A 72,089-nucleotide genomic window follows, 5' to 3' on the forward strand; every position below is an offset into this window, starting at 1 on the left:
CAGATAGTAAATATTTCAAGTTTTGTGGGACATATGATCTCCGTCGAAACTACTCATTTCTGCCATTTTAGTGAAAGAGTAAGCACGAAGACTTCACGATGAGTGTGGCAGTTTTGCAATAACACTTTGTTTTTTAAAAAGCAAGCGTCCAGATTTGGCCCATGGGTCATCATTTGCCAATCTCTGGTATATAGTAAAAATAATGATATAATTCTGGATGGTTTCCTGACAACATTAGGCCAATAGAAGACAATGACATAAAAAAGACTTTGATGGGCTGACATAATGAGGAACTTGATGAGAAATTAAGCCCTTGTTTATTTATTAAACCAACATTTATTGAACAACGGTTAGTGGCAGGTTTTGCTATTACCTAGGTAAAAAGACTTGCAGGACATGGGCTTTGCCTTCTGAGGAACAAACATGGTTTGCATGATGACTGCTTGTTATACTTCAATAACGCTATAATGGTGAAGAAAGTTTTTAAAGACCCAATTAGACTGATCAAAGGATTGGAAAGGTTTCTTTATAAAGATACACTTAAATCATTAGAACTCACAATCTGGAAAGAATAACTAAAAGGTTATGTGTCTGAATTTAATAGAAATAACTTCATAGATGCTAATAGGTTTCATGTGGTTATTTATATGGTAAAGATAGCTTGGGGAGTCACTTTTATTGAATGTTTTTTGTGCATGCTACTTTAACAAAAGACGACAATATAGCAGGAAAAGAAATAAAAATTCCAAAAAAGATTAGTAGAGCTGATACTCAGCATTTCACATTTTCTTTATGTATTATCATTCAGATTTTTTCTATACATATATATTTTTGTACTGTTACCATAGCTGAGATGTGATATTTTTTCACTTAAATTGTGGTATATATTTTCATGTCATCAGTCATAATCCCATTCCATTTTGATGTTCTCTTCTGATGCCTTTGACTTTTCACTCTGCAGTATATATTACCATTTGATGTCTTCCTAATATACTTTCTGTTTAGCAGAATTTTCTCTCCTGAGCTCCAGATACTTCCCTCACCTATCTATTGCATGTTCCCTTGACTAGTCTACAGATAATCAACATATGTCCTGGAAATAAATTGTCATTAGCCCTGCTCAAAGCTATTATACTTCCTTGACTCATCATTTTTTTAAATGGTGTTATAAACCAAACTCTGAAGGCCAGATTCTGAGAGTTAATTAAGATTTCTTCTCCTTCTCCTCCGAGTCCCTAAATGATTATACATTAAATCCTGTCACTTTCACCTCCTTGGAACCAACCTCTTAGTCTATCCCATAATTTTGCTCATTGTGATTGTTGCCAACAACTCCTCCCTGTCTTCAGTCCATCTTCCTCCTTGCTGCAGAACTGGTCATTCTAAATATACATCTGATTCTATTCCTGGTTAAAATCCCTCAGTGACTCTCAATAATAATCCAGACTCTTTTAAACACAAGTAATAGAAATCTCACTTAAGCCGGCTTACAATAAATGAGACTTCTCTTGTTTACCAATTTAGAAGGGTACAATGGGCTGACAAGCTCCCTGGCTCAAATGATGTTATTAGGTGTCTTTTCTCTGTTTCTCTGTTTTTGTATCTCTGTCACTGCTCTCTTTTTTCTCAACCTAGCTCTCTCTTTCTCTCCCACCTCCCTTTCTCCAAATCTATTAAAGAGTAATTAAAAAGTTAGATATGTGTCTAAGAACAAAAGTGCATCCAAGAAAGAAAAAGAAATAGATAACGGAAGGAAAAGAAGCCAAGTGGTATAAACATTGCTTGAGCTAAGCTCGAGGATTTGTCTGGACTGACCAAAATCCCATTTGAGATTCAGGCATATTATTAGACACTCAAATGATTTTTATTATTTTGAGTTATAATTTATATTAATGCATATAATTTATTTCACTATTTGATTTATTCTAGTTCACTTTTGTTTCTGATTTTTTGTTGAGCAATTTAGCTAAATAATATGCACCACTACTTTCTCCAATCATATCTTATTAAGTAAAAATATTAATAACAAGATGTGAAAAGTGCTTTGGATATCTAAAATGTGTAGGCTGATACAAAAATTCAGAAATTTGAAAGTTGCATATGTACACATAGACACATACATACAGGAAACCTTTTATTATTTCATATATTTCAAAGTATGTATTGGTGTTCATTTCATAATTTCTAAGTTAATAGTCTTGAAACAGTATACTTTTAGGTGCTAATTATTATGGGAATCCAATACATCAATAGTAAGGAGGAAAATAACAGTTTTAAATTCAAAAGTATAGTTACAAAATGTTATTTGTTACCCATTTTTTTGTACCTAAGTTTTTTACTCACAGTGAGATCTGTAGACCTTTCATACTATATACTAATACATGTGACAATGGAAACCAATATAAGGAGGGCATTAGCTCTAGCCCTGGGGTGGTCCTCTGGGTAGGAACAAGGAGTATCAATTTACATATACAGAATGATGTATCAGGGCTTTTTAGTTGAAGTTTCTATCTGCCAGCTGATGAAGATGTTCAACTATGTGCAGATGCAAGGAAGAAGGGCCTACACAGCAGGTCTCTGAAGTGAATCTCCATCCTGATCGATCCACCAGACAAAGAAGGAATACTGCATTAGTAGATGGGATTTATTCATTCCCACAGTGATTTATGTATTTATAGTATTATGTGTAGAGGCTCAAAATCCCAACATTTGAATTCTCCCATTTAAAAGTGATATGAAAGCCCATACTGATATTCTAATTCCTTATATGTATGATAAAGTTATTATTTTTTACAAGGAAGGACATGATCTGTTATTTAAATTTTATTGTCTCTTTTTCAGGTGATTACTTTCCAATGTAATTCAGGCTGAATCATTAATAATAAGTATCTAATGCTACATAAAGACATAATACTACATTAAGTATTATGAGTATTCACCTTTTATTATTATGTTAGTATTTTATTATTTCTTAACTAATGATATTGGGATAAAGGCAAGGAAACATACATTTAATAGATTAGCCATCGTGTTTGTCTGATCATGTTAATTTTTTATTGTTATGTTAATCTGCATACATTACATCATTAGTTTTAGATGTAGTGTTCCATGATTCATTGTTTGTGCATAACACCCAGTGCTCCATGCAGAACGTGCCCTCCTCAATACCCATCACCAGGCTAACCCATCCTTCCACCCCCCTCCCCTCTAGAACCCTCAGTTTGTTTTTCAGAGTCCATCAACTCTCACAGTTCGTCTACCCCTCCGATTTCCCCCCGTTCATTCTTCCCCTCCTGCTATCTTCTTCTTCTTTTTATTTTCCTTAACATATATTGCATTATTTGTTTCAGAGGTACAGATCTGAGATTGAACAGTCTTGCACAATTCACAGTGCTTACCAGAGCACATACCCTCCCCAGTGTCTATCACACAGTCACCCCATCCCTCCCACCCCACCCCCCACTCCAGCAACCCTCAGTTTGTTTCCTGAGATTAAGAATTCCTCATATCAGTGAGGTCATATGATACATGTCTTTCTCTGTTTGACTTATTTCGCTCAGCATAATACCCTCCAGTTCCATCCACGTCATTGTAAATGGCAAGATCTCATTCCTTTTGATGGCTGCATAATATTCCATTGTATATATATATACCACATCTTCTTTATCCATTCATCTGTCGATGGACATCTTGGCTCTTTCCACAGTTTGGCTATTGTGGACATTGTTGCTATAAACATTGGCGTGCACGTACCCTTTCAGATCCCTACTTTTGTATCTTTGGGGTAAATACCCAGTAGTGCAGTTGCTGGGTCATAGGGTAGCTCTATTTTCAACTTTTTGAGGAACCTCCATACTGTTTTCCAGAGTGGCTGCACCAGCTTGCATTCCCACCAACAGTGTAGGAGGGTTCCCCTTTCTCCACATCCCCGCCAACATCTGTCATTTCCTGACTTGTTAATTTTAGCCATTCTGACTGGTATGAGGTGGTATCTCATTGAGGTTTTGATTTGGATTTCCCTGATGCCGAGCGATATTGAGCTCTTTTTCATGTGTCTGTTGGCCATTTGGATGTCTTCTTTGGAAAAATGTCTGTTCATGTCTTCTGTCCATTTCTTGATTGGATCATTTGTTCTTTGGGTGTTGAGTTTAAGAAGTTCTTTATAGATTTTGGATACTAGCCCTTTATCTGATATGTCATTTGCAAATATCTTCTGCCATTCTGTCGGTTGTCTTTTGGTTTTGTTGACTGTTTCCTTTGCTGTGCAAAAGCTTTTTATCTTGATGAAGTCCCAATAGTTCATTTTTGCCCTTGCTTCCCTTGCCTTTGGTGATGCTTCTAGGAAGAAGTTGCTGTGGCTGAGGTCAAAGAGGTTGCTGCCTGTGTTCTCCTCTAGGATTTTGATGGACTCCTGTCTCACATTTAGGTCTTTCAACCATTTTGAGTCTATTTTTGTGTGTGGTGTAAGGAAATGGTCCAGTTTCATTCTTCTGCATGTGGCTGTCCAATTTTCCCAACACCATTTGTTGAAGGGACTGTCTTTTTTTCACTGGACATTCTACTAACACCGAAGAAATACAAACAATTATAAGAACATATTATGAGCAACTATATGTCAGCAAATTAGATAATCTGGAAGAAATGGATGCATTCCTAGAGATGTATAAACTAACAAAATTGAACCAGGAAGAAATAGAAAACCTGAACAGACCCATAACCACTAAGGAAATTGAAGCAGTCATCAAAAATCTCCCAACAAACAAGAGCCCAGGGCCAGATGGCATCCCAGGGGAATTCTACCAAACATTCAAAGAAGAATAATACCTATATTTCTGAAACTGTTCCAAAAAATAGAAATGGAAGGAAAACTTCCAAACTCATTTTATGAGGCCAGCATTACCTTGATCCCAAAACCAGACAAAGACCCCATCAAAAAGGAGAATTACAGACCAATATCCCTGACGAACATGGATGCAAAAATTCTCACCAAAATACTAGCCAATAGGATCCAACAGTACATTAAAAGGACTATTCACCACGACCAAGTGGGATTTATCCCTGGGCTGCAAGGTTGGTTCAACATCCGCAAATCAATCAATGTGATACAATACATTAATAAAAGAAAGAATAAGAACCATATGATCCTCTCAATAGATGCAGAAAAAACATTGGACAAAGTACAGCATCCTTTCTTGATCAAAGCTTTTCAGAGTGTAGGGATAGAGGGTACATACCTCAATATCATAAAAGCCATCTATGAAAAACCCATAGTGAATATCATTTTCAATGGGGAAAAACTGAGAGCTTTCCCCCTAAGGTCAGGAACACGGCAGGGATGTCCACTATTACCACTGCTATTCAACATAGTACTGAAAGTCCTAGCCACAGCAATCAGACAACAAAAACAAATAAAAGGCATCTGAATCGGCAAAGAAGAAGTCAAACCCTCACTCTTTGCAGATGATATGATACTTTATGTGGAAAACCCAAAAGACTCCACCCCAGAACTGCTAGAACTCATACAGGAATTCAGTAAAGTGGCAGGGTATAAAATCAATGCACAGAAATCAGTTGTATTCATATACACCAACAACCAGACAGAAGAAAGAGAAATTAAGGAGTCATTCCCATTTACAATTGCACCCAAAACCATAAGATACCTAGGAATAAATTTAACTAAAGAGGCAAAGCATCTGCACTCAGAAAACTATAAAATACTCATGAAAGAAATTGAGGAAGACACAAAGAAATGGAAAAACGTTCCATGCTCATGGATTAGAAGAACAAATATTGTGAAGATGTCAATGCTACCTAGAGCAATCTACACATTTAATACAATCCCTATCAAAACACCATCCACTTTTTTCAAAGAAATGGAACAAATAATCCTAAGATTTGTATGGGACCAGAAAAGACCCCAAATAGCCAGAGGAATGTTGAAAAAGAGAAAGAAAGCCGGCAACATCACAATTCCGGACTTCCAGCTCTATTACAAAGCTGTCATCATCAAGACAGTATGGTACTGGCACAAAAACAGACACATAGATCAATGGAAGAGAATAGAGAGCCCAGAAATGTACCCTCAACTCTATGGTCAACTAAATAGCCACTTTTTAAAGAAGACAGGTACATGAAAAGATGCTCAACATCATTAATCATTAGGGATATGCAAATCAAAACCATAATGAGATATCCCCTCACAGGTGTTAGAATGGCTATTATAAAAAAGACAAGGTGTTGGCGAGGATGTAGAGAAATGGGAATTCTTGTGCACTGTTGGTGGGAATGTAAATTGGTACAACCACTATGGAAAACAGTACGGACGTTCCTCAAAAAAATTAAACATAGAACTACCACAGGATCCAGCAATTCCACATACGGGTATTTATCTGAAGAAGATAAAAACACTAACTCAAAAAGATGTATGCTCCCCCATATTCATCGCAGCATTAATCACAATAGCCAAGACATGGAAGCAACCTAAGTGTCCCTCAATGGATGAATATATAAAGAAATTGATTTATATATATATATATATATATATATATACACATATATATGTGCATATATAAATTTTGCATATATACACATATATATGTATACATATACATATATAATAAATAATTTTTCAGCCATAGAAGAATGAAACCTTGCCATTTGTGAAAACATGAATGTATCTTGAGAGCATTATGCTGAGTGAAATAAGTCAGACAGAAAGACATACACCAAATAATCTCTCTTATACATGAAATCTTTTTTTTTTAAGATTTTATTTATTTACTTGAGATAGAGAAAGAGAGATAGGGAGAGAGTATGACCAGTGGGGAGGGGCAGAGGGAGAGGGAGAAGCAGACTCCCTACTTAGCGCAGAGCCCAACAGGGGGCTAGATCCTAGGACCTTGAGATCATGACCTGAGCCGAAGGCAGACACTTAACTGACTGAGCCATCCATGCACCCCTCTTATATGTGAAATCTTTAAAACAAAACAAAATATCTCGTAGGTATATAGAACAGATTGGTGTTACAAGAGGGGTGGGGGGATGGGAGAAATGGATGAATTATTTTTTATTAAGTCTAAATAAATTGAATAAAAATTTAAAGAAGAGATGTGGTAAGCTAATTCCACAATTGTTCTAATTCCCATGTTATATTTGTCTTATGTTATAAATTGTTAGGTATTCATTGGTCCCCATTTTCATGATCAACTAAGTAGTCAAAATATCAGAATAAAACCTATTATTTTATAAGGGGTTTTAACTATCAACTTGAGAAAGACTTGTGTTGAACATGAATAATTGTATATTCTTTGAATGCACTTAAAGTTGATTTGAGATCTTCTATAATGTTTAGCAAAAGGGCAATTGCTAAGCCTTGCTATTTGAAAAACACTGAAAAAAAACCCAAACACACAGTTTTTGCTAATTGACAGATGGCTCACAGTCATAGGTTCCTTTTCGTAAAACTTTATTTTCTTATCACTTCATTTGGGGTGAGGCAATCATGTTAAATAGTGAACCTTTCTTTTTCCAGACCTAATGGTTTTAGAGGTTTATGAACGATGTCACATTAACTCCTGTGAAAAAATGCAACACATTAAGGCGAACACTCCCACTGATGAAGTGAATACACTTATCCCTGTCTCTCAGCTCCTAACTCGTTCCTGTCAGCATTTATGTTTCCAGAACTAAGTATCCACTGTCCTCATGCATTCTTTCTCTGCCCTGGTCCCTCCCTTCTCTAAGAATCTTAGAGCTGTTTTTGCCTCTCTGTAATAACTGTGTCCTGTGGTTCTATATTCTCTTTAAAATATAACTTGCCTTATATTTAACTCAATAAATACATATTGAGTAGTTATGTATGAAGTAAAGATATTCAAGGATGACTTAGATGCAGCTCCTACCCAGTAAGAGTTTTTGTTAAGAAAGAGAAAATTTGTTAACAGATATACTAGAAGCATTAGTACGATGACAGGGATTTATTTTTTTATTATTTTTTTAAAGATTTTATTTATTTGAGAGAGAGAGAGAGTGAGAGAGAGAATGAGCAGGGTGGAGGGGCAGAGGCAGAGGGAGAAGCAGACTCCCTGCTGAGCAGGGAGCCCGATGTGGGGCTCTATCCTAGGACCCTGGGCTCACGGCTCATGACCTGAGCCAAAGGCAGACACTCAAAGGACTGAGCCACCCAGGAGCCCGATAACAGGGATTTAAAGAAAATATTAAAATTTGGCCAGATTGTTTCTGGCTAGCTATGGTTTGATCAATTTTTTTCAAGCGTGCAAGGCTAGAAATAGATTTCATACATAGATTTTAACAATGGAAGGCAATTTAATTGCCTTCCCGAAGAACCTGGACTGTAATATTTTTAATGTTGAATACTGTGAAAGTGGGAGAATGTTTTGGTGGTAAACTAGGCTTTCACATTAGCCCTTTAATTTATCCTAGTAGGCAACAGGCAAGCATTTATACATATGAAGCCAGCCATGGTCAAATGGAAATGTTTCATGTCCATGATAAATAAATTTATGGAACACTTACTATAGGCCAGACACTGGTCTTAATTCACTCATGTAGTCCTTACAATAATGCTTTGGAGACTATTACAACATACACGTTATAGATGAAGAAATAGTGAAGAAACGGACACAAAAAAGTAAAGTGAGTCATCTAGCTAGGAATCATCACCCAAGGTAGTTTACGTCCAAAGTTCATATTCTCAGTCTCTACCTGTAAGTCTCCTCTGGGTAGGAATGCTATATGCATATCCACTTCAAGGAGCAACGTTCAGGCTTGGAACTCTCAGATGTGTGTTACTAGGTGGAAAGTATGACTGTAGGCTTGAGAGGAGCAAATGGCTAGGTAATCATAGGCTGTTCCCGAGACTTTGTATGAATCATACCATTTATTTTGGATGCTTCAGGAAATGAATGTAAGCTATCCTCTGTGAAATGCCTAATTCACTACTTTGCCTGAGGACTCTTGCCTGGTGTTCGGTCTCTGCCCCATGGGTAGGAAGTACCAAGAATTGCATTTATAAACTTAGATCTTATAAAGAGCACATGTATTTAATTGGCTTCTTTCAGTATGTACATATGGGGAGCCTCACATTGATAGATAAGCACATACCACGATGGCGGAGACATGGTTTGCAAAATAGTCACGTTGAAAGTTTGTTCTGCCTCTTACCATCACCTAACCATCAGAAATACCTGGCGTGATAACAGTATCACAGCAGCTGTGCTATTTTCAAGTGTTTTGATTCCTACACAACCTCCCACGATTACTCCCTTTTTAGATTTGCTGTTTTTATCCGTTTGTACAAATGAGTTATTACTTGAACATGAAATAGAGCAGGAGAAAATATGAAAGAAATATGCTACAGTGGACATATTTTCAGGCACAGTGGTCATGGAGGCAACTGACTTGCCAACTACGCACAGTTTATACACTATTAAAAAGTGATTCTGTTACCAGGAAGCCAGAGTTGAGACAGTCCAGATTGGTCTGTGACAGTCTCCTGCTGTTTTTTTTCTTTTTTGACAGGACTGAACTGTGAGTCAACAAAATGTTTTTCTGTATCATGCAGCTTGACAGTATTAATTGAATGCTTTCCCTCAGAATTTGAATCATGGACAAAGAAGCCCAAATTTTCTGTTTCCAAAGGTTAATGATCAGTCAGTGGTTTTCTTTTAAGGTATGGTTGTTCTGTATAAAAAGGATCTTAATAAAATACATTGTCACACAGTTTAATGCTCAGTTTGCTGGGTGAGAAGGAAAACGGATCCATTGTAGGGTGAATATAGTGTCGTGATAACTGAGGTCAAATTTGCTTCCTCAAGAATCTGCTTTGAATTTTGGTTATTCAGCTGTGTTTACTAATAAACTGTGCAAGCATATAAACAAGCGGTCCTAGAGACACAATGGCTAGACTTTCTGTTTCCAAAATATTGGCCCAAATTGCAAAGTCCATTCTCAGAAAATACATTTCCTTTGGAAGCAAAGGATTGCTAAAGCAGAAGAGATGGAGTTATTCTAAATTTGTGATATTTTTGATGGCATATTACAAACATTTAAGGTATATCCTAGGTATTACTAACAGAATAAAAATGGAATGAGTCAAATACAAATACATACATTTAACTGCTAATGAAAACTTACAAAAAATAAAGGAGTAAAGATACTGAGATAATACAATTTTCATGTTTTTAAGACGGGGTATGCTAAGTAACAATGACCAAATGGCTCTCCCATTGCAGCTAGTTCCTGAGTTGCTAACCTTCACACCCACATTTTCCAGATAGTTTCTAAGATGCTTTTTTTTTTTTTTAATCAGTCATACCATATCCATCAGATTAAATACTTGATTTTTATCTGGTATTCTAGATCTGGTAAAAGAAAAATCCTGAGATTTAACATACCATAAGCAGCTCGAGTCAGTGACTTAGCTATTAACATTTTATAAGTTAAAAATACGATACATTTTCCCCAATAAGTAGTGGTTTTAAAAACAAATTTACCTTTAGTTTGCTACTCAAGACAACATCCTTTTTTTCCTTAACTTGGCTAAAACATCTTAGAGCTCAAAGGAATTTATATTTCAGTCCCTGACTCAATTTTCAATGAAAGAACATTTTAAAGAGCTACTAAAATTCCTCATTTTGTAAATGAGGGAAAGAAAAGCTGAGTTTGAAAGATTAAGACTGACTACATTTATGGGAACTAGAATGGATTTTTCAGAAACATTCAGAAAAATGCCGTTTTTAAAGGAATTTTTTCCTAGCTTTATAACATGGATCACTGGTTCATGCTCAGTATTCTCTAAAATTTCATGGATTCTGGGTTTTGATCCAAGCATAAGTATTTTGGGGGGTTAAATTTTGGCCGAACCTCTGGAGAAGATTCTTGAATCTCTCCTCTGTATCTCCTTGCAGCTGAGGTAAACAATGTTCAGCCTTATGACAGAGCCTCACCGGAAATACCTGCATCTGTTTGCCTCTCTGAGGCCCGCTCTAGCTCCAGAACAGTGAAGAGCTCTGGATTTCACATCCTCAGGGTCAACCCTTAACCAGTGGAAGATTTGGTGGGTGACAGTTGGTGGATGACAATTTGGTGGCAAGCTCCACACAGTTTCTCAGAAGGGAGCCAACAGAATGGAGCATGATTTGCCACAGCAGAAACCCTCTTATTAGTATATCCTTTCCTGGCTTTTCTTTCTTTCCTGTCTCATCTTACCCCTTCCCCACTCATGCATTTCCTAAGATCACCTCCCAAATAGACTATATGCACATGAGTCCTTGTCTCATTGTCGGCTTTAGGGAACACAAACTGAAACAGATTGACTTCCAATTTCTGTGAAGAGATACTTAAACATTTTCTAATATCAATAACCAAAGATTCAGTAGAGAGAGAAGAAAGAAAAAGAGAGAAAGAGGAAAAAAAAGGAGGGAAAGAACTTGGTCAAGTCTCTTACCATTAGCCACAACCTAGGTGACTGTTGCCAAAAATATGAAGATGACCTCTCCAATAGAACATGCCAAACCAGTTATGTCCTTTGTGCCTAGCATCATTTTTTTTTTAAAGTGAATAATTTGTTCTAATTTTGTTTTTTAAAAGACCACAACTTATTATTATTATTTTTTAAGATTTTATGTATTTATTTCACGGGGAGGGAGAGAGAGGAATCACAAGTAGGCAGAGCGGCAGGCGGAGGGAGAGGGAGAAGCAGACTCCCCACTGAGCAGGGAGCCTGATGTAGGGCTTGATCCCAGGACTCTGGGATCATGACCCGAGCCCAAGGCAGACGCTTAATCGACTGAGCCACCCAGGCGCCCTAAAAGATCACAACTTTAGATGAATTATTTGCTTTCTGATTCTTTTTTTTTTTTCCCTATAGAGCACTTCTCATTTACTTTAAAATATGAACAAAGTAAGCCTATCATATTAGAGTTGGTAAGAAACTAAATGAAATGGTGTTATATCTACATGTCTTTAAGAAATACTAGCACCAGGGGCGCCTGGGTGGCTCATCCGGTTAAGCGGCTGCCTTCGCCTCAGGTCATGATCCCAGGGTCCTGGGATCGAGCCCCGCATCAGGCTCCCTGCTCAGCAGAGAGCCTGCTTCTCCCTTTCCCTCTGCCTGCCGCTCTGCCCACTTGTGCTATCTCCCTGTCAAATAAATAAATTAAAAAAAAAAAAAAAACTTTAAGAAATACTAGCACCAGAAAAATTAGAAAATTCTCAAATTTTGGAGTTTATATTAGTTTTTTTCTTCTTTTTGTAGTGAAAATATATTAATATAATATATAGGGAATTTTTTCCCCCTCAGTTAAAATCCTGGGGAGACTTACCAGTGAAAAAAACAAAAAATCTTAAATTAGATTTTTTTTTTTAAAGATTTTATTTATTTATTTGACACAGAGAAGAGACAGCTAGAGAGGGAACACAAGCAGGGGGAGTGGGAGAGGGAGAAGCAGGCTCCCCACTGAGCAGGAAGCCCGATGCGGGGCTTGATCCCAGGACCCTGGGATCATGACCTGAGCCGAAGGCAGATGGTTTATGACTGAGCCACCCAGGTGCCCCTGAAATTAGATTTTTGAGATGAATAAATATGATAAATAATAATGGAAAAACATAACAAATAGTTATTAAACAATTTAAATTTAATTTTGTGTAGTTAACAAAAGAAAATGAGAGGGAGAGGAATGATGGTGAGGGGTAAATAAATGGTCTGAAAGTTGATTTATTCTGCAAAATCCTTAATAGACATAGATCTAACTAATTTAATAAAATTTCACTTAAAAATAGTCATACATGGTGAAAACTTTTTATAATTATCTCATAGACAAATAAAATGGCTATTCTAGAAAACTTCTGTTTTCCTAATTTGTAGTGACAAATTCCTGTTGACATGCACGTTATTTTATAGGGTCAAAGTGTCTCTTTGAAAAAACTTTGCCGGGCGCCTGGGTGGCTCAGTTGGTTAAGCGACTGCCTTCGGCTCAGGTCATGATCCTGGAGTCCCGGGATCGAGTCCCGCATCGGGCTCCCTGCTCGGCAGGGAGTCTGCTTCTCCCTCTGACCCTCCCCCCTCTCATGTGCTGTCTCTCTCATTCTCTCTCTCTCAAATAAATAAATAAAATCTTAAAAAAAAAAAGAAAAGAAAAAACTTTGCCTTTTTTGCATTCCCTCCCTTAGAAACAAAAATTATACATTTTTAAAGTATCATCTCATTAAAAACCATAAGTGAATCGAAACCTTTATGAAACTTTTCCTTTCCATATATTGACATAAGTATAATTCGCTTTTCCTTGACCAGATAAAAGTAAATCTTGCACCGTATCTAGCCTCAAGGTAAGAGTCATCATCCTTTTAGTTTGTAAATACATTTTGTTAGGCAGCACGTTAATTTAAAAAAAATTAACGTTAACGGATAATTTCTGGCAATCCATACCATTACGAATAACACGTTTTTTTTATTTTTATAGTAACTGTATAGGTGTTTGTCTGTACACATTTCACCTAAGTAAGAAAGTTGCAGTTTGACCTCCAGGCTCAGTTGAGACCAGAGCTGGGGCTCTAGAGCTTTCCCATCTTTCCTGTCTGAATTCTTTTCTGTCTCCCCTCTATGATGAAAAAGGAGAGAATGACCTCTTGATCAAAAGCCAAGAATATGACTAAATTAAATGAAAGTTGTCCTCTTTTCTTCCAAACCTTCTACATTTTGGCCAAAACATTTCTTGGAGACAGGAAGCAATTAATTGCATGTTTTGATTTTTTATCGTCTGCCTTTCCATCTGGTACTTGACTGCACATTATATATAGGAGGGTGTGAACAGAAGATGGTGACTATGTCAGCAAAGACTAACATTTTTGCAGTGTGCAAGTAAAGAAGCTGATAACATAATTATGACGTGGAAAGACAAATTATGGAAACATGCAACTGTGAATAATTGGAAAATTGGCTCTATAAGTTATAGTATATTCTTAGTTCAAAGATGTGAATGAAAACTCATGTGTAATGAACTTCTTGTCATCAAACAAAATCAGGGAGATTAGTTTCCTTAAAAATGTTAAAACTAACATTTACGTTGAATATAATTTTAAAAGCTGCAGCTTTTTAATTAATAGTTAATTAACCATTAATTTTTAATTAACCAAATTAGGGGTGCCTGGGTGACTCAGTTGGTTAAATCTCTGCCTTTGGCTCAGGTCATGATTCCAGGGTCCTGGGATCAAGCCCCGCATCGGGCTCCTGGCTCAGCAGGGAGCCTGCTTCTCCCTCTCCCACCCCCCTTGCTTGTGTTCCCTCTCTCGCTGTGTCTCTCTCTGTCAAATAAATAAAATCTAATAAAATAAAATAAAATAACCAAAATAATTTTAAATAATAATTAACCATTGATTATTTAGTTGTTAAGATTGAGCATTTCTATATATGAGGATATTAATTTCATTTTAAAGAGAAGAGATCTGATAAATAGAAATCAAATATTAACAAAGGAAGGTATAGTGTGTTGAATGATATCCTTTAAAAAGATAAGGTCATGTCCTACCCCTTAGAACCTGTGAATGTGACCTCATTTGTGAAAAACAGTCTTCGCAGCTGTAATGAATATCTCAAGTGAGCTTATACTGGACGATGCAGGTGGACCCTAATGCCAGTGACAATTGACCTTAGGAGAGGAGAAAGAACAGAGTAGAGGCCAGGTAACAACAGAGGCAGAGGTTGGAGTTACTTAGCATAAGAGTACTTTGAATCACCAGAAGCCAGAAAGAAGCAAAGAAAGTTTTTTTTTTTTTTTTTCAGTTATACATATTAGATCACATTCTGGCACACACAGGAGGGAGGCAAGAGTTTTTCAATAACGTGTTTTAGAAAACTGTCCATTTTTTCTTATGTTCATCTGAATGTAAGACCTAGAAACAAAACAAGGTAATATTGAGCACTGAGTATTTTAGAATCCAGTAACCAAAAGTCAGGCCTTTCCCTCCTTCCTCTTCGTAATGATGATAAACAGAGTATATAGGCTTTTCAGATAGAGCCATTCCTGTGACAAGACTCCTGACGACTGTGAAGCCTCTGCTATGGGAAATGTGGCGCTAACAGGAAGTACTGTGCTATTCTCTTAGAAGAAAAAGAATACTTATTCTTTGCCTTCTCTACTTATACTCAACACCTAGATGCAAATCAGAGATTCATTTGCCCCAGTCAAATATCCACCAAATAAATCTATTCCCTCATCATGGGCAGCAACTCCAGATTCATGTTGGCCACATGTCAACAGGTTGACATTTCAAAGTGTCCACTGGTCACTGTGTGTATTATAAGAATCTATCTGCTGACTAAAGATCCGGTCCTCAGCATAGTCCAGGTCATTTCCTCCAGGAACGTAGAGCCTTTGGAGAGAGCTCAGCACTAATGACACCTTGATTTTAGACTTTTGGCTTCCAGGACCATCAGAGAGTAATTTCTGTTGTTTGGAGCCACTGGTTTTCTACAATTTGCTACAACAGCCCTAGGAAACCCAGAGAGAAGGTGGCTATGCATTTTTTTTTTTTTTTTGTAGTTTATGTCTTCAATTATTGTTTATATAGTCAGTATTACATATTAGGAATTAAAGCTTCTGTTCTTCACGTTCTCCAATACTAATTAGTTTAATTCTCACAACAACCGAGAGTAAGTACTAGGAGAGTAGGGCAGGGCGCAGCACAGCCGCGGTCAGTGGCTGGGGGTCTCCCATTATATGTAGGAGGGTGTGAACACAAGATACCAGTGTAGGACTGGGATTTCGGACCCTGGCTGGGCTCCAGGGTTGATGTGCTATGTTATCCTAAATAAATGAATTGAGGCAAAAACAGGTGATGGAATTCAAAGTGATCCTCCACAAAGGTGCTTTCATCTTCTTTTGAATAAGAATGCTAAGACAGGGAATTTGAGTCTCTGAAAATCAAATGGGTCACACAGGAGGATAAACAAATACCCCAGTAATGAATAGTGTTGATTCTTCGAGTCTGTTTTCTCCTTCCTAACACCAAAGACTATCTGGCTTAGGGTGGAAAAAAAAATCTAGTTACACATCTCCATCCTTCAGGTTTCAGTGGGTTTGGAATTATGCAATGAACAGTCCCAACTCAAACGGCATGGAAAGCTAAATGCTTTCACTTTACCTGACCGTGTCATTGCTTTAGCAGATTAATTTAACAGGTATAAGGGAAAAAAAGATATTTGTGAATGCAAACAAAAATGAACAGAGTATTTCAGCTGATTCCAGCTTGTGTTGAAATTTTCCCCAAAAGCCCATAAACCAAGGTTTATGGTTTATGGTTTAAGGTTTAAACCAACCTTAAAACTTTCTCTTGAAAACAGCCGTCTATAATTTTAAGCTTGGCACTTGTGTACTCTCTCTCTCCATATATATACAATATATAAAATATAAATTTATAAAATACAACAATTTTATATTTATAAAATAATATATATGTATATGCTCCTTAATTTCATTTTCCCTTTTTAAAATTATTTAACCATATTCTTATTTTTAATACATAATATTTTGCTTTGGTTCTATGGCCTAAATATGTACGGTAGTCGATCTACCCAATTAGCTCACTGATAAAGAAATTCAGAGCATAAGAAGCTTACCAGGCAGAATGTTGGTGGATTATCCAAAAGTGCCCTAAATCCAATAACAATTGTCCTTTTAAGAGATAAACGAGGCATTTTGCATCAGTTAGGCATTTTCAAGATGTAGGGATTTTTAAAATAAAATTCTTATGACTGTAGGTCTGTTTATTTCAAATCCATTTGAGTCAATATTGATTTTACATATCTACTTCTGAAACAAACCTATCATATACAGTCTTTTTAGTTTTGGTATATGAAATTTTTCATCTCTAAATTTTAGTAATCAATTCTTATACTACCAGTGTGACTTTTTACAAAGTATTTACAGAGGCCTGGATTAACCAAGGAAATGTTCTTGGATGGCTGTATTCGTGTGGCTTCTGAATCCATGTGCCAGCTCACTGCATTTAAGCACTTACTACCAAGAAATACCAGCACTAAGCTGTTACTGTATAGTGCGCATAAATGGTAAAGAATGAATTCATGGAGAAATATTTCATTTGTTGCTGTTTTTTTTAATATCAACTGAAATATTTTACTTGTCATAGTTTAAATACCTATGTACCTTTTTCAAAGTTTGTATACGTTTTACTTCTGCGTTCTTTAAAGAAAGAAGAAAAAGAGTGGATTTTTCCATTTTCTTTCTCTCATTTTTAAATACAAATCTACAATATTGATACAGTAAAAACATGCAGCAGCTACCATAGAAAACAGTATGGGAGTTTGTCAAAAAATTAAAAAAGAACTGTATAATTTAGCAATTCCGTTTCTGGGTATATATCCAAAAAGAATTGAAAGTGCTGTTTTTTGTTTTGTTTTGTTTTGTTTTTTACAAAATTAATTATTTACTTTAGAGGGAGAGGATGTGCTTGCACATGCATGGGTAAGGGGCAAAGGCGGGGAGGAACAGAGGGGATGGAGAGGGACAAGCAGACTCCCTGCTGAGTGCGGAGCCCCACTATGGGCTCCACATAGGTCCCAATCTCAGGACCCTAAGATCATGACCTCAGTTGCAACCAAGAGTCTGTCTCTTAACCGACTGAGCCATCCAGGAGCCCCAAAAGCAGGCTTTCGAATGGATATTGTAACTGCCATGTTCACATGGTACTATTCACAATAGCCAAGAGGTGGGCGCAACCCAAGTAACTTTGGAGGCATGAATGGATAAACAAATGTGGTGTATACATACAATGGAATATTAGCCTTAAAAAGGAAGGAAATGCTGTCATATGCTACAATATTGATGAAACTTGAGGTTATTATGCTAAGTTTGATAAACTCTTCCCCCCAAAAATCACTATCTGACTCCTATTTTAAGAATTCTGTAAAGTAGTCACATTCATAGAAGAAGAAATTAGAGTGGTGGTTACCAGGGACTGGGGCAGAGAGAGAAAGGGGATTTGGTGGTTAATAATAGATAAAGAATTTCAAATTTGCACAACGAAAAAATTCTTGAGATCCGTTTTGCTACAGTTTAAATAAACTTAACACTATTGGCGAGTTTTTGGTGACTTGGGCATGTCTTATTCAAAAAGAAAAACACAAACACAAAAACCTTTCTTCAGCATACCAAGGCAAGCAGCCATTTCATGACTCACTTAACACATTGCAGTGGACCAGTTTACAGATAATTTTCCCTCTTTTGTGTGACATGGCCATTCCAAACCCACAGAGAGTGCCTCATTTGTAAATTGGAGGTTTATACTATGCCTTACAGAGCTTCAATTCAGAAGTTTGTGCCTCACATCTGAAACAAAGGGAAATAACACACCTATTCAAAAGTCAATAAATCCCCTCAAAGTTTTTTTTTTTTTTTTTTAAAGAAAACATTTTCATATAAAGAGCTCTATTGAATGTCATAAATAGACTGGGGAAAAAATATTAGCAACATGCATATGTTGTTTACTAGCATATGACACCTACAAAAGGTATTCGAAGAACACCTGAAACTTGTATTTTGTGTGTGTGTGTGTGTGTGTGTGTGTGTGGCTTAACTAGCAAGCCTACTATTAAAAAAAAAGGTAATTCAGCTAAAGGACAGTTTACTTTTTGTACTTTAGACTATCTTGACTGTCAAGGTGTATGGACTATAATTTTAAAATTTATACTGTCACATGATTGTAAATTTTAGTTGTCTTAAGTTAGGAATTGGTAAAAAGCTATTTATGTTGGATTTGGGTCAAATGACTTATTTGCAAAAAAAGTAAGTAATGGGAAGAAAGGGCTGTATAATGAGATACTGCAAGACTCATACTGGTTGGAAATTACCTTCAAAATTACCTTCAATTTCCCTTTGTTTTCAGTTTCTCAAAAAAAAGAAAAAAAACCCCACACACGAATGAAATGAAATATAGAAGAATGTTAACCCATATCAAAATAAAGTGTACCCAAGTATTGTAATGTAAAAAACAAAACAAAACAAAACAATACTATTGGACTTTGCACTTTAAAATGGTAAATTTTATATTATGTGCTCTTTACCACACTTGAGAAAAAAAGCATGAATAAGAAAATCTCTGCAGCAGAAAGATGGTTCATTCTTAGAATACAGTTAACATTACAAAGTGATAAAGTGAAGGTATATGTTAAAACATCTGCCAAAGGAATTTCATTTCAGTTCCTTAAACAGTGACTTCTTAGATACTACGTTAGACAGTAAACTCTAACTGGAAAGTTTTTGATCTAATTCTTCACAAGGATGGTAGAAATCCTTAAGCTTAATGAAAAACTCTATAGGAAAGAGAGAAACAAAGAATGAAAATAAAAAGGATTGGATTTGATTTGCCTTGATTGCATACTATTCATCATCTGTCATCATGGCATTTGTGGGTTAGCTTCTTTATTTGAATGGAATGAGAAAAGGTTTTATTGGTAAAATCAGGAATTTTTTATGTTCAGCTTATTGCAGAGGAAAGAAGTAACCCATAATCTCTTCAGGTGTTTTTCTATCAACTCAACTTTCAATATATAATGCTTTCTGTGATTATTGAAGAATCTGTAGATATCCCTGAGGAAGTGAATATTTATCTGTAGAGGTCACCTGAAAATCCTTCAACGTGAACATAGTTTAGTGTTGTTAATTGTCACTCAGAGTTTTTTAGTTTTTGATTATCTTTGTGTTTCAAATAACTTTTTCTTTGTAGAAAGAAAAAGAGGCAAAGAGAAGAAAATACTTAATGCCTCCACACTGAACCTCAGTAAATCATCAGTGTATACATGTTTTCTTTCTTCATCTACATTATATACCTACACACAGACACACATAGACACACAAACACAGCTTCTATGAACCCAAGCTATTTTGCAATTCATTCTTTTTCGCTGAATTTGTCAGGAAGTTGATTATTTTTTCTGCCCTTTTATTGCTAGAGTTGGCCTTTGGTGTGCTCTTATCTTTGTCCCACTTTCATACTGCAGGGTACCCGTTGCCTTACTGTAAAGAGAGAGAGTTGAAATTCTGGTGTCTAGAGTCCTCTCCTGGCACAGTGATCCCAAATCCTATCCACAATCCCCAGCGAAGACTACAGGGCCCTCTCCAAGGGGGGTTCCCTGGAGGGTTCCATGGCCCATGTTATCCTGATGGGCTAACTTCTCTGCATTCCTGTGCCCAGTTTACTCATAGAACCGGTGTGGTATCTAAAAGGCAGCTGATCTCTGAAATTTTGACAACCTTGAGGATAGACGTCAGCATTATACTTCATAGTGCTTAACATATAGCAGATGTTCATTATCAACACAAAAAGCAATTCTGGGCTGTATGTTATTGTATTAAAAATTAAGTGCCTGTTGCTTAATTAAGTTTCTTATCTTTTTCTTGGGTAAAATCTTTTAGTGCAATTTTTTACCCAGGAGACTGATTTAAATCGAATTCAGAATCACTAAATATCATTGCTTTTGTTGCATCCCTGCCCCCTGTGCTTCCTGGTTTAGAAATACTGTTTTCTCAGGCGCCTGGGTGGCTCAGTTGGTTAAGCGGCTGCCTTCGGCTCAGGTCATGATCCTGGAGTCCCGGGATCGAGTCCCATATCGGGCTCCTTGCTCAGCGAGGAGTCTGCTTCTCCCTCTGACCCTCCCCCCCTCATGCTCTCTCTCTCTCTCATTCTCTCTCTCTCAAATAAATAAATAAAATCTTAAAAAAAAAAAAAAATATTGTTTTCTCGCCAAAGAAAAAGCTTTGAGCCAATAGATGTTTAATTACGGTCTGGAGATTTGTTTACACATAATTAAAATACGTAGTTGCTAGAGCCATTGAGGAATAATAACTTTCAATAGCTGTCAAGTTATCAGATAGGCATTTAGGACAGGCCTCAAAAACCCCTGTTTGCATATAGGTACAGAGACAGTCATTATGTCTAGACATGTGTGAAATATGGTTTTGTGATTTATTTGAATTTAGAAAGGAAGATGATTCTGGGATTGTTTCTTCATTTGTAAAATGGGGATGGTAATAACTACCTTATATATTTTGTTGAAAGGATTCCTTAAGACAATATACGTAAACCAATTAGCGTTACTTGGTATAGAGAGCCTTGATGAATAATTCTGCTAGTATTCCTATTATTGTCTAGAGTACATTATTACTCACCTTTAACGGTGGTTTGCTTTGGATTGTCAGATTAACTTGTGATAACATAAACGGAAGGGTTGTGTGAGAAGTATAGGACCTGATGAGCATAAAATCACAGAACCACGGAATTTCTGAGCAGCAGTAGACTCCCGAGAGCACAGACATTTCCTCACACACAGTGCATGACACACATGCATCATACAGATGAGGAAAGGGAGTCCCTGGGAGTTGGAGTAAGTATTCTCTGATTACACAGATCGGATGGGGGCCAGTCCTGATTCTGTGTTTTCCTATCCAGTACTGCTGCTTTTCCACATACTTCAGTCTCCGCAGGGATGGGAGATTCCTGTGAAGAAACTTGGAGGCAAGCAATAAAACAAGAGCTAGAGATGGGGTATCGATAAGCTCTCGACACAGCAACGCCACGTGACAACCAAAATGCTGGGCGACACCCAGCAGGAAACATTGATTTCTGTCGCAGAGGTACTCAGGCTGGCTCAGCGGGCCAGCATTTCTGATCTGGCTGGGCGCGCTCATGCGTCAGTGCTAGGTTTGGGCGGTGAGCCAGCTCTGTGACTGGGGCTGGCTGGCTGTTGGTGGCAGAATCTCAACTCTTCTCCACAGGGACTCTCATACCCTAGCAAGGTAGTTTGTGCTCATTCCCATGGAATTGACAGGAGCCCAAGAGAAACCAAGGCATCCATGTCTCGGAGGCTTTGGCTTGTGACAGCTACAGAGCTACTTCTGCCCCGTTCTACGGATCAAAGCCAGTCACAAGACCAACTTAGAACCAGGCAGTGGGGAAAGAGACTCCACTTCATGAGAGAAAAGAGCCGTGTAGTCCAATTGTTAGGAATAAACACAGAAAGGGGTGAAGAATTGCAGCCATTTTTTAAAGCAATCACACGAGACCTTCAATTATGTGATGAAATTAACAACATTCCCATTCTATGTTCTAGGATTTTTCTCCCCCACCGAATTGATACATTAATATTTAGTTGGTGTCCAATTGATATTATAAGAAAACCTCACTATTCAACAAGGAAAAAAAAAAAAAAAAGCCAAAACAAAATCTTTTAAATGTTAATGAATTCAGTTGAATTGCAAAATGTCAATAGCATTCTGTTATCTTTTCCTAGGAAGTACTGCTTTATCTGCCTTAGAGAGGGTGTGGGCTAAGCTCTATTATAAAACCCGCCAGTATTTAAAATCTCTGCCAATTACTTATAACTGGATTAGAAAGATACACTCTCTTTGTGGCTTATTAAGCACCAGTACTACTAAGTATACCCAATCATGTGAACATAACCAGTTAGGCACTCATAGAGTTATCATAACCCTTTTACAATACAACATATTGAAGATGGTGAAAATTATCACACTGATAATATGTTTATATGTATTTTATAAATTTGTATTTCACTTCTATTTTATATATAGCTAAGAGTAACAACTACTAAAATACTCAGTTTTTTCAGTCTTTCTAATGACAAAATCAAATAGATTATAGTTGAAAAGATTTATATAGTAGAAATCACGTGACCCTCATCTCTGAGGTGAAATTTCTGCCCTCTTCCTAAAATTTTTATTCTGTTTATTTACAAGGAGCCAGTCTCACCAGCTTCTATAGAACCATTTGCACTTAACTCTTTAAACATTAGTTATTTTCTTTAAAGATAAAATTTAAGATATCAAAACAACAAAGGGATGAATTTCTGAAATTTATCTTCTATCCTAAAAAAGGCAAACTTTTTTTTTTTTAAAAAAAGCTTAATTCTTTACAATTCTCTAGTTAATTGTATATGGAAAAAATGAGTTTATCTCAGCGTACTAGTATTAAAATAAGCCTGCCTCTGCCTCTCTTAAAAAATTGGTAATTTTTGCTTAAATAAATTATGTCCATAACAAAATATACTAGAGAAGAGGTGTTCAGTTTTTCTATTCCATTGTAAATAAAGATAAACTTTAAGGGTGTTCTTTTATAAACCTCAAGACAATTTTATCTTAAAAAAAAAATTTCATAGTGGCGTTACAATCACCCTACCATGTCAGAAGAAGCACTGAAAGAAATTAGACAAGAAATAAATAACATCCAGTTCAGTCACGTTTAAAAGGGTAATGATATCAACTGAGCTTGAGAACTTCATCATCTCTGTTCACATCCTTTGATATTATTAGAAACAGTATTGAAATTGATAAAAAAACTGTTGAAAACATTAAGATTTAAGGAACTATAAATGCAAGGCTGTAGTTAAAAATGAATGTTTATATAAAATACTTTATCTGCTTATAAAAAATTAACATTTATCAACATAATATCAAGATTTTCTGTTTTCAGAAAAAAAATGATTTTCTGTTTTACATCTTTATTTCTTCAACCTTGAATGGCTTTCAAATGCTTTCATTAGCATAGGATTAAGGCTGTTTCAAGTACATCAAATGCAGTGTATTGGGTGAACTTGTACACTTGAGTGATATCAAGCCTTGGTTAATGTTCTCTTTCTGAAAGTCCTATACTGCAATATTTTGTGCTTTGTTGATTTTCCTAGGTAGCTAATCTAGAAACAGTGGCTCTTGCTCACAGTGATTTTTATATTCATGTAAAATGTTCAGTATTACATTACAGTCTTCTTAAATGCAATCGGATAAATTCCAACAACAACACCAGGAAACTCTGGTATTCACGTGGAGTAGGGTGCACTCATCTTGGCTGTTTTTCCAATAATGTGTTTGGCACTTAGTGCTTATAATAAACAGCTCTCTTCCTGTGCTCTGAGGGAATTAGATCTTTCACTGAACTAAGTATTGCCCCAAGGGTGTAGAGAAGATGGAAAGAATTTAGAAACCTCAAAGTTGGCTTCCATGAACACCTGGTCATTTATTTGAGACAATAAATGGGAAGTATGGCAACTTAAGAAATAATTCATTTCTAGACTACCAATGTATATGTGCATTTGTTCGTTTTCCTGCTTTACCACTTGGAATGACTTTATTGGAGATAATCATCCAGATTCTGGCTTGATTATCTAATTAAAGAATAAGATTAGTCACTAATCTTTAGACCAGATACCTAAAAAGCTACCAGATCATTATGACTAGAAATCACAGTTACATGGATAAGTTAGGGAGAGTTTGGAGAACTCTTACCCTTTGAAATTAGTCTAATGAATTATTTTAAATGTTAGGTATATTTGTGATTTTTTTAGAGGTGTGGGAATATATTTAGCATTGAGACTCTTATCTCTTCTTTTTAGCTGCTATTTTGGCTGTTTTATGTTCACTGAAAGGTAAGAAGAACTGTCCCATTGTCTTTCAGAGTAAAAGTAATCACAAATAATAGCTAATAAAATATGCTATTACATGACATATATTAAATTTTTGTAAGCCACACTGATCATATTATTTATTATTATTATTATTATTACAATTTTACTGATTAGCAAGTTTAGGCTTAGAGTAGTTAAATGATTAGTTGTTCAGGGTGACCCAGTTTGCAAGTGGCAAAACTGGAATTCAGAATCAGGTGTGATGATCCAGATTTTGAGTTCTTACTAGTTGCTACATTATACACTGAATCATTTGGCTGTATTAAGAGATTCGATCTAACATTACATTTGTAACTAGGTACAGTCAAAAACACTCCCCATGAATATGGGTATGACAGGGACCTCTTTTTCTTCTCCTTCCTTTATGCTTGTTGGAACTTCCCTAAAAAGTGAAACGTCCATTTTATGAGAATATTTTCCATAAATTCTGAATATTTGCATATGTCATGTTGTCATCAATACAGAGCTCAGTGATGAGAATGGCTTCACACATTGGGATCTTTAGTTCCCATTCGATAAACAGCTCATAGTTTGTTTCCAAGCACTGATGAAACACAGTTCAAAGTAGGTCTTATCCCCAGGCAAAATCAGTAACTTCCTATATGTATGATTGATTTCAGAGGTGCCAGGAGAGATATTCTGCATCATCCTTCCCTCACTTCCTCCTCTCACCCACCATGGACACCTTACCTACTTGTCACTAAAATCTGATCTACCAGGATGCACCAAACATGAAATAGTCCCCAATGGGGAGAGTTGATAGTTGGAGGAGACTACAGGTTTGGGGCTTGATCTATGCCCATCCACAGAAGTTAGGATAAGGCAGTCTCTCACTGGGGAAAGGTTATAACAAAAGTAAAAATAAAACTATGTTCCTTTAAAATTCTAAATGCTACCAGGGCCTAGAAAATGAGTTTTTTTCATCAATATCATTATACAATTTCATAATATTAGCTGTATGGAACCTTAGAAATCTCATCTGACCCTCTAATTTTTCAGGACTATTTTAGAAGTGGTAAAGTTTCTACATAAAAATTTGGTTGGAATTCAAAACAGAAGTGAGAAAAAAAATATTTTTATTGCTATTATTATAAACTATTTTTGTTTTGCTTTTCTTCCAACAATTCTATTCATGTTACTCCTATGGTAAATTACAAAAATGACCACAGATCTTATCCTCTCTATATACACTTACCTTTGCAGTATCCCTCTTTTTCTTAATTTGTGGTAAAAACATATAATGGGAGATAACCCTCTCAATAAAGTCTTAATTGTATAATAAAGTATTGGTAGCTTTGAGCACTGTGTTGTACATCAGGTCTTTAGAACTTAGTCATCTTGCATAATTGAAACTTTATAGCCATTGAACAATGGTTCCCCAAATCTTCTGTACCCCAGCCCCTGGCAGTTACTACTCTGTGCTTTGATGAATGACTAGTTGAGATATCTCATATAAATAGAATCATGCAGTACTTGTACTTCTGTGACTGGCTTAATTTCACTGAGCAGAAAGTCCTCCAGTTTCATCCATGTTGTTAAATATGGCAGGAATTCCTTTGTTTTAAGGCTGACTAGTATTTTATTATTAATATATATATACATTGTATATAGTATGTGTGTGCGTGTGCACGTGTGTGTGTGTGTATATCACATTCTCTTTATCCATTCATCTATTGATGGGCATTTAGGTTGTTTCTGTACCTTGAATATTGTGAATAATGCTGTGGTAGTACAAATATGTCTTTGAGAACCTCATTTCAACCTTTTTGATATAGACGCAGAAGTGGGATTGCTGGATCACATATTAGCTCTATTTTAATTTTTTGAAGAACCTCTATACTGTTTTCAATAATGACTGTTCCAGTTTACATTCCCACCAACAGTGTGCAAGCATTTCAATTTCTTCGCATACTCTCTAACACTTTGTTATCTTTGTGTGAGTGTGTTTGGTAATAGCTATCCAAATAAGTGTGAGTTGATATTTCATTATAGTTTTCATTTGCTTTTCCCTGATGATTAGTGATGTTGAGTACCTTTTTTATGTATCTATTGGCCGTATGTATGTCTTCTTTGGAAAAATGTTTATTTAAGTTCTTTGCCCATTTTAAAATCTGGTTGTTATTATTATTGATATTATTATTTTTGCTATTAAATTGCAGATGTTCTTATATATTTTGGAGATTAACCCTTTATTAGACATAGAGTTTACAGGTATTTTCTCTCATTCTAAATGTTTTTTTTCATTTTGTGGCACCCTTTACTGTGCAGAAGCTTTTTAGTTAGATGTAGTCCCACCTGTCTATTTTTGGTTTTGATGCTTGTGCTTTTGATGTGATAGCCAAGAAATCACTGTCAAGATGACTATCAAATAGCTTTTCTTCTATGTTTTCTTTTAGTTTTAGAGTGTGAGGTCTTAACCAAAGAGGTGAAAGATTTGTACACTGAAAACTATAAAATATTGATGAAAGAAATTTAAAAAACACAAATACATGGAAAGACATCCTGCACTCATGGAATATAAGACTTAATATTGTTAAAATGTCCATACTACCCAAAGTGATCTACAGATGCAGTGCTCTTCCAATCAAAACCCCAGTGGTATTTTTTACAGCAATAGGAAGGAAAAAAAAATCCTAAAATTCGTATGGAACCACAAAAGATCCCAAATAGCCAAAACAATCTGGAGAAATAAGAACAAAGCTGGAGACATCACAGTGATTTCAAAATATATTACAAAGCTACGTAATCAAAAGAGTATGGTACAGGCATGAAGACAGACCTATAGGACAGTGGAACAGAACAGAGAACCCAGAAATAAACCCACACATAGACCATCAGCTCATCTTCAACAAAGATGCCAAGAATGCATATTGGGGAAAGGATAGTCTCTTCAACAAATGGTGTTGGGAAAGCTGGATATCTAAATGCAGAACAATAACATTGGACCTTATCTTACAACATACACAAAAAACAACTCAAAGTGAAGTTTAACTTCACATCTTTTCCAACTTGCAACTCTGCCGTCAAGAGATAGAGTTCATTTTCCTTCCCTTGATTCTTGAATTGTTCTTGTAATTTGGTTTAAGCAATGGAAACTTAGCAAGTGTAATGCAAAGATTTGAAAACTACCTATGCATTGCATCTTGCTCCCTTGTTGATCTTTGGAAGCCAGATGCCCCCCGAAACCCATGGTAGCTCTAGAGGATGAAAAACCTTCCTGCATGAGGACTCCGTAGACCAATCAACTTGGTAACTATCAGACATGCAAGTGAGATCATTCTCAACCATCAAGCCTTAGTCAAGCCTACCTATAGAGGACGATCTGCCTAAGAAATCCAAAAAATCATAAGAAGTAATAAATGCTTGTTGTTTTAAGCCATTAAATTTTAAGGTCACTCGTTATACTGCAAAAGCTAATTGACACATTCCCTAGTTTCCCTTTGTTATTGTTTTGTAGATATAGATCTTTAAAAAACCTCACAAGTGCTTCCTAGAGTAAAGAAAATATCCAGGAATGTAAAAATAGAAACGTTCGCTCCAGTCAGTAACTCTAGGATAGAATCTAATTCAGAAACACAATGAATGCCACTGCTTAGTTCACAGTGCAAAGCTAGTTCTCCCTGTGTTGCCAATATTATATGTGAGGAAAATGAGAAATACAGTTATGTTTGGGTTGACACGTCTTCATTGCAAGGTTAAGCATTTGATTTGTTTATACTTTCCCCCATTTCCCTGGTTCAGCTGCACTGTCTGGGTTTTAACAGGCTTCAGTATTCCCTCATTCACTGAGACAGTGCTTGAGTTAAGGATTAACATTTGTATAGTGAAACATAAATGCTCGTGAATTGTATATAATATTTTAGCAAAAGATTATTTAGTTTTACCACTTTTACAAATTTTTGGTCGAGCAAGCAGCCTTTTTTATTCCCTTAGAAGTCCAATTTGATGGATGCTAGCAATGCAATAAGAAAAATAGATTCTTAAAAACTCTGTGGTTAATAGATTTAATAGGTAGCCAGCCACTCCATGCTATGAATTAAAGAGAATAACTCTTACAGTTTATCTTTCTTATTTCTCTTTTTCCTCCATTCAATATGCCTGTCTTAACAAATGAATCTAAAAAGTTTGTTTTAAGTAGTACTCAAATAAGTGTATATCCTGATTAGATTAAATAAGAACAGTGCTTGAAAGTTTTTTTTTTTAATTCACAAAAAAGTTCTATGTGACTCCAGAGCATTTTTCTTTCAATCTCGTGTATGTAAAGTTTGTTTTTGAAATCATTTGGTTTCCCATCTTTTCATTTCTTCCCTTTCCGAAGTCCTTCTTGGACTCCTTATTTCAGTCTCCTGAAATAACCTCTTCCTGTCTTCAGAATCCAATGATCTATATATATTAGAGCTGGAAGGACCTTAGAAGTTCTTTAGAGTCTATATTTAAAATACATTTTTTTCATATGCTTCTATAGACATACAAAATTAAAGCAAGTTTCATAAATTACTTATTCTTAATAGTCAATGATGCTTATAATTCTATTTTATTCCCCATCTGTTCTCTTCCACCATGGTCTCTTAATGTCAGTCCCCACTTACTAACTTGATTTCACATTTACTATTGGATTTTGACCTACTGATGCAAAAATTCCATTCTCTACTAGAAGGAAGAAAACAATCCACAGCTTAATTTTTTCTTCTCACCTTTCTATGATCTTCTCCGAGAAAAGCAGTTATCTCTATTCTAACCTTCCAATGAAGAAGAGATTTTGTCTCTCTAGACATCAGTCCCTTCGCCAGAACCATCTCAGGACTCTTCTACTCTTGGATCTCCTTTTCTTTGATTTCTTGTTTATTACTTAGTATTCCTGAATTGATTTATAGTTTATTTCCTCTTTCTCACAGTACTATGTCTTGTCACTCTGTGCCCCCCAAACCCTGCTGCAAACATACACCCTACCTCAAGGTACTCATGCTCTTTTCTTTCCTAGCTCATCTTTATATTCCAGTGACTGTGCCCCACTCCCCTGCTCTTGGATACCACTCCCTTATCTTTGTCATCCTGTGGGGCCCCAAGCAAATAGGAAGGATTTAGAATGCCTGGGATCACCTATGGATAGCAAGAAGGACTTTGGAAAGGGAAGAAATGAAAAGATATTACCATAAGAAATGGGTCCCTCTACTGGTAGAAGAAAATCATAAAGATTTTATTAACTAACTTTTGCCCTTGAGTGCCTTTTTGTCGCTTTTCCAGATAAATATTAGGTGTTTAAATTAAATAAATAACGTAAAATTTTGACTTTTCCTTGGTGAGAAACAAGTCAGATGACCTTTCATGTGTAACCTGAACCCAGTCTTTCCATACTTGCCAGAGCCAGGGCTCAGGGAAGGGCAGATCTTAACTTTCTATCTCCAGTGTCTGCTCAAACTTAGATACCCTCATGACTATGAACTTCCCCAGCTTCTACTCTCTTTTGTGTTACCCACATCAGGCTGTGCAATCTATCATTACTCCTGCTTATCTACTTCCACCTTTGAGAACTGGAGTACTGCTTCTTTCAAACCGGAAGGTATCCACCCTTGTCAGCCAGGCATATCCAATGAAAGTGGGGTAGATTTTGAAATCATCTGGTTTCCACCATTACTTACGGGGCTGCTGACCGTAAGATGAAGATGTTTTCATATTGTCTAAAGAATCTCACTGTGGAATTTGAACTGAGTATCCTTCTCTTGGGATCTAAATCACCTCCCCTTACTTTCTCTTTTGCTCCTCACCAACCAGAATTCTCAGGTACTCAGTGTTTATTGATCTCAGCTAGATATAATAGAAGGCAAAGTGCAGGGTCATAGGTCTCTGTAGGAAGGCTTATGTGGTTTAGAAGTTTATGAAATTATATTTCTAACCAGTAGACTTCACTAAGGAGGAAAGAAATTCAGTCAGTATGGGCTGAGAAAATGCTCGAGTGACAATAATCTTTATGTGTGATAATTACCACAAGTACTCTCTTACACCACCCTTTTGTTAGGCAGATTGAGTGTTGATTGTTTTTATTGCTTTTTTTTAATAGCAGAATAAATCACACAGTAATCTGTTATCTTTCACTAAGGCAACATATACATTATTTTTTGATCCGTTTATCTGAAGAACTAACTCAAAATTTTTCAAATTGGACAAGAAAGCAAAATCTATTCTTAAAAGAGCAGGTGAATATCCTTAAATCTGTAAGGAAGGTGGAAAATAATAATAGCAAGCTAAAGACAAATACATGTTGCCAGACAATGTTCCCTAGACATAATTTGTGGGGCCTCATACACCCGGTACAAAATTAAAAAGAGGAATTCCATGTTAAAATATCATTAAAATTTCAATATGACAGTAGCAGACCATTACACTACACTCAGACCCTTCTAGGCATAAAGTCCTGTGCAACTGCACAGGCCATCCAATGTAAAGCCAGCTCTGTCCTTAGAACTTTTCTTGAAAATACATACGGAAAGCTTTCAATCCCTTCCTCATCTGCCTCCTCCAATGCATCAACTAGTGTCTCTTCTATGCCTCAGAGACAGACTTATGAAATGATAGTCTAACTGCTAATAAAGAGTGCTGGGAATTCAACAAATATTTTTGAAATAATTAAATAAAAGGCATGGAATTATCAAGAAAATACTGCTGGAAGAATATACATACACACACATATATAGAATATAATAAAATGAAATTTCTGCTTCATGCTGTTAAATATTTCGGTTTCAAGACTGAAATGTGAAAGATGAAAGTATAAAAGTTTCAAGAAGTTATAGAAGATAATAGAGACAGATGATTTCAGGTCAGGGAAATACTGCCTGAAGAAGGGGTCCCCCCCCAAAAAAAGTAAGATTGGTACATTTAACTATATTATATTAAAAATTACTTTAGGGGTGCCTGTGGCTCAGTTGGTTAAGTATCTGACTTTGACTCAGGTCATGATCTCAGGGTCCTGGGTTCGAGCCCCGCATCGGGCTCCCTGCTCGGCAGGGAGTCTGCTTCTCCCTCTCCCTCTGCCCCTCCACCTGCTTGTGCTCTCTCCCTCTCTCTCAGATAAATAAATGAAATCTTCAAAACATTATTTTAATTTAAAAGACGCTTTAAACAAAATGCAAAGACAAGCTATAATCTGAGAACATTATCTGTCATACATAGAGCTGACAAAGGACTATTATCAGAATATATAAAGAATCCTTTTAAAAGGCAATGATAAGTTTTAAGAATACAATAAGAAAAATGAATAAGTTTGAATGGTCAGTGAGCCTATGTGAAAAATGTTCCGTCTCTGAGCATATTGAGGTGCCATTTCACACCTCATATTCAATATCCTCGTCTCTTTCCCCAAGTGCATGTATGCCAGCAGCCTTGGACACAGTCACAGAGCTTCTGATTCACCAGGCTTGGGGTGGGGCCTTGGAAAGTTAACTTTGAAAAAGCTCTCTGAGGAATTCTGCTGTGTACCATGGTTGACACATAATTTCCTGAATTTCTACAAATTCTCGTCCAAAGCAATCAATCATCATATCCTAAAATTGTAACTTCTAGACAGTTTTTAAGTCTGTCATTTCCTCTCCATTACTTAACTTCAGACAGGTTTAGAAAGGGACTTTGGTATGTAAAACAAAGTTGGTCTTTAAAGCCATTTAGTTTTGTACCAGGGGAGTCAAGGCCATCAGCCAGAGACTCCATTACCACATGGGAACTGAGGATGTGTTCGTGAGTCTCCATCTATGTTTTCTTTCTGAGATGCCAATCATTTCCTCCACACGGTTTTTCTGTAATTCTACATTTCATTAGAGAGATTTGCATCCCCACAACTCCATAAGAGCTCTGTCTCACTTGTGACTCTTCTATTCCTAGTAGAGAGAGGGAAGGAAATAGGACTTCTTGGGAGAAAAACAAGGAGGAAGACATCAGGAAAGGTTTCTTTCAGGACATGGGTCTTAGGTTGCATCTGTAAAGATAATTGCCTGCTCTGTAATGGGGCGGGTAAAAGATATGTTCTGATAACAATAACTTCTGCATCACCTGGGTCATAAACAGAAACTTCACATAGCACCTCACGAAAGTACACTTGCGCTAATCTCTCTAATATGTAAAAGACTCTAAATATTAATGAAAGATAAAAAACATGTAGAAAATGGACAAAACACGTGACTGGAGTTTACAGAGAAACAATATTTATAAAACATAAGAAAATATGCACTATTTTACTCTTGATAAAAATGCAAAGTAAAACTATCCTGAGATTACTATTTCTCACTTACCAGCCTGGAAAACTTCAAAACTTGATAACATGCTCTGTACTGGAGTTTTTGGAAAGGAATACTCTCACTTGTTGTAAAAATGATGAAGCCAAAGAGTATGTACAGAAATAAGTACTAAGTAGCTATTAGAAAGAATGAGAAAAAATTTGTATAAATTCATGGAGAAGTGGTATCTAGTACATATTTTATGGGTAAAATCAAGATGCAAAGAGTGCATTTAATAACTTAATAAGCTCTCATGTGTGAAAACAGATCATTTCCCAGAAAGAACCAAGGGAAGGATGAACCAGAAACTAATGAAAATGCTTATTTATAGTGGGTGGCAGGGATAGGGTGGAGTTGGATGTGGTAGGAGCAAGATTTCCTTTAGTAAATTTTTTTTATAAATTTCTTTTCTTTAACATGTAATGTATTATTTGTTTCAGGGTCCTTTAGTAAATTTTTAACATAGTTAAATGTTTACATATCAAGAAAAAATATCAAAAGTAAAAGGAAGCAAACTGCAAATTGTAATCAAAATAGAAAAATGAACTAACTATATATTTAATAACAATACCATAAAAAATAATTCAAGTAACTTTTGAACACAGTGCTCTGACCATCCAATCTTTTTTTTAAATTTTTTTATTGTTATGCTAATCCCCATACATTACATCATTAGTTTTAGATGTAGTGTTCCATGATTCATTGTTTGTGCATAACACCCAGTGCTCCATGCAGAACGTGCCCTCTTTAATACCCATCACCAGGCTAACCCTCCCTCCCCCTGCCCAGAACCCTCAGTTTGTTTTTCAGAGTCCATCATCTCTCATGGTTCGTCTGACCATCCAATCTTAATAAGATCTATACTAAGCATAAAAAATATTAGGAAATAAAAATTTAAAGCTTTTAAGTATATTTAGTAGTAGTAGTAGTAGTAGTAATATTGGGACATTTCTGGTGTTACGTGTGTTGTAGATGAAAATAAATAAATAGGTTAATGCTTATTAAAAGGAAGATTTTCACAGAAAAATGAGGTACAAATATAAAATAAAGCGATGCAGGCAAAAGCTTGTTAGTATTAAATTTTTGTTAGAAATAAGAGCTTGAACTCTTGATTAAAAATACTAAGGAGTAGCTGTGTCCAAAGGTCTAGAATCAGTGATAAAAGCAGCAGTGAAATACCCAGCACTGAGACCTTAGTTTCTAATTACCATTACTGACGAAAGGAAATGAATATATATTATACCAGCAGCAAAAAAAAAAAAAGTGCTAAAACACTAAAAAAATTCTGGAAAGAAAAGATGGAGTCAACACTGACCTAAAGGGACTTTCGCTCTTCTGGTTAATTTGAGAATCTAATTGGATAATGACAGATTTAGATTATAATTCCTTAAAAAAATGTGAGTCCAAAAATATAAAAATATAAAGGAAAGGACTTCTTTTATAGAATGTCAACTAATAAATATAGAAGAAATGTTGAGATTCGTGAGCTAACCAGTTTGTTGCTCCCAATGTAATCACTGACTTAGGCTAATACTATAAATAGATGCTAACCATTGGCTAAAAGATTGTTAGGGGAGATAATTTTTTTTGGTTGTAAGTTATCACACCACAAATTACTAAATATAAAGGAAAAAGTTACAACTAAGAGGTATTACGATCACCAACCTTAACCGCATGATCAAGCTGTCTCACCAATAGCGAGAAAACCTGATAGGATCTTACCTCCTGATGCGGTGCTATAGAAAGCACACAGCATCACCTACATGCCATTATTGCTAAACACATTTTATGTGAATGCAATTACAAGGAAATAAAATAAGGCAAATCCATAAAGTGGACCGTTCTACAAGACAAATGGTTTGGACTCCTCAAAACAAAATGCAACCAAATGAAAAACAATGATGTCATGGGAAATAAGATAAAACAACAACTATGACAGGAGTGTCTGGATTAAAATAGCCTAAAGAGCTGTAAAAATCAAATGCAATGCATGAAATTTGATTGGAGTCTAAATCAGAAAAAAAAAAAGCTGTAAGAGACTTTTGGGACATTTGGGGATGTATGATTGTAGACTATACATTTATGAAATTATTTTTAGATCTTAGAACGATAATGTGGTTATGCAGGAGAATGCCTTTATGTTTAGAAGGTGATACTGACATATTTATGAAGAACTATTATACCTGCATTCTACTTACCAACTGGTTAAAAATGTACACAAAATATATGGAGAGATAAAGCGATGGTGAAAGATACAGACACTTGGTGAAGCTAGGTGAAGGGTTTATAGTTATTCATTGTAGTACATTTTTTCAGTTCTCTATGGAATTGGAATTTTTAAAAATATAAAGTTGGTGGTAGAGTAGGAAGAAATTGCTGTTTTTACCTTTTGCAATGTATTCTGCAAGCAATACCCCCTCTCTCTCCCCAGTTGGTAACAAAAATCCCTCATTAAGCAGCCAAGCTGCGGCAACAATTGGCCACACCACCACATCCCGAAACTGACTGAATTTTGCACATTGTCCTTTGACTTCAGAGAGCCAAGACTTCTCGCTCTTCCTGCCCCTCTACACACTGTCCCTAAAAGGAAGAAGCCCAGCTAAACAATGCCCCAAATTTATATTAATATACCAAAATATATAATATCTGATTTCAGGTTAAGGTAATTTCATTATTGCTGTTGCTGTTGTATTTGTCCATTCATGTGATTTTTTCTCCCAGAACAAAGGAACCATATGAAACTGAGATTTATACTTTCTACCTTTAGGAAAATTGCAATTACCTAAAATCCTTTGAACATGCTAAATTACATGGGTTGATGGGATATCCCCACAAAATTTTCCAGTAGTTAAATATTCACCTCCTGAAATAGTCATCATACTTGTCATTTTTTCCTTCAGTGTCGGTCTTCAGTCTTTTTTTTTAAGATTTATTTATTTTAGAGAGAGAGTATGTGAGTGGGGGGAGGGGCAGAGGGAGAGGGAGACAATCTCAAGCAGACTGCCCCTGAGCACGGGGCCTGAAGCAGGGCTCGATTCCAGGACCCTGAGATCATGACCTGAGCTGAAATCAAGCGTTGGATGCTTAAATGACTGAACCCCCAGGCGCCCCTCATTCTTCACTGTTAAAGCACATCTGTGTGGTATCTAAAACCTATGAATTGCTTAATAAATATATGGTGAATAAAGCACTGACTGTATAGTGACTTGGAGACCAACAGTGATAAGCAATAGATCAGTGTGTAAGCATAAGAGAGATCTTGAAAGATGAGTTGAGAGAAAAGAAGCAAGTCAAAAAGGAAAAGACAAGGACAATTTAAGGGAATAAATGCAGATAATAGCGATAGTGGGTAGTGTAACCAGAGAAGGATATTTCATTGATATTCTTTAATATTTTTTCAACCATATTTTAAATGAGTGCTCATATAGCCACATGTAGCTGGAGGCTACCATATTGGATAGTGTAGCTTTCAGAGAATTCCCATTATTATGGAAAGTTCTATGGGACATGACTTGTTGAGAAAGTATAGAGTGAAAAAAGGGCAAAGAAGTAAAATCTGAAGATATCAAAAAATGTATAGATTAGAAAAAATATGTAAGGAAGGATAAATAAAAATAAATATTCAGTAGAGGAGTCTAGGAGAATAGGGTATCAAGGGAACCTAGGAAAGTGATATAATCAAGAGTGTTCTTCAGAGGTCAGCTTCTTTGAACATATTTACTTGCTGCTTTAAAGACACAGTGGAAGAGATTACAGAAATTCATTATAGAAGTAATTTTTCCAATGAAAATTGTCAAGTTTGAAAGGCCTGAAACAATATTTATGCTCCTGATTTTATATTCTATTGACATACTAAGTTTGGCTTCTAATAGAGCCTTACTTTAATATTTTTAATTATTACAGTAAATAATTCACATTAACATTAAAAGTTATTCAAGGCCCCTAAAACCAGACCCTCCAAAATTGTATTTGCTGCATATGAAATAATCATTGCTGCAGCAAATGTTTCAAATGCTAAACTCAAGGCAATCCAAAAATGTGTGATGGAAAGAGAGGGGGAGTTAAGTCAAGAAACAACAATTAAGGAAATGTCTTAAACAACAACTCTATTTTGGTTTTCTCTAGCCTTTCCACTGTTCCCACTTGTGTTAGTCACCATCCCACAGTTTCCTTTCATGTCACTGAAGCAAGTCAAGTCAAAAAATAAAGAATCATCCGTCTCCAAGCTTCCACTAGTCTAAAAACAACTTGCATTGCCCACTACTGAGGCAAGTCTAGTCATACTCATTTTATTCAAGTACATTTCACTGTCTGCTCAGAATAAACAGTATTGGAAAAATTTACTATAGTAATCTTATGTGAGTTTTTTCCCCTTCCTTGCACTCAAAACATTCCTTAAATATGTGAGAAGGGCAATCCCAGTCATCACACTCAACAGGATTTTGCTGAATCCTCTGGCAGTTCAGATAAACTGCTAAAAGAATGTTTATTAGAAGCATGCATGCAAGCAATACATTATAGGGAGGAAACCACTTGAAGCAGTTATTCTACCCATAAACAAAGTTTGTCTAGATGGATTTTATTTTATTCCTTGAAAAATGCCATGAGTTACATGGAAAAATAAAGGCTATGTCATCCTAATTGTGTTGGGCTGACTCTGCTTCTTGTATAACTAGGAATGCCTATTCCCATAGATTTTGATCTTGGCCCAAGTAAAAACTTGACAACAAATGATGCATTCTGCTGTTCCTAAACGTCACAACTCCTGAAAAAACCCACATCATCAGTTGCAGTGATCACAGGAGATGATGGAAACTGGTGTGTGTGTGTGTGTGTGTGTGTGTGTGTGTGTGTGTGTGTATGCCATTAAATATATTTGTATATTTATGGCAGTCCTAAAGGCTGTCATGAATACTGTGCTTCTCATTAACAGATCTCACAGTTTATTTTAACTGTCATTGTTGTTAAAACAAACAATAGCTAGAACTTACCTATATTTTCAATAATAGTTTTAACATAAAGTATGACACTCAATATCAACATCTATATGATACCTTTAACTACTTTGAGATTTATTATGTTTTTATTATCAAGATTCTACTCAATAGAAAAACAATAAAACCTGTTAGCCTGAACAATTCAATATCTTATTTTATAATCATCTGAAAAATAGCATAGCTAAGTAGAAAACCATGGCCATAAAATCACATAGAGGCAGAATACAAGCGGAATTTATGTTATATTAGACTTTGGGCATCCTCAGATGACTCTAGACATGACCCAAATTGTTCATCATAATATGATAGCAGTGTTATGCATACATTTAAAATTATTTAATCTCATGGCTTCTTATGTTATTTCATTCTGTAAAAAAAAAAAATGCACAAATAATGCCTTTTTTAGGTAGCATGAAGCATTTGAACAAAACAAAGTTTTCCTTTATATCAATATCCAAAAGAAAAAAAATCAAAGTGACTCATGTCACCAAAAGAAACAGGAAAGAAATATTCTTTAAACACCTACTCACAGCTGTTACCATAAACTGCTGTAGACTTATCACGTAAGATGGAAAAATAACCATAAAATAACATAATTGTCTTGAATTTTTTTTCCTTTCCCCTGGGAAAGTAAGTGACCCTTACTTGACAGTGAAATTTTTTTTTTTCTACTTTAGTGCAGGTGAAAAGAAAGGAGGTTTTGGTGTTTGTGTTGAGTTATTGTCATTCTATAAGGATACTCTAAAATATATTTTCATATTAATTTCAAAAATTCTAAATCACATGTTATCAGTAAGGATAAAATGCAACAATTTTCAAGTCATGAAGAATAAAAGAAACTTTCAGGTTTAAATTATATGTATATACCACAAAAGACCCTGAATAACCAAAACAATCTTGAAAAAGAAAAGCAAAGCTGGAGGTATCGTAATTCCAGATTTCAAGTTACACTACAAAGCTGGAGTAATCAAAACAGTATGGTACTGGCACAAAAATAGAAACATAGATCAATGGAACAGGATAGGAAGCCCAGAAACAAATCCATGATTATATGGTCAATTAATTTTCGACAAAAGAAGCAAGAATATGCAATGGGAAAAAGTCTCCTCAACAAGTGAGATTGGGGAAACTAGATGGCTACATGCAAAAGAATGACACTGGACCACTTTCTTACATCATATACAAAAATAAACGCAAAATGGGTTAAAGACCTAAATGTGAGACCTAAAACCATAAACATCCTAAAAGAGAGCACAGACATTCATTTCTCTGACTCTGACCACAGCAACATTTTTCTGGATGTGTCTCCTGAGTCAAGGGAAATAAAAGCAACATGGGAGAAGATATTTGCAAATGAAATACTTGGTAAAGAGTTAGTATCACTGGGTGTTATACACAAACAATGAATCATGGAACACTACATCAAAAACTAATGATGTAATATATGGTGATTAATATAACATAATAAAATTAAAAAAAAAAAAGAGTATCTAAAAAAATACAAAGAATTACAAAACTCAACACCCAAAAACCAAAAATCCAATCTGAAAATGGGCAGAAGATATGAACAGACATTTCTCCAAAGAAGATACACAGATGGTCAATAGATACATAATAAGATGCTCAACTTCTCATCAGGGAAATGCAAATCAAAACTGCAATGAGATGTCACCTCACACCTGTCAGGATGGCTAAAATCAAAAACACAAGAAACAGCAAGTGTTGGCAAGGATGTGGAGAAAAAGGAACCCTCTTGCACTGTTGGTGGGAATGCAAACTGGTGCAGCCACTGTGCAAGACAATATGAAGGTTCCTCAAAATATTAAAAATAGTACTACCCTGCAATCCAGTGATCACACTACTGGGTATTTACCAATACAGAAGAATAGAAAAACACTAATTTGAAAGGATATATGCACCCTTATGTTTATTGCAGCATTATTTACAATAGCCAAACTACGGCAGCCCAAGTGTCTATCAACTGTTCAATGGATAAAGAAGAAGTTATATATATATATATAATGGAATATCACTCAGCCATAAAAAAGAATGGAATCTTGCCATTTGCAACAACATGGATGGAGCTACAGAGTATAATGCTAAGTGAAATAAGTCAGTCAGAGAAAGACAAATACCATATAATTTCACTTATATGTGGAATTTAAGAAACAGAACAAAGGGGAGAAAAAAGGGAGAGACAAACCAAAAACCAGACTCTTAACTATAGAGAACAGATGGTTACCAGAGGGGAGGTGGCTGGGGGGATGGGTGAAATAGGTGAAGGGGATTAAGAGCACACTTATCACGATGAGCACTGAGTAATGTATAGAATTGTTGAATCACTACATTGTACACTTGACGGTAATATAATACTGTATGTTAACTATGTATATTAAATTTAAAAACTTAAAAGAATATGTATATATATGTCAGTCTCCTATTGATTCTGTTTCTCTGGAGAAACCTGACCAACACAGTACTCGGTCACACATTACACATAGCAAATTGTTGATACTCAAGAAGTATTAGATGAATAAATAAACACAAATCAATTCCCTGAATCCTGTTAGGTTTTGTATAGAACAGTGCTGCAGAAGAGTGTAAGGGTGTGACGGGGGCACAGGCAGTAGAGTTCCCAACACAAAATTTGATCTGAATACTTTGCTTAATATGAACTTATTAAGCAGAATTTATGATGAAGGGCTTAATAAGTAAATAGTGATATTATATATTATGGTCCCTAAAATAGTAGCGCAGCAACTTGTACCCATTACACAAACAGTTAATATTTGTTGGTTTGAGTTGATGTAGTTTGAGTTAAAATGCCTCAGTTAATTCCATTTAGGCTAAAAAGTTCTGTTTTGGAAAGTATTATTTTTCCAGTTAAGGGGCATCGATGACAGCTTATTACTACCACATCTTGTCATGAGAAGACCATGTTTTGACAGTGACCTCAATCATGGTGCTAGTTTATTCTTTTTCTGAAAGCTGCAGCACCAAGCTGTAACTACCACCCACCCCCAGCAGGATGTCCTGCTCTGATTGGCAGAGTGAGTTGGAAGGTGGGCCTGCTCAGACTCTGACCACACTGACTGCATTCCCCAGAGCTGTGGTAATGAAATTGGAAGCCACCCTTGTGAAGCAAAAAGCCTCAAAGTAATTGCTATGTGCTGTAACCTTCCCTCTCGTTTGGAAAACAGAAATAAACAGTGCATTTTCCTCATGAACCTACTGTATTTACCAATATTGTTTATGGGGTATACTTTGCCAGTTGACATTACTTTAGTAAACTTATTATTATATGGTCAACACCTGCCCCATAAATATAGAATAGAGAAGTTATATTATATTTGTGTCTGGTGAAATGAAGTGTTACCCAAACTCTGATGTGGGGAAGACCTTTGGTGCTCTCTGTATTTATGGGAGCTACATGGCACTTAACATATACCAAACTGGGTAAGCAAACATGCTTGACTCAAAGTTCAACTTTACATGATCTCTGTGACCGGAGATTGGGTCATTTGGTTTCTAATGTATAGTTTTAACTAAGTTAGGATTCTAAATATGTTTAAAATTTTTAAATTAGCTTTTCAAGTTTTTATTGAGTAGCTGCATATTGAATAAAAAGAAGCCTTGTACATTAGATTGATGGGTTTTTCACTTATTTGCGTAGGAAACCATCAGAAGTTTACTTCAAGATTAGATATTCCTTAAGAAGATATAATTAGAAAGTAGCCTTATCTTTTTCTGAAGCAACATGACATAGTGGTGAGAGAGGCTGAAGCCAGAGAGATCTGGACTTGTAGTTCAGCTACTCTCTGCAGCTGTGTGTTCTTTGATAATTCATTTCAACTCTGAACTCTGATTTCATTATTTAAAAATATGGACCCAATCCTGTAAGGCTGATTTAAGTGTCTAAAGATAATTTGTGCAAATATATATATATATATATATATATTGTTGTTGTGCCTACTTTTAGTACTAGTCTTGTACTTTTAGTAAAATATTTTATCATCTAATTACTCATAGTCATTTCCACTTGTCTGATTGTGAAGATACAAATAAAACTATTATCACCAGCAACCACAAAGACATTGGTGAATGTGTCCACTTGTTAGACAATAGGGCTATAAGAAATATAAGATGAACACAACTTTCCAGCCTCTTTCCTCAAGTCAGTTTTCATTGCTACTGAAAAGGAATCTGGTCAGGACCTTCTAGAAGAAGTTATGGCAATAGAATCAGGGGTCAAATCTCTTGAATTAATTAACAATGATTTCTTCATTTTTCAGATGAGGAATTGAGACATGTAGAAATAAAGTGAACTAATAAATAACTCTGATATATTTTTAAAAATATCTAACCCAGCTACTTTCATGCTGTGTGGCTAAGTTCCAAAGCACAAGGAGAATCATCAACGTAGAGTTCCCATTAGTAAAGCATTGCCATAATTTTCTGCTTTCCTTAGATTGAAGGAAACAGTGTTACTAGGTGAAAATGTACTAAATGCCTATCCTGCCAAGGATACTGAAGACTGTGGATTGTAAGATAAAATGGGATAATATCCATTAAGAAACTCCTTCCAGTGAGATATATGGAAGGTACTAGTTTCTCCAGTTGAATTGCATGTCCATTGTCCTCCTGCTTCATTTATTTAGGAGCAGAACTTGCCATTAGAAATATGCTGCACATACATCTTGGCTCACATGTGCAGGTGGGTTTGTAGCCTGCCTTTCTGGAAGGAGAATAAGAGGGTCTGAGAAAATACAAATTTTTTATTTTGATGGAGAGTACAAAATTGCTTTCTGTTGGGTTTTGTACCCTATTTTCCCGGCTGCTAATAATGCTTGGGAGCCCTGGGTGTTATACACAAACAAAGAATCATGGAACACTACATCAAAAACTAATGATGTATTGTATGGTGACTAACATAACATAATAAAATTAAATTAAATTAAAAAAAATAATGCTTGGGAGTATCTGCCCATCAGTGGGAAGAACTGACATACAATTAGTCATGTTTCTATACAATAACATATACTGCAACCATTTTAAATAATTGAGGCAGCTTTGTATAAAGTGAATAAATCTTAAGAGAATAGAGCAAAGTTTAGAATGAGTATATAATTCTATTTTTTTTTTAATTCTGGAACTTAGCTTTATTTCATTTTTTAAAATTGTGATAAAAAATATATAACATGAAATTCACTATCTTAACCATTTTAAAGTTTAAAGTTCAATAGTGTTAAGTATATTTACATTGTTGTGAAACAGATCTCCAGAACTTCATCATCTTCCAAATCAGAAACTCTATTGGAAATATATGTGATATATAATGTATGCATACATATGTGATTGAGTATTTCTGTTATATATATATGTAATTTAGCCTACACAGAAAAGAGTTTTAATAATAGAGCAAAGTATCATCTTAATTCCTTACTACGAGAGTATTATTATTCCTCCCAAGATATAACCACTCTTACCAGTTCAGTATATATCTCAATGATTATTTTAAATTAATTTTAAATGTATATGTACACATGAAAGTAGAACTTGCATTCTACAGTACTGTATTAAGTATTTTGCTATTTTCTTTTTAAATGTAACACTCTTGTTGTTATATTTGTTGTTATATTTGTGTCGGTAAATAGAACTCCACTTCATTCATTCATTTTAACTCTTGATTAAATACATGATAATTCTTGATTATGTGTAATGCTTCCACTACCACCTTTGTTTTAACTATTTTTGAAGTTTAATACACATATAAAAAAGTGAATGTACTGGTCAACCTTTTTCTAATCAACCCTCAGAATAACCACTATCCTGCCTTTTAAGAGCATAGGTTAGTTCTGCTTCTTTTTGTACGTTAAGTAACTGGAATCATATGTGACATTCTTTTTGTGTCCTTTTTTTTTTCACTCAGCATTATGTTTGTGATCTTTATCCCTACTGCTGTTAACAGTGGTAACTTTTTCATTCTTATTGCCATTTATCGCATTGTAAGAATATAACAACTTTATTTATTATTCTGCTTTTATCTGTTTTTATTTTTTAGAGATTTATTTATTTATTTGAGAGAGAGAGAGTGAGTGGGGGGAGGGACAGAGGGAGAGGGAGAGAGAGAGAGAATCCTCAAGCAGACCCCCACTGAGCATAGAATCGACAGAGGGCTCAATCCCAGGATGCTGATATCATGACCTGAGCCGAAATCAGGAGTCAGATGCCCAACTGACTGAGCCACCTAGGTGCCCCTACTTATTCTGCTTTTAATAGGAATTTAGATTTTTTTTTTAAATTTGGGGCTACTACAAATAGTGCTGTTATAAATGATCTCATTCATTTCTTTTGTTATACATTTGTACACATTTCTGTTGGCTCTATACCTGAGAGTGGAATTGTCGATTCATAGAGTATAAATAGATTTAGCACATCCTAACAAATCATTTCCCAAAGCACCTGTACTAATTTTCAATCTAGTTAGTAGTGTATATATAAATAATTTCTTCACACTACTGTCATATTTAACATTTTTGATCATTTTTATTATAGGCACTTCGGTGGGTATGCAGTGGTATCACATTGTGACAGATACACATGCTGTTATAAGCATGGGCCATTTCTGGCCACACCACAGAGAACTTTAATGATGGGCCTCACTCAGGGACCTAGAATTTGAGCGTGAGCTTTATAGGAAATATTACTTTTCACTGTATGTTTTTTGGTATTATTTGAAATTTTTACCGCGTACCTGCATTACCTCTTTAAAGTGCTCTTTTATTTCATTTCATTTTTCATTTTTCAAAAAAAGTTATGTAAGCCTAGAGTCTTCTAGCCTGTGGTCTTAGCCTGCAAAGCAATTCAGTTTTGTCTTAAAGCCCCCAGCAGTAGGATAATCATGTCCTTTAGGGAAATATAAAGCACTACATGTTTTTTGCCAATTCTTAAGTTGTGGACAACTCAGGGAGATAGGAAACAGGTCAGGGAATAAGACTGAAACCCTGGAGGAACGTGGAAAGTCAAATATCCAGGGTCTTCTGAAATACCTCTTTCTGTTTTTCTTTTACCTGTTTATAGATGCTACAGAATTACACACACACACACACAAACACACACACACAAGCATGCACACCATCTCCAGGGAGTCAGTGGAGAGTTCTGGAGATGAGTGTATGTCTCTGCCTCCTCCATTGTGGCTCGTAGATTCTTACTGACCTGAGGGGAAGTCAAGGGAAAAGCCATTGCCCTGGACTGTAGGGACTTGATTAGCACCCCACTGTTGTTAAGAGGCACAGAGTGCAAGGGCAAGGTATAGACTTAAAAAGCATAATATGACAACATTTTTATTTTTGATTACTTTTGGATAGAATTACCCTGAATGACTCAACTGATGGATGACTAGGGTTTTGAGAGAATTGTATTGTTTGGAAAATCCACGCTTAGAAATTAGTTACCTGTGATTGCCCTGAGAACCTACAGGACCAAGGCCAGTACCATTCCGAAGTGCTGTTCATGTTGCAGAGCCTTTAGCAGAGGGACAGTATGTCCCCAACGCCCTCATGAATGTGGCTGTGGAGATCACTCGACAAGGGAGTGCCTCACAGTCGATCATGGCAATGAATTTGTGCCACTAGCAGAGAAATTTGAGCTTGTGATTATTCCTTTCTGCTTTTCAAAGGAATATTTATGTATGATGATTAACATAACATAATAAAATAAAATTTAAAAAAAGGAAATATAAAATAAAGAGGAATATTTATTAACCATTTCTGTTTTTCCTAACACTGTTGTGTGAGATGGACTGGTTACATTTATAATTAGAATTTTGTTGTAGTACTGTGAGGACTCACATCTGGATTTGATGAAGAGAAATGCATTTTACCCGGAGAGGCCAGCCTTAGAACAGGATGACTTAATGTGTCTTTGGGTTGTGCCCTTTGGGGAGAGGATGAGTACATTTTTATTGTGAGTGAAATAATTATGTTAGGTGGAGTTACTCTTCAGATTGTTTGTATGTGTGTTAACTGCGCAGCTAAGAGATGAAATGCAAAAGACAGAATTTTAACACCCTTATTTCCTCTACATTTCACGTACTAACAGCCAACTTCATTCTTTCTTGAGGACCTTTTTGGTGGGACCGGGGTCATCCCTGTTTTCCAGCCTTCCTTTTCTCTCTATAGCTAGTGAGGTATCTGACATGAGTCTGACTTACCGTATTACGCATCGCTTTAGCCACAGTTTTTGGCCGGTGATGGCAACAAAGCAAACTCTTTGCTGGCATTTAACATGCAGATGCTAGAGTGGAAAATAGCACATTTATTTGAGTTCACTAAGCTTTGCTAATAACAGTCTAGAGCCTTGTGAGGACATAGTATTACTACCTCCTCTCCAGTGGAGAAATTTTACCTTTGGCAAAACCACAAGACCAAGAGAGAAAAAAGCAGAGCTGAGAAAAACAGGAGACAGTGATTCCCAAAGTCACTAAGTCCTGTGTAGCCTCTAAGTACCTACGCCCTGAATCAGAACCTTCTACAATGCTACAGCAAAGCAAGAACTAATCAAATAAAGAAATTGTGGAGGAGAGGCAAGTTAATTAAGTAATGGCAACCTAACTCTGAATCAACCTGAATCATATGCATTTGGTAATTTGTTTTGGGTATTTAGAAAATCATGGTCATAATAGATCTGAAAATGCTTTATGTAAAGAAAAATGTTTTAGCTTGTTGCACTCTAAAATTCATGCCTTCATTGTTTAAAGATGAACATTTATATAAGTAGGTATACAACTTTATATATCATTTGATGCATGGTTTTTCTATCCAGTTTGGCCTATGAATCAAACACAGTTTAAAAGTATATTGAATAATTAAATAATAAATATTTAAAATTAATAAGAAATAATATATTAAATATATCACTGCATTTTTATCAAAACAGCCATTTACATTAAAGGCATAAGTCTATTCCATATTACACATAATATGTGGTTATGATTGTTACAAGTAAAGCAGAAATATGCTCTTCTTACCAGGTATTTAATACCACCTAATAACACATATAGAAAGATAAACACTCAGGAAGAAATAAAGATTTATGTTCTGCTATAAAAGCATAATTTTGTATTTTATTTAAGATTGAGTCTTACATTCATATTAAAAACTGTGCTTAATGGTAGGAGCATAAAATTGAATTCTTACTGTATTAAGCCAGTTTAGCAAGTAAAAATAATTCAGTACCTTAAATATATCACATTTTTCAAATGATGCACTGTGGAAATAGATACCTTGCTGCCCTAATAATGGTTTGTAATATGGAGCACCCTAAAAGTCTGATCCTTTCAGTACATTGCTTTTTCCATTTTCTCAGCTGAAATGACCAAAAGAGTCTTTCCCATCCATGTTTTGAATGAGTTATAATCAAGCAGCATCCTGTGCTCAGTTAACAGAGAGCACCCAAAGCAAACAGGTGTGAGAGGAAACAGAATGTGACTCATTATTTACCTGGACTTCAAAAGACTGTCTTTTCCCTCACACACTGTCAAAATCGGATGTTGTGTCATAAATCTGAACCTTCTCACTAGACTATGTTTTAAGCTGCTTAGCTGTATGTTGACTCCGTGAAACAGTGGCAGAAAGGAAAGGATGTGCATTGATTTTATTTTGGTACTCTACTGATGGGCAGGAAGAAACTCCTTGCTTAAGCAGTGTAATTGGCAGATTTTAGACGTATTTGCTAAATGATATATAACCGTGGGCTTCAGAAATTGTAAGCTTACTTATTAAGTTATCTAATATGATGAGATTACTTTCAGTATAGTATGCATATTTTCTACGCTTGATTCATGAACTACATGAGGTTATTTACCTATTACCTCGTTAAACTGTCCATGATGAGGAGCCTCCTCTATATAATGTAATGTATGTTTTCAAATGGATATTCCTTAAGAAATATGATATTAATGGGGCACCTGGGTGGCTCAGTTGGTTAAGTGCTTGGTTTTGACTCAGGTCATGACCTCAGGGTCATGAGATTGAGCCCCAGTTTGGGCTCTGGGCTTAGCATGGAGGCTGCTTGGGATTCTCTCTCTCCCTCTGCTCCTCTTCCTGCTCACACATTCTCTCTCTCTTTCTCTCTCTCAAATAAATAAATAAATAAAATCTTAAAGAAAAAAATATAATAATTCATTCTCTTCTTTATAATGATGCATGGTTAAATAATTGGCTCTTAATTGCTCAGACATGGTAAAAATGTATATTGACTAGGGGCTTTGCAAAATTTTTTGAGTGTGCATAGTTTGTGCTCTCTGTGTATTAAAGGTGATGCAGGGTGGGGTATTATTCAGTGACACAGTTAAAACTAGTGCTTTTTTTTTTTTTTAATAAAAAATAAAACTAGTGCTGTTCTATATTACAACCGAGAGGCCAAAATTTAATGGGTTGAGATTGTATTAGCAGAATTTAGGCAAAATAAAACAAAGTTTTTTTGTTTATTTTTTTTTTTTTACTCTGAAATTATACAAATTAATGATGCAAGCCTTCTTGGAAAATTCTTGCATGTGAATCTAAAGAGATGTTAGATAGTTTCTTTCCAACATATTAAAATAAAACTGTGTTTGGAAAGAGGTTAGATAAACTTTGGAGGACCCTCAGGTTCTTGAGTCAGTGATTCTCTGCTGTAAGCAAGTAACACAGTATGGATCTGAAGTGGATATGTTTTAGCCAAGACTTTCTAGAAGCCAAGCTAGTCATCTGGTTTTAATGAGGACCCTTAGAATGCAAAAATTTTAATGTTTTGCTTGAGGGCAATTTAGTTTTAATTACTTGTATTTGACATGTGTTGAGCAGCAACTAAGCACTAGTAATTAACCAAAGACAGCATTTGGGCAAGACTAGCCTTATTTAGGTTGAAGTTTAAAATGACAGCATCTTTCAGGTAGAATAAGGGTAAAGAACTATAATGATAGGGCATTGATATTTCCAATAAAGCTTGAAAAAATTCAAAATAATCTAGGGTTAGCATGACCTTCTGTCCACTTTTTTTGAACATAGTCTTTCCAAATATGTAAAAAAAAATAGTCTGAATCATGTAACTTAAATGAGAGGATTGTGAATATTTGATCATATCCAGATGTTTTCAATCTCCACTAACTATAGACAAAAGGGCAGAAGATGAGATTGCATCAGTTAAAGGACAGTTTCTTCATTAAGCTGGAGTATATTAGTACCTACACTTTTTCAAGTCTGAAGACCTGGTTTTTAATGTGAGCATGTTTTTTAGATATCCACTAGGTAGTAGTGATGCTTTCAGTAACTTCTGATCAGGATAATGTGTAACAATCAAAAATTATCATGTGGCCAGTGATACTTTAAACTAAGTTTATAATTTTAAAATTATAGTTATATCTACAGGCATTTGAAAAAATACATGTGAATATGAGAGATACTGTTTATTGAATCTACAAAAATATCCATAATGGATTTTAAGACCCCTTGTTATTAATCTAAGAACTCCTTGAAGTTTCCTTCATCTCAATGATGAGATTTAATTATTAGAAACGAATCTGTTTAATACCAATTTACTATTTAAATGAAGAAACCCTCATCACCCAGGGGTACCTGGGTACTCAGTCGGTTTAGCATCTTACTCTTGGTTTCAGCTCAGGTCATGATCTCAGGGTCGTGAGATCACGCCCCACATTGGGCTCTGTGCAGTCTGCTGGAGATTTTCTACCTCTGCCCCTCCCCCTGCTGTCGGGCACTCTCTCTCTCTCAAATAAATAAATAAAATCTTAAAAAAAGAAATCCTCCTCATCATGCAAGCCTATTTTACGGACACACATAAAGCTGTATAAATACAAACAAATAATAATTGATAACTGAGAAACAATGACTATACAACTGAACCTCGAAGAACATTAGCTTGAACTGCATGCATACACTTATATATGGACTTTTTTTTTGTTTTTGATAAGACAGTACAGTACCTTAAATGTATTTTCTCTTCATTATGATTTATTTATTTATTTATTTGAGAGAGGGACTGAGAGTGAAAGAGAGAGAGAGAGAGCATGAGCAGGGGGTGGGGCAGAGGGAGAAGCAGACTCCCTGCTCAGCAGGGAGCCCAACAACAACCCCAGGATCATGACCTGAGCTGAAGGAAGATGCTCAACCGTTCAACTGACTGAGCCACCCAGGAGCCCCCCTTATGATTTTCTTAATAACATTTCCTTTTCTCCTTCTTCCTTTATTGTAAGAATTCAGTATATAATACATACACAAAATATGTGATAAATGACTTCTTACATTATTGGTAAGGCTTTTCTAGTCCACAGTAGGCTATTAGTAATTAAGTTTTTGGGAAGTCAAAACTTATATGTAGATTTTAAACTATGCAGGGGGATTGGTGCTTCTGACCTCCTCATTGTTCAAGGGTCAACTATACTTCAGAATTTATTGGGTATATATCATAGAAAAGGTTTATTCTTTATCTGTTATGATAAGCCAGCATCTGTTCTGCTGGCCTATATTAGAAGAAAATGTAGAATCTGTTATGTCTTATGTAGAGATAGTTCTAAAGTTATATTTCTTAGCTGTGAAAATGTTCTTTATCCTTTTTATTAGGTTAAAGCCTTTTTTTTAAAAAAAATGTTAATTTTACTTTGCTCCATTGTATGATGTTAATCGGAAGTGCTTAAACCAGGTAAACATGCTCTTAAGAGATTGCTTGAATCTGTTTCCTTATGCATACATTTATTTTATAAGAAGAATTATGTTTTAAGCACATAAACTTTACCTCTTACTAGTTTTCCTCATGAACATAAGAAAAAGAATGAATGGAAATATGAAGTGTATATCTATCATTACTATTGTAAAAATAAGTTGCTTATGGCACAGAAGTTACATTCTGGTTGTTGAATTCACATAAAGTATATGCAGTGAGACTGTACTCTATGTTAGTTTCATCTCCTTCCTCTAGCAAGAAACAATTTTGCTATGCTGTTTGCCCATTGCTATAGCCTTTACAAATTTGATTGTATTAACATCACAAAGTAGATCATATATCTATTCATCACTATATTAAGAGGGCTGGCAAGTTATACCCTGACATTTTCTTTTTCTTTTTTAGTCCGATCAGATCATTTCCTAAAAGCTGTCTATGCAACTCCATTAGCAACACAGTTAATAAAAATTAGACTTCCTGTTCACAGGTGTTGACCAGTTGGGCAGATTAAATATTTAGAACTGGCTGATTCTTCTTTGGTCATATAGGCAACCAGAGGTAATAGGATTAATGCTAGGTTATTGAATATCAAATAGGAGAATTCAATTAAATGCTTTAGTCTGTTCCTTAGGGTTTCCTGGAAATACAGAAAGTGAATAACAAGAAAAAAATGTCTGTAATAGTACATTCATAAATTTTATCAGCAAAAATTTAAATATTTCCTATCACCCTGAGCTTAGCACATGACAGCTTCAGCTTGCTAATTATGAAAACCCAAACTTCCACGTTATCTCTGACACCAGTTTTTCTCTTATACCATATGTCAAATTCATCAGCAAATTCTGTCATCAATAGATTCAAAATGAACATAAAATCTACATATTCTCACAATCTCTATATTTACTGCCTTGTCAAGGTGCCTCAAACTTTCACTTGAAGGATAGCAATAACCTCCTAATAAGTGGATAAAGCGTTGAGTAATATACATGCCCCGTCTGCAAGAGAATCACAGTATAGTGGTTGAGACAGAGAAAAACTTAAGGTGGTGTAAGATTATATATGTGGGTATATATATATATATATATATATATATATATATATATTTACAAATATGCATGTTTATCAAGTGTGCATTTAAGCATACACAGTTTTACAAAATATAGAATAAAACAAAAACCTCCAATACCATGAAAATAATATATATAATTGAAATGCTCTAAATATACACATTCATCAGTAATCCTCGTGCTGACAAGAACTACAGTGGCTCAGTCTGTTCCTCCAAGTGGTTATCAGAGCTTCTGAAGTCCAAGTGCTAGACAGGCTTAAATATCAGTCTTGAAGCCTGTTTATGGTTGATCATAAATGCTGATTTTCATTCTTTGGAAAAAAGTTTATTATTTATTCTCACTAAGGCATAATCATCATTCCTATGAAAACAATGCATATGCCAAACAATTTTAGGTTTTTAGTTTGTAATTTATAATACAAGCTGAAGAAAGTTGATCTTACAGGACTAATAATTATAGCCAAATAAGAAATCCATCAGAACTGTTACACATTCAAATCTGGTAGATGGAATTTTCACTCAGTTTTTGTTTATTAATTGTTTTCTAGTTTCTAGACACCGTGCTCAGTCCAGGAATCCAGTAATGAATAACATAGAGACTCTGAACTCCAAGTTCACACTTTATATGATGTTTCAAGAAAAATGGTCCTTGCCATTTATCTGTGTAGTTTTTTTTCCCTTTATTTGCAAGAATATAGTTAACAACTGCCTTATTTATCAACACTTAAAATGATATAAAACATTGTGCCTTTTATATAAATACAAAACAATAAATTATTAGATATAATTAGCTTATGAAATTGTTAATTGTGTGCTACATTTTACAACTTGTAATTTCTACCAAATGTTTGTGTTTTTACTAGTGCCATTAAACATAATAAATGTTTGTTTGACTTAAGAAAGTTCAATAGAATTATTGATACATTTTATAATAAGCTAACTGTGGTTTTCCATTTGACTTACCCTTTGTATATACAATATTATCTAAAATTAAGTTTTTGTAAAATAAGCCAAATGGTTTTTATTGTAATGTATATATTATTAGTAAATTGCTTATTGCCATTTTATGTGTCATCTGCTAAGTGCTAAGTTTGTATTTACCAGGAAAATAACTACTTCAGTGACTTAAGTCATGTCTTCTTCATCTTCTTCTTATAGTGGCAGTAAGTGTAGGCGTGTGTCCGGGCCACTCGCCCAATTGTACCAGTGGTTCCCTTTCATTTCCTTTCCCTGATTCAGCAGCCAGCATGAGTGACAGGATGGTCACCAATCTTCTAGACAAAAAATAGCTTGATAAGGGTTGGTGTTTCCACTGTGTTAGTCATATGGGAGTCCTCTCTGTGGTCAGTACCTGTATGGAAAAAGAATGAAAAGTGTGTTTTCACTGATAACATTCCTTCAAATATATTTTGTTTCAAAGAACAACAAACCACAAAGATGATTCAGGTCAAGACATCCAAATGTTTACTCTGAGTCACAGACCAGCTACCACAAACTGAGGTAAGGGATTCCCTAAGTAGGTGTCTCGGTTTTCTATAGACACTAAAGGCTCCCAGATACGGATTCGAGTGGCCAAGTTTTATTTAGCTTGCTGACTTTTAAATTTCATTCAGTGACTTTTTTGACTACTCTGTGCAAGACTCAGAGCTATGTTCTATAATACATAGAAAGTGGAATAAAGAAGAGTTCCCACAGTGAAATAGCTTATAGGTATATCAGGTGAGTGTAAGAAAATACAAAATTAGCTACATCACTAGACAGATTATAATTAACATCTTAAAAGAGTGTTTGGGGGATTTAGAGGAAAAAGGGATTGCATGTTTTTAGGAATACCAAAAATACTTCACACAGATAGTAACATTGTCAAGTCTTTGAGAAATTGTAGAATTTCAGTGATTAGGAAGAAGGTGACTTTTTAGGGAGAAGGGACATCATGAGCACTTGTTTCAGGAAGAGAAATGATCCAGTTGGATTGGCCTGTTGAATGCATGTAGGGAATTACTAGGGCTAAAAGCTGAAAACTAAGTTGGCATTAATTTTGGGTGCTAGCTAATTTGAGCAAATTATATTTAATGTGGTAGCTATTTTATTTAAGGGTAACAACATGATCTAAGTGTGATTTAGGAAAACTAATCCGAATTCTTCATTAGAATAAAATGGTGTCAGAAAGACTACAGAAATGAGATCAGTGAAGACATAGGAGGAAAAGAAGGATATAGTGTAAGCTAGGGAAAAAGGAACAAGAAAGGAAGAGTTGACAAAGTAGGAATTATATGATTAGCTGATTATGAGAGACATTTGATAGAAGGCACCAAAAACTTTTATTTTGACTTTGACCTAGTATAGTCCAATTGTTTTTCACAGATTGAAGGATATGTGAATGGATTTGGCTTTTGCCTATAAAGTTTGAGTTTCCAGGTATTTCTCCAGGTAGTTTATCTAGTGGACAGTTGAAAATAGAGAACAGGAAGTTGAGAGAAAATTGGAAATCATTCAGTTGGAGGTAATTATGACAGTTGCTAAATGACAAGCTAACGGTCTTTATTTTCTTGACAGTGTTATAGTATATTCAATGTGTAGTATGATTAGCTTTATGCTACTTTTCCCCCAGTGACTTCATATTGATTTTGCTTCATTCATGGGTTCTAGCTGAAAATGCTTGGGTGTGCAGTGGCTGGTGGTGACTGTCATATTGTCCATATCCACTCATTCTTTCCATCTTTACTCAGCCAATAATAATAGATTTTATGTGCTCAACAAGGTAGTAATTACAGTGTAATACAAAGATGAATGAAATCTCGTTCTTGCACTCACAGAACTAAGTGTGGTTGAGCAGAGTAGGAAGTCTTTGCTAGTAAGTCTCATTTTAGAATTGTCAGTTCATAATTTCCATTGTATTGATGAATTTATGGTCAAGGCTCACTTAAAAATCAGTTCCAATATATTTACCAAAAATATCCAAGAACCATTTAGCAAGTGGATATGAGAAAAAGAATTATTTAGGAGTCTGTATTCATGAGAAATAAAATCATACTTTGGCAATAATTGCCCTTCTGTGGAAAATCATCTTTTTCAGTTTGGCATACAAAACAATTTGGACTGCATTACTTGTTTATAAAAATAGTGAAGTTTTATACTATTTAAATCATACTTTTGATTCTTGAACTTAATATGCTACTGTCTAAATTTGTTTTAATATGTCACATTAGATTTATTTCACTTGGAATATGGAGACTGACTTTCATGTTGCCAGGTATTTATTTGTACTTTTTTTTTCTTTTTTTTCTTTGGTCTACTTAGATTTGTTTTTTTTTCTTTGCTTTTTCTTCTTTTCACTTTTTAAATTTTTTACTTTAAAAAATTTTTTTTTAAGATTTTATTTATTTATTTGACAGAGAGAGACACAGCGAGAGAGGGAACACAACCAGGGGGAGCAGGAGGGGGAGAAGCAGGCTTCCCGCTGAGCAGGGAGCCCAATGTGGGGCTCGATCCCAGGACCCCAGGATCATGACCTGAGCCGAAGGCAGATGCTTAATGACTGAGCCACCCAGGCACCCCTCTTTTTAAATTTTTTAAATGAATTGTGAGATGGAGATTCTATGTCTGCATATGTAAATAGCCATATAGCCATATTGTCATTTTGGCCCTAATAATACACTTAATGTTCCATTTAATTTACCATAGTCTTGGTAGACAACAATAATTGGATGAACTATAGAAAAAGACACCTCTTGACTAATTATACTTCACCAAATAAGGCTAATTCTACCAAATTTTGTTACCTGCAGTGCTGACACCTTGGTAACATTAGCAGTTTTGCAAGCCACCAAAATTAAGGTATGCTTTCTGCTGGTTTAAAACTCCCAAACTCTATTTTTAAAAATATTTTTGAGCTTTTGAAAGCTTTTCCTTAATTCCAGAATTCCATTTCAACTTAAATATTTTATACCTAAGTACATTATTTGTCAATGTTAATATTTAATTTCTTCTCTATTGTAGTTAAGGAAAAAAGAAAAAGTCAGGTAATAATACTACTACTAGTAATTATTTTTTTGAGCATGCCATCTCTACCCAGAAAATAATAGATTAGGCAATATGACATGACATTCAATTTCCATTTTCTACTTGGTCACCTTTACCTTTCTGGATTACCTATGATTGTGAATTTATAAGAACAACTCTGGAATTTTAAAACTTTAAGGCCACTGCTAACAGTATTAAGAAAGAAAAAAGACATATAGCTCTTGCCACTACCTTACTTTTAAGGCTTATTTTGGGGGGTTAGGGCTTACCAGGAGCTCTCCATCTCCCCTGTAATCCTCACTGATGAGACTGTTTAGAAACCATCACTAACTTGGTGAGAGTTTTGTAAGGTATAGTGAACAAGGACTTCTCAGGGATTGCATCACAGAAACTGAAGTAGCAGAAAAAACTTCCATTAATATGGAATATTTGGAGGACTTTAGAGTAGGTGCAGAGCATCATTTCTCTGTAAATTTCTTGAGTAATATCTATAATTAAGTATCTCCAAGAGTTTTGTGTGCACATAGCATTATAGGATTCCATGGTCTAACTAGTTCGTCATGCAAAGATCAAAGTTTTTGAAAATATAATGGTTTCTTTTTACTGGACTTAATTTTATCCTCCCCTTTTTCCACTTTTTCCATTGGGGATACTCTCTCTAAAGTTGTTTGAAAAGAAAAGAAAACACCTTTAGATCTTTGGGTTTCCTTATTCAGCCAAGGAAAACATTGAATATGAACATCAAATACTCCAGTAACATTTCTATGATTTGTCATTAAACTATTTTTCTTCCTTTGAATTTTCTATTAAACAGTGTTTAAGTCGGTAAAAGACCATGGTCCCCCAAAAGTCAACAATTTGCTTTAAATTAAATTTTTATTAATTCAGTTCAAGTTTTTAAATTGGAAATTGAACTTTGATGGTGGCTCTATCCATACAACACAGTGTTCATATATTACGAAAGTTCCAAAACTTTATAAAGGAAAATGGTAATAAGTTTTTGAAAGAAACTTCGAATGTTTATGTACAAAAGTATATATAATGGGATAAACATATAACAGAAAAAGTTCATAACTCACTAAAACAATTTCCATTGAAATGAATACTTTTTATCCTTAAGAAGATATTAAGTTAAAAATGTTACATTTAAAATGCTATCTGTATACTCTATTTTAAAATGAAACAGGCGTTAAGAGTTCAAAAATTGTTAATTATGTATAAAACCAAAAGGGTATAATCTTCCAGAAACTAAACTTATTTTCTTTTCAATTGATTTATTAAGGATCTTAAGTAGGAAATCTTTATTTAGCTAGTATATTTAGAATCTATGTGCTAAATTCATTGGTAGGTTTTTTTTTTTTTTTCTTCAAGATTTTATTTATTTATTTATTTGAGAGAAAGAGTGAGGGAGAGACGGAGCACAAGCCAGGGGGAGAGGCAGAGGGAGAAGCAGACTTCTCGCTGAGCAGGGAGTCTGATTTGGGGCTCGATCTCAGGACCCTGGAATCATGACCTGAGCTGATGGCAGACATTTAACCGACTGAGCCACCCAGGTGCCCCTCCATTGGTAGTTTTGAGGAAGAAAAGGTAAATTAGGTAATTGGTTCTGTCTTGGAAATGTCCACTCAAGTTTTAAGGGGGGAAAAAGTTATATTGTTTTAAGAAATAAATGACTATTTTTCCTTGAACAAATGTTCATGGACATAAGAATGTTAATGGACATAATAAGTAATTTTCTACTCTTAGGTATCTATTTTTATCTATATGATTTTTTACTAGCACTATGAAATTGAGTTAATGTTTTATATACAAATTAAATACTTATTATATTTAAATTTTGTGTTCTAAATCTTTTACCAGATTCAATTCTGCAACACCTCAATATTTAGTAATGGGAAAGAAATTCACCTCCATGGGCCTAGATAGCAACAAAGTTGAAAATAGTGTAGTTTAAAAATACCTAGAATAAGTCAAATGAAAAGACTGCATGACTCATGTTTTATTTTTATCTTTTAGTGTGTAGGCACTTTTCACATCACTCATGGGTAAAGCCTGGGTTCATTTATCCAACTTTTTATTAAAATGTTTTATATTTTAAAGGTTGAAATTATGATCATTAGAGATATTCCCAAAAGTAAAAAAAAAAAAAAAGTATATACTCAATGTAATAATATATTTTGAGATGTTTTCTAACATGAGATTTTGTTAACCTGTCTACTGAACTGTTTTTACGAAGTAATTGGTAGAAGGCTATTCTACCAAAATCCATGCCCCCTCCCTCCTGCATGTTCTAGATTTTAATTATAGCCATTGTCTCTCTCTGATGTGTCTGAGGCCAATTAAAGCTGAGAGGAAGTATGTGCTCAGCAAGGATAGAGAATGGTTTTCTTTCATGGGAGCATGGCCTGGCAATCATGCATCCAATTCTGTGACTCTTTGATAACTGAATAGCAAACTAAAAATGATATAACATGTGCTCTCGACTTACCTTTAGGGTATATTCTAGTATAAAGTGTCAAAGAGTAAATGTTTAATTCACATATCATAGTAAAAGAACAATTGCCCACTTCAAGTGTTAAAAAGACAAAAGAGTGAATTGCCTGGTCTATTCTTTTGGTGGTTTTTTTACCTCATGAACACAAACTTGTCATTATTTTGCCTTTGTTCTTGCCATTAAATGACTGAATCTTGAAGATGATTTTTTTCTTCACAGTTAGCATTTCTCTAGAGACCATGTTCCCCCCCACCGCACACCACACACCTTTTTGGAGTACTGATCATGTGAGCGCATGACATACATTATTTCATTTTGTATTTTTCAGTTTTAAAATTTCCATTTGGCTCTTTCTGATTGTTTTCATTTCTCTTTTGAGATTTCTTTTTTTTTTTTTTAATTACAAGCATATTTTCCTTTGTGTCCATGACCATAATTATAACAGCTGGTTTACAATTCTTGTCTACTAATTTCTGCATCTGGATCATCTCAGATTGGTTGCAGTTTCTTGAATATAGGTCAAATTTTTTTATTGAATCCTGGCCATTGCAAAGGAGAAAATTGTAGAGATTCCACTTTGGGTGATAGTCTTAAAAAAGATGATTGCTTTTTCTTTGTGTTAGTACCCCATTAACTAGGCTGAATTCAAACTCAAAACTCCCTTTCCTGGGGTGGGCAGACTTGGAAATCTGAAAGTTTAGTTCTTTTAGCCATGCCTGGGTTGCTTAGTGGCTGTCACATACACACATCATTCAGGTGTTAGCCAGAGATTCAGACAGAGCTTATGCAGAATTTGAGGCTTTTGAAATATGAATCTCTCCTTTTTTTGTCTTTCCTCTTTCCTTTCCACTTGCTGTGATTCCTCCCAAAAACGTTTCTATGGTTCTTCAGGGCTCTGAGTTTTCATGAGTTCTTGCCACGTCTCATGTCACAGACTGTGTCCCACTTTCAGGTAAAAGCTATGTGAAAAAAAGAGGGGGGTGAAAATCGTCCAATGACATTTCTATCTTCCTGCTTTGGTGATGACTCAGTACCTTCTGCCTGCTTTTGGTCAATCTCCAGTGCTTCCAGATAATTACTCACTGTATTTCTATATCTCCCGAAGACAGTAATTTTTGTCTGTTTGAGGAAAGTTCTGATGGAAGCTACTCTGTCACTGCTTCGAAGCAGGATGTCTTCTGTAAATTTTCATATCTAACTTTCTGATAAATTTATCCTAGCAGAGAAGAACTGTTTCATTAAATTCATGACACGTATGTATCTCTTTTAAGAATGGTTCTCTTCAAAATATCTTCAACTTTACTGTCCAATACTATAAAGAGGAATATGTTTTATTCATTATATTACTGTTAAAATGTGTGTATCTGACAACAATACACAGTTGCTCTTAATATTTGCTGAATTTCGTGAAACCACCTCCACGTAAAACAGGGCAAACCTGATCATTTTAGCACTAATATACATGTTTTTATATTTTAAAAATAAATATAAAAATTAAAATAAATAAATAAAAATTAAAAAAATATACATATTTTTATATTTTAACATCAAAATGTGTCTTTTGTCTAATAGTTCATGATGTTTTAAAATAATCGGCGGCATTTTTAGATATCGTGGTGGCACATACAATAATGGCAACTATAACTGATGATGTCTTTGATTTTAGGAAATAATTTAAATATTTTCCATATATTCATCTAATAATGAGGGAATTGCAAACTGTTGTAGAAAACATACCCTTTTGTGTTCTTTTAGACTTAAAAATATATACTTTAATAATGATGAACCAAAGTTACTTTGCACTTACTTCATTCACCTTACTGCAACTTTTTAAAATATGTTACATAACAGAAAATGCAGATAAAATGTTAATCGGGATTTTTTTTCTTTTTAGCAACATGAATATGTTTTTTTTGTGTGGAAACAGAACAGTAAACATTAAGTAGTAAAATTACATCTCCTAGAATGACAGAATAACTAGCACTGTGCTATAAACTCAACACATCGGGGGTAAAAACCCAAGGAAAAAGATCATATTCTTGTGGGTTCTAAAATAAGTCATAAATATCACCATTTTTCCTGATACAGAAATTTTCAGCTGTAAAAATTAATGACAAAGAGAAAGCTTTAAAAAAATAGATAAAAGGAATGTGGTTTTGAAACTAGGCATTTTGCCAGTTGTGATTACTGTCTAATTCCACAAATATGTTTTAAAGCCAAGCCTGTCAAATGAACTTGAAAAAATTACCAGAATTATGAAATCTTCTATGAAGACAACCGTCCTGGGATCCCTGGAGACTCTCTCATATTACATCTTGTATGGTGGCCAAAAGCAGGCAAAATGTTCTCTGCAGATTTCCTTCACTGGGTTGTCTCATCACAATTTTAACGTTAGAAGGATGTTAGTGCTGGATGCTATAGATCCTAAGCAGTTAACTTATTTATTTCCATTTCCCAGTTATGTGGTGGAGGGGGAGGTTGAACTATTGACATACTTTTGGAAGAATGAATGAATCTAGAAAAGGAAAGAAATGTAGAAGACTAAAGATTCACTAAAGAAGCTTATAGATACTTCATTGTATCAATAAAAATTAGAGCTGCATATCAAGTAATTATCAGCATTGCAAATTAATTGGTAAATTCCAGCTTGTAGTCCCATGTTTAGCAGACTATTTCCTCTCAAAAGAAATATTCGAATCCTTCTGTACTTGTAGACTGTGAGCAATATTTTTTTTAAATTTGAGATAGACACATACCTGGTATTTGACAACATTTGATATGACTTGTTTTTCAGTATAAAGTTATGTTTTTATTAAAAAAACTTTTTAATATATTTAGATAAGTCGCTACTTATTTTGATTTACATTTTTTTTTTTTCTGGTGAAGATTTCTCTCACGGTACATTGTACGTTCCTAGAGATGAGGCACTGGGATGTGTCCCTCTCTGTAAGACCTGGAGTATGCATTCAAAATTGTGTTAGCTGTACTTAGAAGTCCTCAGGTATTCTAGATTCATTCAGTATTATTCCTAATTAGGGAGCCCTGAAGGAGTTTTAGCCCGACCACTGAGAAGCAGATGACCACACAACACATGTCTCACACTGGCGTGCTTTCAGCTTTACTAACTGATTTCTAGCATTTTTTTCCTGCTTGTCATTTCTCAAAATTGAATTCCTGTGGGAAAAATTTTTGCCTTGATCTTTCCACCCTTTTTACTGGGCTTAACCTTGCCATCACAGCCCAATTTCTGGTCCTTTCATTCAATCGACAATATTTACCGCATACATTTTATGTGTCACGCACTGTTCTAAGTGCTTCCTATACATGTCTGAAGCAAACATTGACTGCTTCCCTTATACAATTGACATTCAAGCAGGAGGTGGGGAGGAACACCATTAACAGTAAACAGAAAACAAACAAACAAAAAAGGAACTTTAATAGTATGCTAGAATGAGGTAACTGCTAAAGAAAAGAAAAAGGCAGAGTAAGGGATATCAGCAGTAAAGAGAGCTCGGAGAGTTGTTCCTTGAATTTTAAAGAGTGTGGCCACTGAGAAGGTGATGTCTGAGCAAAGAAAGGACGTAAACTTGGAGAAGATTCTTCTTCACAGAGGGACCACCAGCATGGAAGCATTCCTCACATTTGCAAAGTGAGGAGGCCAGGACCTGGAGCAATCTGAATGAGGGAGGGAGTCACGTAAGATGAAGTCAGAAAGGTAGTAGAGGGATGAGTCCAAGCAAGGTGTACACTATGACAAAGATTTGCTTTCATTCTGAGGGAAAATGGGAGTCGAGACAGGGTTCTGTTCAAATCTTCCAAGTATTTACTAATCTCTATCTTTATTTCCCCTATTAATAACAGAAGTGTGTTGAAATAACTCGTTGTAATAGTAGCTATATCTGTTTTCCCTGTAGTCTTATAAATTTTGCTTTAAATATTTTATTAGGTGAATACAAATTAAGACCTGTCATATATCTCTGATGAATTCAACATTAAAAAATTATTGTTACAGCACTATTTCTGATAAAGCTGTTTTGTGTCCTAAAATCTGTTTTGTCTAAGAGTAATAGATAGCTACCACAGTTTCTTTTGGCTACTAGTTTCTGTTTTTTTTTTCTTTTTTTTTCTTTTCCCACTTTATTACTTCCAACTTTTCCTGACTATTCATGGCTATATCGGTTAGAAGAAACAGATAGCTGAATGTTTATTTTTTCTTTGTTTTCTTTATTCCCTTTATAATCTAATCTGATAATCTCTGTCTTTACACAACACATTTTTTTTACATTTGTAGTTATTGTGATTTCTAGACCTTCCATATTTTTATTCTGTTTCATTATCTTTTTAAATTTTGAGTTGATTAATTTTTGTCATTATTAGCTTTAAGCTTTATTCATTTCATATGGTGATTTGAGAATTACAAACATAATTTCAGTGTTTAAAGTTTATTTTTGAACATTTATATGCTTATTCAATTAATTGGTGAATACTAAATTATAAGCTTCGTTCCCACTGGATAACGCCAGGAAAAAAGAAATTTCAAATTTAGCTAATATACATTGGAACTTAGGAAATTCCACTTTGATCCCTTTACTGTTAATATTGTCTGCTGCTCTAGTTTTGTTCTTTTGTTAGGTAGAAGCTAGATATGACCAGTGGAAGGAACGGTAGGCAGAGTCCCAAGTCTTTGAGGGGGAGAGTGATAGAGACACGAGCTGGAAGCAAGGACAGCGATAAATAGGTTACACATCAGAAACGTGAGAGCGCAACATCTTGACCTTGTGACTTCCAAGACCCTGGGACTAAAAGACCAAGAGCCCCAGGTACAGAGCATGTGCTCACCTAATCCACCTCTGCCCCAGGGTAACCCCTAAACTCATCATAATGCATTCGCATTGTGGTTATAGCCCCCACTCCCCTCCATGAAGAAGTTGCCATGACAGTTCTGGTATAAACCTTGTAGGGTCAAAAACTCCCCCTCCTAACCTGTGGAAGTAGTCCCCCAAATGATTAGAAGCAGCCTCTGTTAGAGACCTCCCTGTCTGTGACATAAGACCCTGCAAACACAAAAGGCAAGGACCCCCGTGGCCTTTGGCCCCTCTGGGCCTGCCTGCTTCTCCACCTTGAGAGTGTACTGTCCTTAAAAACCGCTTTATGCTTGCTACTTTCCTTTTGGCTGTCTTTATTCTAGTGCAGATCCTCATCTAAATTTTTTGGTAAGTTCCTTCAGTGGGGAATCCAAGAACCAAGACCTTCATCCACACAATGCAGACTCTTCCATGGGTAACACTTTTTACAAAAATGAACCCAAATCAAAGCATCATTATAACTTTTATTCATGTTTTATAATAGCATTTTATACGGACAGTAATTTTAGGATTTGTGTACTCGTTTAACAGTTCTTTGCTCATTGTTTCATTTTGCAATGCTTACTTTTTTTGTGGTGGAGTTATTTTTCCTCTTCCTACAGTATATCTTTTGGAAATTTCTTTTATGACGGACTGTTAGTAGTAAACTTTTCCCTCTTAAACTATATTTCTCCCTCATTCTTTTCGTTCAGCAGGGCATATAATTCCAGTTCGATAGTTATCTTTATTTTTCCAAAAGTATTAGTTAACTCTTTTTCATTTCCATTTTTGTTTTGAGAAGTGGCTGTTAGTCTTTCATGGTTTCTTTGTAGGTGATCTCTTTTCATTTTGACCTATTATTAAGATCCTCCCAATATCTCTGGTTACCTCCTGCTTAACCACACGGTGCCGGTGGGTAACTTCTTATTCATACCAGTTGATATATGTTATACTTTCTTTATCTATACATTTGTGGAGCTTTTTATCCATTCTTAAAAATGGCAGTCACTTTTTCTCAAATATTTCGTCACCTTCCTTTTGTTCTGTTCTCTTCTTGTTTAAATGTATATTGGAAATGCTCCTTCTGTCCTCCATATCTCTTATCTTCCTTCACCTGGTTTACTTTTCTCTCTGCACCTTTTGGAGTTAGGTCTTAACATCTACGCTGCAATTCAAATATGTTGTTTTCATTGGATTGGTTCTGTTGTTCTATTGAATTTTAAATCTCAAAAATGTATTTTTTTTTTCTTTTCTAGAAGCTAGATTTGTTTTTTGGTTTTTGGTTCTTACTCTTCTCCCCTCCTCCATCTGGTTATTTTTATAGTATCTCATTATTTATTTTTAATTTTAATGTGCATTTAATTTAAGCACATCAAAGATATTGTATTTCTTTAAACATAAAGAAATTTTCAAATTTAGCTAATATACATTGCAACTTGCTCAAGGCTTAAAGCACCCAGATATTTTGCTGATACTGGCATATGTCGTCAAGTTAGCTAGACTTTTATTTTCATTCATTGCTTAGTATTCCCTGCTTAGGTTTTTAGCTAATAATATGCTCATGATAAGTTGTGTGTGTATGTGGGTATTTGCGTGTGTGTTTGTGTGTCTGTATTTTTTTCTTACAATTATTGGACAATTATTTTATTTTATTTTATTTTTTTAAAGATTTTATTTATTTATTTGAGAGAGAGAGAGAGAGCACATGAGGGGGGGAGGGTCAGAGGGCGAAGCAGACTCCCTGCCGAGCAGGGAGCCCGATGCGGGACTCGATCCAGGGACTCCAGGATCATGACCTGAGCCGAAGGCAGTCACTTAACCAATTGAGCCACCCAGGCGCCCTATTGGACAATTATTTTAGCCTTTTACCTTGGTTACAAATAGACATAACATTTAGTACAGGAAGAAGAGAATATTTACTTGCATCGTTTTGACATTATGTGTGACTGTCTCTAAAAAATTGACCAGATGTTAATCTAAATGTAACAAAATTACCATGTTATTTAAAAACAATAGGCATTTAAATAATTTTTTAAAAATCCAACTTGGGTGGTTTGTTAGTTAATTAAATTTGTCTCTAAAATTATTCAGAACAAATGATAATTATTTTGCTTTATGTAATTATCCATGATAATGTGGGAAAATTAACAAGTCTTTGTTACTATTATTTTTAGATCTACTTCATTGTGGTGATTCCCAGGTTGAGGACAGCAAAGTTAGATAATATTTTAAGAGAATAGCTTTTATACATGTGCTGCATTATCTTTTCCTTATAATGTATGTTAAATTTCCATTGTATCCATGTTTTTAGTAAAACATATAGCCTAAATTTTTCAGTCTTTCAAGTCAACGATTTCTCAGAATATTATTCATCTTTCTGTGTCATTTTAGAGGGCTGGGCTTTTAGGTTCTAGGGTGATGTGGGTTTATCCATTTTTGAATCAGCTATTTTGACACTCTTGTTTAGGTATATTCAGGTTTAGATTTGTTATATGTCTTCTTGGAGAATTGTCTACTTTATCATTAGGCAGTGCTGCTTATCATGCTTAATTATCTTTCTCATTCTGAATTATATTTTTTTCTGAAATTAATGTAGATATTCCAGCTTTATCTTGATTTGTGTCAGCATGGTGTATCTTTCCCCATTTTAGCTTTTAACCTGTCTTTGTCTTTATACTTAAAATACATTTCTTGTAAACAATAGGGTTGGGTCCTGTTTTGTTTTGTTTTTGTTTTTTAATCTGGAAATCTTCATGTTTTAATTGGTGTTATTTAGATCATTCACACTCAAGGTAATTATTGACAGTGTTGGATTAATATGTACCGTGTTTGTAACTGTTTTGTTCATTGCATTTTCCTCTGTTTTTCCCTCTCTTTCTGCCTTATCTAGTTTTATTTGAACATTTTATATGATTTCATTTTATCTCCCCTCTTAGTATTTCAGTTCTTGAAATGTTTTCTAGTAGTTGCTCCAGACTTTACCATATACATTTTACATGGATCTAGGCTCAACTTCAAATAACATCATACTGTTTCATATGCAGGACACATACCATAAAACAGAGGATTCTTAATTCCTTCCACTTGTCTCCTACGACACTGCTGTCATTCATTTCACTTACGTGTATGCTATAACCAGCCAGTGCATTTATTACTAGTATTGCTTTGAACAGTTATTTTTATTTTTATTTATTTATTATTTATTTATTTAAGTATTTATTTATTTTATTTTTTTAAGATTTTTTTTTTATTTATTTGACAGAGAGATAGAGAGCACAAGTAGGCAGAGTGGCAGGCAGAGGGAAAGGGAGAAGCAGGCTCTCTGCTGAGCACGGAGCCCGATGCGGGGCTTGATCCCAGGACCCTGGGATCATGACCTGGGCCGAAGGCAGCCGCTTAACCAACTGAGCCACCCAGGCGCCCCAAAGTATTTATTTATTTTAGAGAGAGAGTGTGTGTGAGCGTGCACATGGCATGAGTTGGGGAGGGGCAGTTGGAGAGGGAGAGGAAGAGAATCTCCAGAAGACTCCCCACTGAGCACAGAGCCTGAGGTGGGGCTCTATCTCATGACCCCAACATCATGACCTGAGCCAAAACCAAGAGTGGGCCACTTAACTAACTGAACCACCCATGCGTGCCTGAACAGTTATTTTTAGATCAATTAAGAATAGCAAAATTTTTAAAAATTTATTTTGTCTTCATTTATTCCTTCTCCAGCACTCTTTCCTTTTGCATAAATCCAAGTTTCTAACTTATATTGTTGTTTTTTCTTTTTTTCTGCCTGAGGAATTTTTTTTTAACATTTCTTGGAGGTACAAGTCTGCTAGAAATAAATTCTTTCAGTTTTAATTTTTTATTTCTCTTTCAATCTTGAAGGATCATTTATCTGACTAAAGAATTCTAAGTTAAATATTTTACTCCACTTTCTTCTTGATTGCATGGTTTCTGATAAGAATCCAATGTAATTCATATCATAGTTCCTCTATAGATAAAATGTTTTGACTTCCTTCAAGATTTCTTCTTTGGACTTTCTTTCTTCATTTTAAATATAACATGAAAAGGTTGTGGAGTTTTTTTGTATTTATCCTCCTTGTTCTCCAAGCTGGTTTGTGGATCTGTGGTTTGGTATTTGTTATAATTTTGTAAAATTTTTGGCCATTACTTCTTTTTAATATTTCTTTCGTTCTGTTCTCTTTTTCTTTTCCTTCTGGTATTCTAATTACATACATATTATACCTTTTGAAATTTTCCCACAGATCTCCAATGAGATTTTTTTTTTTTTCATGCTTTTTTCTCCTTGCATTTCAGTTTGGAAAGTTTCGATTGACCTTTCTTCAAGTTCATTGAACTTCGCTTGTGTCACATTTATTGATGAGCCCATCAAAAGCATTCTTCATTTCTGTTTTTGCATTTTTTATTTCTGGAAGTTCCTTTTGACTCTTTTATAGTTTCCATCTCTCTTCTTACATGACCCATATGTACTTTCATTTTATCTATTCATTCCATTAGAATCCATAATATATTAATTACAGTTAGTTTAAATTCCCATCTGATAAATTCAACATCTTTGTCACATTTGAGTCTGGTTCTGATGATTTCTTTTTCTCTTCAGACTGTATTCTTTCTTGGCTTTTGGCATGTTTTGTTCATATTTGTTGAAAGCTAGATGTGATTTGTCAGGTAACAGGAATTGAGGTAAATAGGCTTGTAATGTGATGATTTATATCACAATGACATAGTCAGATGATTTAATCTGACTAGAAGCTGGGATGTGTTTAATGTTTCATGTAGCTGGAGGTACCATGGGCTTCAAATTCTCCCAGTGACCTTATATTTGTCTTCTCTCTTGACCTTAGGCTTCCCTAAGTACTTTTCCTCATGCAGAGTCTGTGTCTTATAGCTCTTTACCTATGAGCTATGTTACTATACTGGAGTCCTGATGGTAATATGTGGGAGAAGGTGAGTGTTCTATACCGGTATGGTTAAACTTCAGTCTTTTAATACATCTATCTAAAGACTGTGACAGCATTTTTCTTCCTTGCTCCCTATCTCTTCCCTGGTGCAGCAGATTGCACATCTATTTCCTTAAAACTCTGATTCCTGTTTAATGTGTGTTTGTTTCTTTCACTTAAGTGAGATGCAAGGAATAGAGGGTACTGGGGTTGGGAGGACTTACCTTTCTCTTGTTGGACTAAGAATTCGGAATTCTAGTTTGGCAGAATCCTTTCTTCCATCTCTCCTTATAGTTTCCATCTCTCTTCTTGAAAAGAAGGGTAGGTCTTTTTTTTGAAGAAGGCTCTGGGTATATTCCCCAATGCCCTTGGCATCTCCGTTCTCATCTCTGCATCAAAAAGACCCCCTCAACTTTCTGTTATAACTCACCTACACCCTCTACTCATTCTGTAACTAAAGGAGTTTCTTCCTAAATTTCAAGCAATCTGGTGTGGCAATAGCTGCCCTTTGGCACAATTTTTTGAACATTTTTCCTTTTTAATATAAGTTTTCCTGCAACTTACTATTTGCTTTTATTTGTTCAACAAAAGTATATACTTGCAGTGTGGTATAGGCTGTGCCTTCACACTCCGTTTTCCCTCACTCCAAATCCTGAACTTTCAAAATATATAACTGTAAGTTGAATGTTTTAGGCCTCCTTTGGGGTTGATTTCAAATACTATGAATTTATCGGTTTTCAGAATAATCAATCTTCTATGGTCCTGTTCTGAATTCTCTACAGTAACCCCTATATATTCCTGTAACTTGTATCACTACAAAGATATCTTGAAAAACACCTATAGAATATTGGTTCTATCTAGATCAGAGCTTTATATTAATCTACTTTTTGTTCTGGTATACTCAAAGGTTTGGTGAAAATGTTCAGGCTTTAGAGACAAATACCTTCATGTGTTCAACATTCAAAAATCAATTCATGTAATCCATTATATCAAGAGAGACTACAAAAGAAATCACATGACAATATCAATAGATGCATAAAGAGCATTTGGCAAAATCCAACACCTATTCATGATAAAAACTCTCAGTAAAGTAGAAATAGACGGAAACTTTCACCTGAAGTCTTTCTACAAAATACATGCCTCTAATATTATACTTAATGGTGAGAAACTCAAACCTTTCCACTAAGATCGGATATAAGGCAAGGATATCCCCTTTTGCTGCTTCTTTTCAACATCATACTTAGTCTTTGCTAAAAGAATAAAGGAAGAAAAGAAAAGAAAAAGTATACAGATTGATGGAAGAAAACATAAAACTGTTTACATATGACCTGATTGTCTATGTAGAAAATCCAAAAGAATCGACAAAAAACCTCTTGGAACTAATAAATTATTATAGCAAGATTGTAGGATACAAGGTTAATATACAAAAGTCACTTGTTTTCCTATATACCAACAATGAACAAGTGGAAATTAAAATTAAAAACACAATACCATTTGCATTAGCATCAAAAAATGTAATATTTAAGTATAAATCTAACAAAATATGTGTAAGATTTATATTAAGATTACTATGAAGCTCTGATGAACAAAATCAAAGAAATAAATGCAGCAATGTTCCATGTTCTAGGATAGGAAGACTCCGTATTGTCAAAATTTCAGTTCTCACCAACTTGACCTGTAGATTCAATGCCATCCCAATCTAAATCCTAAGTTATTTTATGGATATCAACAAACTGATTCTAAATGTTATGTGGAGAGGCAAAAGGCCTAGCATAACCAACATAATATTGAAGAGAAGAACAAAGTTGGAGGACTGACACTGCTTGACGACAAGATTTACTATAAAAGCTACACAGTATTCAAGAAAGTGTGGTATTGCTGAGAGAATAGATAAGTTGACCAATGGAACAGAATAAAGAGTTAGAAATAGATTCCCATAAATATAGTCAACTCGGGCGCCTGGGTGGCTCAGTTGGTTAAGCGACTGCCTTCGGCTCAGGTCATGATCCTGGAGTCCCGGGATCGAGTCCCACATCGGGCTCCCTGCTCAGCAGGGAGTCTGCTTCTCCCTCTGACCCTCCTCCCTCTCATGCTCTCTGTCTCTCATTCTCTCTCTCGCAAATAAATAAAATCTTAAAAAAAAAGAAAAATTAAAAAAAATATATATAGTCAACTCATCTTTGACAAAGGAGGAAAGGCAATACAATGGAGTAAAGATAATCTCTTCAACAAACAGTGCTAGAACAACTAAATATCCAATTGTAAAAAAAAAATGAATCTAGACATAAAGCTTACACCCTTCACACAAATTAACACAAAATGGATCATAGGCCTAAATTAAAATGCAAACTATAAAATCCTAGAAAATAACATAGGAGAGAACCTGCCTTTTTAGATACAACATCAAAGACATGACGCATAAAAGAAATAATTGATAAGCTGGACTTCATTAAAATAAAAAAAAAGTCTGTTCTGTGAAAGACAATTAGAAGACAAGCCACAGACTGCAAGAAAATATTTGCAAAGGACACATCTGATAAAGGACTGCAGTCCCTTACCATAAAATCTAGCAATCACACTTGGTATTTACTGGACAGAGTTGAAAACTCATGTCCACACAAAACCCTGCACAACAGATGTTTATAGTGGCTTTATTCATAATTGCCCCAATTTGGAAGCAACCAGAATGTCCTTCAGTAGGTGAATGGATAAAAAAACTGTGGTATATGCAGATAATATAATATTATTCAGCACTAAAAAATTGAGTGTTCAAAGCATGAAGACATGGGGGAAGTTGAAATGCACACTAAGATTTACCAAGTGAAAGAAGCCAATCTGAAAAGGCTACATGCTGTATGATTTCAGTTATATGACATTCTGGAAAAGACATAACTAGGGAGACAATAAAAAGATCAGTGGCTGCTAGGGTTGGGAGGGGTGGGGAGAGATGAATAGGCAGAGCATAGATGATTTTTAGGGCATTGAAACTATGTGATATGATAGATATATGTCATTTATACATTTGTCCAAAACCATAGAATGTACAATACTAAAAGTGAACCTGTGGGTAAACCATTGACTTGGGATGATTATGAGGTGTCCATATAGGTTTCACCTTGGCAAAAAAAAATAACTTTCTGGTGAGTAATGTTGATAGTAGGGGAGGCTGTGCGTGTGTGGGGGCAGGGAGTATCCCAGAAACCTCTATACCTTCTTCCTCTTAGTTTTGTAAACCTAAAACTTCTCTAAAAACACTATTCAAAAGTTTTTTTAAAAACCCAAGAAATTAGTTAATTGAATATCTATGTTGTACCTGTCACTTTCATAAGCACTGAGAGCCTCTAAAAGAATAAGATGAACACTGTTCAACAGTAATTTACATTCAACTGGCTGAGAAAAATAATATATGTAATAAATATATAAATATGTAAATTTAATAATACATAATTTAATAAAACATAGGTGGTAAAAATTCTTTTTCAAAGGTAGTTAAAAAAAGCAATAATCAACAAAATTTTAAGAATGATCTAACACTAAAAATCTGAGAAGCCCACATGAGTACTCTTGTAATCATATTTCTGGCCTTGGAAAAGCAACTAAAGTATCTTGGGATAATAAATATTCTTTCAGGTTTTACACAGAAAATATTTACTTTTTCTTTCTGATGTCCTTTTGCTGTATTTTTTTATGACTTTGTTAAACAGAAGATCCACAGTGTATTTGAGGCCAGTTTCCTGTAAAGGTTTTTTTCCTTTACTTTTTTTGAAATGTTTAAAAAATTGATTTATCATGCACAGACATTTTAAGAGTTTACTATTAATCAAATTGAATTTAAAAAAATGTAAACTTACATAGCTCAAAATGTAAAAACAACAAAAAAACCCAACTCCATACGAAATCAATAGTGAACATATTTCCTTTTAGAAAGTAAAATAAATATAGAATCTAAATCTCAAACTCAATTACTAGAAAGAACAAAATGGATTCTAATTTTGGGGGGAACACTTAGAATATTTTTACTTAAACAATGAACAAATAAGATAGCTTTCCAATTCCTACCAGACTTACATATCTAAATTATTCATAGAAAATTAAATATGTGCTCTAAGCAAAATAATCCCTTCTTGCACAAGGGATGGCATAAAAATAATTCACCTTTATTGGAGATTTTAATTTGAATTTGTGAATATATAATATGTTCTATTTGGA

Source organism: Halichoerus grypus, chromosome 12 (genome assembly GCF_964656455.1).
Source record: "Halichoerus grypus chromosome 12, mHalGry1.hap1.1, whole genome shotgun sequence".
Taxonomy (NCBI): Eukaryota; Metazoa; Chordata; class Mammalia; order Carnivora; family Phocidae; genus Halichoerus; species Halichoerus grypus.